The 53,801-nt window shown below is 32.7% G+C and overlaps 9 protein-coding genes, 1 non-coding gene and 1 pseudogene across 15 annotated transcripts; 6 read left to right on the top strand and 5 right to left on the bottom strand.

The window, feature by feature from the left end:
* Positions 1–2,621: 2,621 nt before the first annotated feature.
* On the top strand, positions 2,622–5,308 carry LOC114193451 (alpha-soluble NSF attachment protein 2-like). Its single transcript, XM_028083259.1, has 9 exons — positions 2,622–2,939; positions 3,037–3,086; positions 3,175–3,247; positions 3,445–3,524; positions 3,647–3,798; positions 4,146–4,305; positions 4,392–4,439; positions 4,546–4,626; positions 5,048–5,308. Exons 1-9 carry the CDS (start codon positions 2,795–2,797, stop codon positions 5,126–5,128), a joined length of 870 nt encoding a protein of 289 aa, XP_027939060.1. The 5' UTR covers positions 2,622–2,794; the 3' UTR covers positions 5,129–5,308.
* Positions 5,309–6,508: 1,200 nt separating this feature from the next.
* On the top strand, positions 6,509–9,504 carry LOC114194419. Its single transcript, XM_028084614.1, has 2 exons — positions 6,509–6,808; positions 7,149–9,504. The coding sequence occupies exon 2, from the start codon at positions 7,199–7,201 to the stop codon at positions 8,879–8,881; it is 1,683 nt and encodes a 560-aa protein (XP_027940415.1). The 5' UTR covers positions 6,509–6,808; positions 7,149–7,198; the 3' UTR covers positions 8,882–9,504.
* An 874-nt stretch (positions 9,505–10,378) lies between these two features.
* Positions 10,379–12,637, bottom strand: LOC114193437 (staphylococcal-like nuclease CAN2). Its single transcript, XM_028083240.1, has 9 exons — positions 12,339–12,637; positions 12,115–12,170; positions 11,871–11,985; positions 11,628–11,738; positions 11,325–11,512; positions 11,179–11,235; positions 10,942–11,101; positions 10,788–10,856; positions 10,379–10,706 (listed from the first exon to the last, which is right to left on the bottom strand). The coding sequence occupies exons 1-9, from the start codon at positions 12,489–12,491 to the stop codon at positions 10,608–10,610; spliced, it is 1,008 nt and encodes a 335-aa protein (XP_027939041.1). The 5' UTR covers positions 12,492–12,637; the 3' UTR covers positions 10,379–10,607.
* A 3,599-nt stretch (positions 12,638–16,236) lies between these two features.
* Positions 16,237–16,982, top strand: LOC114195489 (annotated as a pseudogene).
* Positions 16,983–22,437: 5,455 nt separating this feature from the next.
* Positions 22,438–22,501, bottom strand: LOC114195740. The gene has a single exon (XR_003606573.1). It is a non-coding gene; the product is annotated as a small nucleolar RNA snoR101 (small nucleolar RNA).
* Positions 22,502–22,673: 172 nt separating this feature from the next.
* Positions 22,674–23,436, bottom strand: LOC114193397 (protein EARLY RESPONSIVE TO DEHYDRATION 15-like). 2 transcript variants are annotated; one of them, XM_028083174.1, is made up of 2 exons: positions 23,130–23,424; positions 22,674–23,044 (listed from the first exon to the last, which is right to left on the bottom strand). In XM_028083174.1, the coding sequence occupies exons 1-2, from the start codon at positions 23,344–23,346 to the stop codon at positions 22,878–22,880; spliced, it is 384 nt and encodes a 127-aa protein (XP_027938975.1). In that variant the 5' UTR covers positions 23,347–23,424; the 3' UTR covers positions 22,674–22,877. The 2 variants fall into 2 exon arrangements, with proteins under 2 accessions (XP_027938975.1, XP_027938976.1); XM_028083175.1 differs by having other exon boundaries at positions 22,696–23,041; positions 23,130–23,436.
* Positions 23,437–25,444: 2,008 nt separating this feature from the next.
* LOC114193465 lies at positions 25,445–27,130 on the bottom strand. Its single transcript, XM_028083281.1, has 2 exons — positions 26,219–27,130; positions 25,445–26,137 (listed from the first exon to the last, which is right to left on the bottom strand). The coding sequence occupies exons 1-2, from the start codon at positions 27,082–27,084 to the stop codon at positions 25,501–25,503; spliced, it is 1,503 nt and encodes a 500-aa protein (XP_027939082.1). The 5' UTR covers positions 27,085–27,130; the 3' UTR covers positions 25,445–25,500.
* Positions 27,131–33,563: 6,433 nt separating this feature from the next.
* On the top strand, positions 33,564–39,252 carry LOC114194736 (PRA1 family protein B3-like). 5 transcript variants are annotated; one of them, XM_028085117.1, is made up of 2 exons: positions 33,564–34,397; positions 39,235–39,252. In XM_028085117.1, the coding sequence occupies exon 1, from the start codon at positions 33,705–33,707 to the stop codon at positions 34,350–34,352; it is 648 nt and encodes a 215-aa protein (XP_027940918.1). In that variant the 5' UTR covers positions 33,564–33,704; the 3' UTR covers positions 34,353–34,397; positions 39,235–39,252. The 5 variants fall into 5 exon arrangements, with proteins under 5 accessions (XP_027940918.1, XP_027940916.1, XP_027940919.1 ...); XM_028085115.1 differs by lacking the exon at positions 39,235–39,252 and adding an exon at positions 36,171–36,611; XM_028085118.1 differs by lacking the exon at positions 39,235–39,252 and adding an exon at positions 35,694–36,035.
* Positions 39,253–39,262: 10 nt separating this feature from the next.
* Positions 39,263–40,842, top strand: LOC114195141 (B3 domain-containing protein REM20-like). Its single transcript, XM_028085530.1, has 5 exons — positions 39,263–39,328; positions 39,507–39,876; positions 39,950–40,170; positions 40,278–40,364; positions 40,467–40,842. The coding sequence occupies exons 1-5, from the start codon at positions 39,263–39,265 to the stop codon at positions 40,707–40,709; spliced, it is 987 nt and encodes a 328-aa protein (XP_027941331.1). The 3' UTR covers positions 40,710–40,842.
* Positions 40,843–42,547: 1,705 nt separating this feature from the next.
* LOC114193737 (probably inactive leucine-rich repeat receptor-like protein kinase IMK2) lies at positions 42,548–45,756 on the top strand. Its single transcript, XM_028083651.1, has 2 exons — positions 42,548–44,807; positions 44,911–45,756. The coding sequence occupies exons 1-2, from the start codon at positions 42,911–42,913 to the stop codon at positions 45,519–45,521; spliced, it is 2,508 nt and encodes an 835-aa protein (XP_027939452.1). The 5' UTR covers positions 42,548–42,910; the 3' UTR covers positions 45,522–45,756.
* Positions 45,757–46,041: 285 nt separating this feature from the next.
* On the bottom strand, positions 46,042–51,354 carry LOC114193736 (sorting nexin 2B-like). The gene is made up of 5 exons (XM_028083649.1): positions 50,004–51,354; positions 49,118–49,327; positions 48,696–48,956; positions 46,453–46,539; positions 46,042–46,349 (listed from the first exon to the last, which is right to left on the bottom strand). Exons 1-5 carry the CDS (start codon positions 50,934–50,936, stop codon positions 46,269–46,271), a joined length of 1,572 nt encoding a protein of 523 aa, XP_027939450.1. The 5' UTR covers positions 50,937–51,354; the 3' UTR covers positions 46,042–46,268.
* Between the last annotated feature and the right edge of the window lie 2,447 nt (positions 51,355–53,801).

Raw genomic sequence — 53,801 nt, 5'->3', positions numbered from 1 at the left:
TCTGATCTTCTCGTCTGGAACCTCTATTATGTTTTGTCGTATCGTAGAAATGGGATCGAATTGATGATTCATATCTTATCTTAATCCACTGAATTCATAGGAACTGGATCCAAAAGGCATGTTTCTGTATTTGTCATACTCATAAGGTTAAAGTAGACTTTAAATCCATACCCAGAATCGTTTAAATTATTTTTAATATTTATTTATATGACTTTCCATGTATGTATTTTTTGAATTAAAATTTGTTGAATACTTAGATATATTATTATAAAAATTATAAAATTAAGAATTTTTTAAATTAAATGAAATTAAATATTTTAAGTACTAAATATGTATTAAAAAATCATAAATAATATTTAAATATTATATTTTGTAATACTTGTCACAAATGACTAAATTGACTTAATCTTGGTGGATATAGTTCTTAAACATAGGTATGGTTTATTAATTTTTACTGTGTAATTAGTAATTCATTTTTCTCCAATATAACAATTTCGGTTACACAATTTAGTGATTCGTGAATTTGATTTTAATATGACTTTTAATTAAGAGAATATTCATTAAAGGAAACTTTCATTTCTTTGATGAAATTTGTTAAACAAAGTACATTAAATTCGAAGGCTTAAAAATTATTAGTAATTTTACCTTTATTATTACTAATAGGGTTTTGTTTAAATCATAATTCATAAAAGGGATTTTTAACCGTAATTAAAAATTATAAAATTTTGATTTAGTTAGTTATGTCAAACAAGCATTAAAAACAACGTAGAATGGAGAAGATAAAATATGAATCAAACAATTACATAAACTTCTAATAGGAGTGTTTAGCTATTTATGATTAGCAGTTATATCAACATTATATCAATTTTATAACTTTAAAATATCAGTAGGTGAAATTAAACTCGCAACCTCTCTCGTTCTCTCTTTTAACTTTACAACTAAACTATTTTATAATTCCACTCAAATGTTTACTTGGTTGCTAAATGATAATGTTCGTTACTCAAGTAATAGTTTTTTTTGTTTGATTATGAGACATTTAGGGTTTAGGTTAATTAGTTGTTCCCCCTTAATAAATCTTATTGTTAAAGTTTTGGTGTGACGAGGTTTTACACCGGATTTTGGAGCTTAATGTATTATTATACTAAGTTCTATCACTTAAGTTCTATGTCGACATTGGAATAGTGGGAGTGTCAATGATAGTTATTTCTTCGGTGCAAAATTAGAATTCATCATTTTATTTGTAGTGATTTTGAAATTTTAAATTGTAATCATATATTTTATTATTGATATTATTGTGAATAATTTATAATTGTATAAGTATCAGAGAAAAAATATCACTGTGTAGTTAGTTGATGTTTTATACAAATATTAAGTTGAGATATTGAATAAGATTCCAAATTTTTGACTACATTAAGTCAAACATGAGAATGAATTAAATTTCAAATATTAAGTCAAGAGTTGAGACTCATCATACTCAATAAAGTGTATAAAAAAATAATTCTGGTATAAATTATTGTTAGCTTGGATCTCTATCAAAGGAGATATATTACTAAATAAATTAAATATTATTAGAAGTATATTAACTTTTAAGTCTGATTTTAATTTTAATATTTTCAAAGTAGACAACATTTATATTTTTGTTATTAATAAGATAGATAATTTTTGTTTTATATATTTAATGTATTTTTTTATAAATTAATGATATAATAATAGATTTAATTAAATGATTAATCTATCTTTATTTTTCTTTTATGTTTTATGTTTCATTATAAATTTTATTTTATTATAATTATCTTTTGACAATGCGATAGATAGCTTTTTTAAGAATAAGAGCAAGAAGAGTTACATAAACATTTCATATCATATCACACGTATTATTATTATGATGGTTATATATTTATTTATCTAATAACTAATATAACGTAATGATATGTTACTTTAAGTTTCCTTTTAGTTTAGGTGTTAAATTCAAATATATATATATATATATATATATATATGTATATATATATTTGTAATTTATTTGTTTAAATTGTTAAGAGAGGATGTTTTTGGTTTATAAAATAGTTTAATTTATGAGATTATTAAAATTTAAGAATAAGTGGTTTTGCAAATACTATTAACATTTAATTAACATTCAAATGATTAAAATAGATCAAATAGTTCTAAATAATTTAAATTTTGTGTGAGTTTTTATTTTACAAATTTTAAGACATGTAAAGGGATTCATCCTTTTTTTAATTTAAATGTTTTTTAAAATTAAAATAATTAATTTACTTATTTCTTATTTTTAAGTAATTATTTTTTAAATTTAATTGTTTTTTATCTGACTTTTTTGAAATTTAATTATTTATAATAAAAAAGTTACCTGTAAAATAAATAAAAATGATATTTTATTATAAAATTATTTATATTTTCGTTTATCTTCAAATAAGAACCATTTTTCTAATATAATAATTATTATATGATAGTTTGATATAAAGACTTTTATTATTTATTATTAATCTTGTAACATACGTTAAAATATTTTTGACCAAAATGTATGATAATAATATATTGATGAAAGTGCATTTTTAGTAAATTATTTTGTTTGTAATGGATGAAATGGCGGAACGAGCGGGCCCCAGAGAAAGCATCTTCCCAATGGGAGAAACTAACCATTGTTGTAATTGCGTGTAAAATTTTCATTCGTGTTAGAGTTCAATTCGGTGATAAAGAGTTTCTGTCAAAGAACAATTAACGAAGACTGCATGAAGGAGAAGGAATCGATCGATTGATTCCAACAGTTGAAAACATGGGCGATCATTTGGCTAGGGCCCAGGATTTCGAGAGCAAGGCAGAGAAGAGGCTCAACGGTTGGGGTTTGTTTGGCTCCAAATTCGAGGACGCCGCTGATCTCTTCGACAAATCCGCCAATTCCTACAAGCTCGCCAAATCATGTAACCTTCATTTTCTCCAAATCCTTAGATTAATCATTATTAATGCATGCCGATCATGTCGTGTTGGTTAAGCTTTCGGAATTAATTCATGTTTCAGGGGACAAAGCAGGATCCACGTACATCAAATTGGCGAATTGTCATTTGAAGGTAACTAGTCTATTTCGTTTTTTTTTTTTGGGTGTATATGTTCTGATTTGATTTTCTCTACGTGCTGTGACGAATTGTATTGTTGTAGTTGGAAAGCAAGCATGAAGCTGCCCAAGCTTATGTTGACGCTGCGCATTGCTATAAAAAAACTAATACAAATGGTATTTTTGCGGTTATAATTTACATACATTAGGAATATATTTTTGAGAACAATTGAACATGTTTCTTTTTGATTGTTTGTGTGCGTGTGTTTGGGGTAAAGTTAACGTGTGCTTGCCCGTGATCAAATTGTTTAATGCATGCCAGTGCTTAATGGAATTTTCGATGCTGAGGTTCTTTTTGTTTCTTTTTAATGCAGAGGCTGTATCTTGCTTAGACAACGCTGTAAATATTTTTTGTGAGATTGGAAGACTCTCTATGGCTGCTAGATATTTGAAGGTATCTTACTATTATTTTTATTTGGAGGTATCCTTTTTCCATTTGACAATGCTTTTTGGGGCTTTCTAGCAGGGATTGTCGTGCATGTATCATGATTGGATTGAATTTTTCTGTATGAGCAGGAAATTGCGGAGTTATATGAGGCTGAACAAAATATCGAGCAGGCAGTAATTTACTTTGAAAGAGCGGCTGATTTTTATGAAAATGAAGAAGTGAACACTTCTGCAAACCAGTGCAAGCAAAAAGTTGCTCAATACTCTGCCCAGCTAGAACAGTAAGATTTTTCTTATTTTCTGCTTATTTTGATCTTCTCTTATTGCAATGAACTGTGAGGAGGGCCTTGATAATAATGCTTGAAGATAGTTTTCTTCTATTGTTCTGTGTTTGTTCTTTACTATGTTTTTTGGTTTAGTAAGCTGGCAAATATTGGCCTCTACCGCTGGGTTACGTGGTTTTCACAAATATTAGCCGATTGCTGCATTTAATCTTATTCATATATTTGATGTGTGGGGTGGTTTCTATTTAGAGCAGTAACTCCGAATAATGTCAAGAAACTTTATCATAGCCTTCTCTGTATGTTAAATACAATATGAACTGTTCTATTTTTTTATATATCTCCAGATATCAGAGGTCAGTTGAGATTTATGAAGAGATTGCTCGCCAGTCTCTAAACAATAATTTGCTGAAGTATGGAGTTAAAGGACATCTTCTTAATGCTGGCATTTGCCAACTTTGTAGAGGCGATGTTGTTGCTATTACCAATGCACTGGAGCGATATCAGGTCCGAAATTTTCTACGAATTTACATCTTGAGACTCTGATAACATCACCAGTTACTAAATTCTTTGGAATGTATTTGTTTGTGCAGGATTTAGATCCAACATTTTCAGGAACGCGTGAATATAGATTTCTTGCAGTATGTTGCTAGTTGTGGACATATCAATAACTGCTCCTCTGTTAAAATGCTCTTATTAATGTTTGGTTTTGTTATAATGTACTGACAATTTTAAAAATATGGACAGGATATTGCTGCTGCAATTGATGAAGAAGATGTTGCGAAGTTTACTGAAGTTGTAAAAGAATTTGATAGCATGACCCCTCTGGTAAGCTCCAAATTGTCGTCAAATCAACAAGATTTTTTATTTTTTTCAATGTAATTAAGATCTGTATTCTTTTTGAAGAATGAACATATCAAAATTGAATTAACCCAAATGTCAGCAATCTAGTGATCTTGTGTCTCTAATTTGCATCTGCTTTGAATGTTCCCGTGAAATATTGATTTATTCATTTAAAAACATAGGTTGGAAGATTTTTTTTTTTCTGCACTGGTTATATTGAGAAATTTCAGTCAGACAACATAAAATGGAATAGAATTCTACAATTTTATTTGCGAGATGAACGTTGAGGAAAAATAATTCTCATTATTTTGTGTACTACTATGTTGAACCCAGTTATGAACTGTTGTTATTGTTAACTTAAACTCTCATTTGATCAACATCGAGTGTTTACGTCAATGTTTTGTAGGATTCTTGGAAGACAACACTTCTTTTGAGGGTGAAGGAGAAACTGAAAGCCAAAGAACTTGAGGAGGATGATCTTACTTGAATTGGATAATAGTCTCCTTATGGTTGGATATCTTGTTTGATATTTTTTTCATCTTGTATTATGCTTCTTTGTCTAGTTGTTCATCTCACTACTAATATAAATTGTACTTTGCTTTGAGTTTCAATTGAAGTGGTCTTCATGAATTCTTGAAATGAATATGTTGAGGTAGCTAGAGTCTCATTTGTTGATCCACTTTTATTGGATTTGCATACATATCCTGGGCAGTTTTGATCATAAAGAGACTTTAAAATAGCAATTTATTTGGAAGAATGAAAAAGGTCTAAAATTCTTACCTGTTAATTTTTCAACTCATTCAAAAAGAAACACCTTGATTGTCATCTTTGTTAGTAGTTGCATTCCAACCTAAAGCCTTATAGGTGGAAGACAGTTAACTAATAATGTTTTAGTTGTTATTGTCAATTAGTTGTATTTTAACTCTATGTGTTCATCTCTTCTTCATAAATATAATCGTACATACATCATCATATACACAAAAACTATAGGTAGATATATGATAATAGTAAATTATTATTATTATTTAATATTATTTGATGTTGTGAAACAGGTAGTAACCAGATATAAACACTGAAATAAACAACATCGCATAGTTGTTCAAAGTGATATCATCTTCACTAATATCTATTTAATTTTAAATAGCTTACTACATAGAACCGTTGAATAGTTGCATAATCTACTGTGCACAGCTCAGCTCAGCCGACATAAAAGAAGATATTGACCTTCTAAACAAAACAAGAAAATTTCTATTTTAAACATCTGCCGAAACAATTATTACGCGTGTTTACACTACTTAATTATACGTTAAAAAATACAATATTATTTTTTCGCAGAATAATAAATCATACACGTAAGGAAAAAAAGTGGCAGGAATAAAGCAACCATCATGTTATTATAAGTTTACGATAAATAAAGATTGAATAAATTGAGTGACACGAAAAAGAAAGAAAGATGATATTAATTAGTGTATTTGTCATGGTAGCAGTGGCTGATTGGACCTGTCTTTCCCTTCCACAATGATAAGCTTCTAGATAAATTATAACCCGACAGTTTGAATTTTTAAAAGTGGAGTAAATTAAGAAAGAAAAAAATGGAACATAAAGAAAAAAAAAATAAAGCAAACCTGTGTTGTTTAAATAAACATTATTAAAAAGAAAAAAAAAATAACTTATTTAAATAAATAATATAAATACAAAAAGGGGCCCCACCTCCAAATTTTCCTTGTTTTTTTAAAGAAACTTCGAAATTTTCTTTTTTCTTGATTGTTTCCACTAATGTAATAATTGTCTGAATAATACAAAAAAAACACATGATATATCGTTTTTTATTATCCTCTTTTTGACTCAACCACACAGTGCGACTGTCGTCATGGTTGTTTGAAGAAAAAATAAATTTAATTTTCAATTTTGACCCATCAAATAAATTTTCAATATTTTCAATGTGTACTTCCTTTTAGTTTTCGGGGAATTGGCATTCTGCAATCCCTTTGACCAGATGCAGAGAAACAAACAACTCTTCCGTTCGTTTCATATGCGATTTCTTTGTTTTACGTCTTACAGTTTGCACTTTCCAGAGTTTAGATTCGTTATTTGCTTGTGAGTTTTTACAGAGAATATAACTCTTCCTTGGATTCAAACTCGTTCTTCCTTTTTTGTCACCTTACAGGTACGTTTACTTGCTTGCTCTTAACGCCTCGTACCTTCAACCTTTGATATTGTTGTTCTTTTTTTTTCTTTTCTTTTTCTTTGCTCTTTTTCTTGAGACGAATCTATTGGTGTTATTTACATTAGTTTTTGTGTAATTGTCAGTTGATATTTTTGTTGTAGGTTGTGAATTATAATTAACTAAAGTGAATGATGATCTGTTTACTAGGTTATCGTCGCATATATTAAAAAAAAGTCTGAATTTTTGTCTTTGTGCGAATGAATACCCATGAAATTTGATATGGGTTTGAAATTTATCACAAATGTTCTGTTCTTATCCTCGCTAATTTTGTTCCTAACAGTCATTATAGGGTTCTGATTTTGATTGAGAAGGTTCAGGCTTCATATCAGAATGGTTACGGTTGATAATGGTAAAGATGAAATTGAGGAATCTAATGGAAATAAAGTAAATGACGTTGCTTCCATAGATATTTCAACATCTGGAAGAACGCTGGTGGGAGATGAAAACTCTCAGAGGAAGTTCCAGAGCACCTTGAGTTTTCTTCCCAATAGGATCAACTTGTTGAAATTTGGGTCTGCATCTGCAAAATTCAAGCGGCTTGCAACAGAAAAGGACCAGATTTCACAGGGTGTGCCTTCACCGAGTTCTCTTCGCTTGAGGGAGCGCTTCAGTGGCATGTTTGCTAAGAAGCTTGACTGGGGTTCACTCAAGAAGATGTCTGTTGAATGGATTAGGGACCCGATGAACATGGCCCTTTTTGTGTGGATCTTGTGTGTTGCTGTTTCTGGTGCAATTCTGTTCCTTGTCATGACTGGCATGTTGAATAGTGCGCTGCCAAGTAAGTCTCAGAGAAATACATGGTTTGAAGTGAACAATCAAATACTCAATGCACTGTTTACACTGTTGTGTTTGTACCAGCATCCAAAGAGGTGCTACCACCTTGTGCTTCTGTGCAGGTGGAATCCACAAGATATCCCAAAACTTCGAAAGGTGTATTGCAAGAATGGGACTTATAAGCCCCATGAGTGGGCACACATGATGGTAGTGATCATTCTCCTTAATCTGAACTGTTTTGCTCAATATGCACTTTGTGGTCTAAACTGGGGGTATAATAGATCTGACCGCCCCGCCATAGGAGTTGGAATATGCATATCTTTTGCTATTGGTGCACCTGCAGTGGCTGGTCTGTATTCCATTCTTAGCCCTCTGGGTAAAGATTATAATTCTGAGATGGATGAAGAAGCACAGGTTGAAGATTCTGTTGCTCAGAGGCAAGACCAGCTGAGAGTGAAATCATTTCAGAAGAAATATTCATTTGCATCTAGACAGCAACAGAGGGTTATTGAAAGTAGACCACAGTGGAGTGGAGGAATACTTGACATTTGGGATGACATTTCGCAAGCATATCTATCACTTTTCTGTACATTTTGTGTCTTTGGTTGGAACATGGAGAGGCTTGGCTTTGGAAACATGTACGTTCACATTGCTACTTTTATGCTGTTCTGTATGGCTCCCTTCTGGATTTTTACCTTGGCTGCTGTTAATATTGAGAATGACACTGTTAGACAGGCTCTAGTGGCTACTGGGATCATTCTTTGTTTTTTTGGTGCACTCTATGGTGGCTTTTGGAGGATCCAGATGAGAAAAAGGTTCAATTTGCCTTCTTATAACTTTTGTTTTGGCAAGCCTTCAGCTTCCGATTGCACGCTTTGGTTATGTTGTTGCTGGTGCTCTCTTGCTCAAGAAGTAAGGACGGCAAATAGCTATGACATTGTAGAAGACAAATTATGCAGAAAAGAAGGTTCTTATAGTGACCAACAGCCAATGTCACCTTTGCCTCGTGAAGATGTGGCATCAATCAAATCTGGCACAAGTTCTCCTTTGGGTAACAACTCTTCCCCTTCTATGATCAAGCCATCCAGTCCTCTAAGTTCAAGTAGTTTCTTGAAGGAATATCGTAGTCCAGAGAGACCACTATCTACTGTAAAAGAAGAGCTTTCTGAAAGAGGAAAAGATGATACAATGAACCCACCTATTCCACCATTAATGCAAAGGGAATCTCTTACTCCTTGAAGGTGAAAAGCGGTGATGCTTTCTGCTTCCTACTAAACATGGCATTATAGGGGATGGTCCATTGAATTTTGTGCTTAGTATATCCTAGTTCATGGTTTTATCCTCTCAGTTCTCACACTGTATATCAGCCTTGAATTTTTAGGAAGTACATTCTTGATGTTGAACATCAGTCACATTGTGTAATTAATTGATTAGATGTCTGCTTGAAACCAAGGTCCTTTTGCTTCTTTTTTGAGGTTTTCCTTACAATTTTCCCCGAAGATGAGATGATTTCGACGACAGAGGAAAAGGTTGTAGAGAACATTGTACATTCTTAAATCTTACCGTGTTCCTTCTTGTGAGAGTTAAAATAAATGATTATGTATACACAACCAGGTCTGGTTCTCCAAATAACTTGTTCACTGCTGTTGAGTTTCCCTGTTCATTTCAAGGCATTGGATACAGCTTGTTCAATCCAAGATATATCCATGAATGCATTACTGTGATCTTTCTGTGATGTTATTAATCACAACAAGGAGCATCTTTTTGTTAAAGGTGTGATATTGTATTGGAGGGGGCGCGTGTAGGAGACAGAACAATCTGATTTAATTTTATTATTTTAATTATACCATCAATTTATTTTAGTATTAAAGTTGGATATGCTCTCATTTAATTAAAGGGTCTTCAATAGATTGATTTTTGGCTTCTGTTTAATTAGCGTTGTAACTATATTGATTATAATCGGTTTGATTTAAAAGTATGATGTTAATATTACTAAATTTATATGTATGAATATAAGTATATTCTAAATTGAATCGAATGATTTTCTTAATTTTTTTACCAAATTCAATAGAATCTATTCAAGAAATTCATTTTTCATTTTACATTTCATAATTTATATTACATTGAATTTTTTTTAACAAACACGATTAATAAATCTTGGTTTATTTATTACTAATAATGATATCATGTATTATCTAACATCTATATGTTTTGTTAAGCAAATCTAATTCAGTTGGCCGAGTGATCGTAAATTTCTTATCTTTATTTAATTTCTATTTATAATATTTTTTACATATTTTAATGAAATAATTGGTATGGAAAATAATTTGTGCTCATAGAACATGACAAATTATTTAGCTTTTGAAATTCAACATTTTAGGACTTTGATTTATGATTAAACATCATTATGGCTATGAAAAATCTTCTACCTCCCCAAGACAATTCTTTTGCAACTGATTAAGTTGAAACATTTATACCCCAAATGCAAACGTGTTAGTTATATGGCAGACTTTGGTGCCACCAGAAGAGTATAGGCATGACTATATTTCATTTGAATTAGAAGATTTTCCAATTGATGTCTCTGTGATGTAAGTGTTTATATTTTGACAAAATCTTATATTAACCTTTTTAAAGAAGTAATATTCTAACCTCACGTTAATTTCAAACTCTACATTATCTACAAATGAAAAAGATATGCAAATGTAAATCACTTTATCAACACTATAATAATTTGTCTGTCCAAAAAAAGAAATTGTTTGAGATGTCTGAAATCAGATTTGTCAATGATCCAAGCATTCCATAGAAAAGCATACCTAGTTTGTTCACAGTTGTTTTGTATATACACACAGTTTGTCAAACAAATGATACATTAACATTGAATGAAGGACCTTTGGTTTGAGTTTTTTCACAAAAAATTGCTGACAAAGGCACCCTGGTAATTCTTCTGGTGTGAATTTATGTGTTGTCATGCACCTTCTCTTCTTTCTCTTCTCCAATCCCATGGCTTTTCAGGATTTTTTGAAGCCCATAACCCAACACGCTTTGCTCTGGCTTGTTTCTCCCACTAACATAACAACTCAAGAAAGTTAGGATATTTATAACTTTGAAAAACAATGAAAGAACCATAACATTGGTCAGTAATTACTGTTTCTAGTTCCTGCCGTTTGTCATAGGCTGTGTAGTGCCATGCTAAACCCTTCTTTAACATTATTTCCTAGTCATAAATGAAAATCAAAATGAAAAACTCAGAAACTAATAAAAACACGTATAGATTCAGAGTAAAACAATGAAATGATTACCTGTACAAAAATGCCATTACAATAGATATCACCTACACAACGACCATAGCGATCATCTCCATAAACAAGGACCCTCAAAGGCTTTCCTTGAACAAGCTTGACCAGTTCAGCTTTAGCTTCCTTTCCATAAGGCATTGCACTTTCTGGTGCATCAATTCCCCTGTTTTGTTTCTAGAGTTCATTACCGGCTTCCAAAACAACTCAACATTCTATCACTAGTGTTTGTTCAGTCATTACCTTAATCGAATCCTATATTTCTTAGCTAGGATTTCCTCGTTTTCACCAGGAATCACCCTAAATAGCCAAACAATTAGAAGAAAAATAGCATGTGTTGGAAGCATAGACATATGAAGCTATAAGAAGCTGGGAAACTACAAACCAACCGATATCCTGCATCAATTATCTGTTTGTGAAATGCATCAGCGTCTTGAAAGTTCCTCCGGGCACGTGCTTCTGATCTTTTCACTGCTGCTGCATGAACGTTGCCAGGGACAAATGCTGATTCTCTGGGGTCTGTTGTGCTGACATACACTGTTACGGTATCCCCATCTGCTACTGCTCTTGCATCAACCTGGTCCCATTGAAAACAATGATGAACAATGTCATTTTGTCAGAAACCACATTTTCAGCACAAGTACACATGATTTTATTATTTTATAGATTGCATGAAAATGTTATATTCTTACAGGCAAGGTGTGCATTTCAAATTGAACTCCATCAGGCAAGGATGAAGGGGCTTGAGCAGTTCCTTGAACGAGGGTGTGTGGCGGAGGAAGACCATAGAAAGCCAACAATCCCTGTAAATGAAGCAACATAAATTTCATCCACAATGAATTTTTTCTTTTGCAGGTAGCTTGGCCTCTTTGGTAAGGTAACATAACATTAGAGTGCACTCATACTTAATTCAAGGTTAGGAAGTTCATGCAAACCTCAACATCTGCTTTTTGGTGCCTTTTCAATGTCTGAATGACAAGTGTAGCTGCTTCTTCAGGTGTCTTAGGAGGGGGTTTTGCCTCTTTCCAAGCATCTACTAACTTTCTATACCTTCAAAAAAATTGTAAGGAACAGAAAGGGCACGCACACATAGTTCAAAGGCAAAATATTTTTCTCAACAATCACATGCAAGAAAATAGAACAAACTAAAGTTTCTCACATAAGTTAATCAGAACATACCAATTAGCCTGAGCCTTCTTAGAAGACACAACATGCTTGCTGAGTCCTTCCGGGACCTAAAAGATTTGAAAAGGGAAAACACAGAGACCTCACAAAATCAGTGTACTAAAATAGCTGAAAAGCATAAAAACCTCACGAACTGAACATGCCAAATTAGCTGAAAAACAGAATCAGACAAAGAGTGAGTTCCTGATCAAAGGATGAAGGGAGCAAAATGCATGCACCTGCGAGGTGATGTCAAAGTGAAAGAGATCATGGGCAAGTGCTGATACACCAACGGTGGCAGAGGACACGCCGTGAGGCCCAAGTGAATCAGAATCACCAGCTGCAGTGGGCTTGCAGCAATGCCCGTAGAGAAACCTCAGGGCGTTCCCCATGATTCAGTTTGATCAAAGCTTGAAACTTTTTGGGAAAATGAAGGAGAAGAAAGGGGAAAAAATCTAGGGGCAAGAGCAAATCAGGAATTGGGATTTGGTACAGAGAAAGTGAACAGAAAAACAGGTGGCGTGCTATGATTGGCAATTGCCTTGAATTCTTAGTTTCTTCTAATTGTATAATGTTGTTGGGAAGGAACTGTAAAAGGACCTCGTCAACGGTCTAACGTAAAACATGGGTAACGCTTTTTTGATGATAATGGCATGGTTAAAACTAATGTAATGCTATATCACTTTAAAACTAATTTAAGATTTTCATTTACATGTTACTTTTGAGAATCAGAATTTATTGTTCCCACTACTTCAAAGATGATTATATACATTTATTTATTTATTTATTTATTATCATATGTTATCTTATTATTGTGTGTATTATTTATTCAAATTTAAGTACAGATACCATGTGCAGGTGGAATAGATCTCAATTAACGTTAATAGATGTTAAGTATTTGTATTTATTTTTTCAAACGTGTAAACTATTAGTATGTTGACTTTCAATTTTATGTATGTATTTTTCATTAATTATTAATTTGAGACACACACAGAGAAAAACGTAAGAAATAAGAAAAAAAATAAGAGTTTAATTTGAAAAAAGAACATGAGTAAGGAGAAAGATTATTTTGTTTATTATAATGATTTTATTTATTATTATCATAAAAAATATATTTATATATAGTTAGCTATAAATGATACATGCATAATTAATTATAACATTACTTATAATCAATTATAAATATGTCTGTGAAAAATACATATTAAAACTGAGATTGTATACCATGTAACTGGTTATAAAAAAAAAAATATTTTGACATCATGTAAAATAAAATATATTTATTTTACATCTATTTTCGTAATGTAATAATTTACATTAAAATATAAAAGAGATATAACTAAAATATTGATGTATTAAATTATCATGTGGATGTAATTTTTAATTGTAGAGTGTCAACGAATCATCTCCCTTGATATATTTTAAAATACTCATCAAACTAATTATTACTTTGGATTCATTGGCTACACAAAGGAGAAGGTTGATATTTTAAAGTGATCTAAATGCGTACTATTATTTAGAATGTTTTGTAATAATTATTTATCTAAGGAAAAGTGGAGATAGTTGGTAAGAAAAGGTTTTAAAAGAGTGTTTCCTTCAATCAAAATAATAATTTATCGTACTTTACTACAATCCACTGTGTAATACCAGCTTGGCCATGCTTCAGCAAAAGAGAGATAGGAAGGACAAAGGACAGAGCAAAGTCATTTAAATTTATCTAAAACATTAACTTCCCAAGTTAAAACTTTATTACCGTGTAAAATGCTATTTGTCGGATTTAAACATCTTACAAGAAAATTTTATCGGTTAAAATACTTTTTTATCAAGTTTTATCAAATAAATTCTAATTTTGGTTTTATATTTAAATAGATTTCAATTTTCGTCAATTTTGTTCAATTTGATCTTTTTTGCTAGTACCGTTTAAATCATTAACGATCATGAACAGTGGCTGTCACGTGTCACTTCGTGATTTTTTTATTTTTATTTTATTTTTAATTTTTTTTAAATGTTCGCGTGTCAACCCAACCGTGTGTCAGGTGTCAAAGTCAATGTTCTATATTTAATTTGGTCCTTATATTTATTACTTTTAGTCTCAATTTTTGTTAACATGAACCGATTTGGTTTCTCTCCAAATTGAAATCAAATTTAATTTTTATATTAAAATTCACATTTTTTTATTAAATATTTTTATATAATATATTAAAATTCACATCATTATAACTTTGACATAAAAATTAAATTTGGTCACATCTTCGATAGGGATAAAATTGGTCAATTTTAAACAAAATTGGGACTAAATTGAACAAAAATAACAAATATAGGGACCAAATTAAATATAGAACATTGATTTTGACAGATGACACGCTACTGGGTTGACACGTGGACATTCAAAAAAAATTTAAAATTTAAAAAAAATAAAAAAACTAAAAAAAATTTAAAAAAACCACGAAGTGACACACATACTACTCGTGGTCGTTAATGATTTAAATGATGTTAGCAAAAAAGGATTCAATTGAATAAAATTGACGAAAATTGAGACTTATTTGAACACAAAACCAAAATTAGAACTTATTTAACAAAATTTGACGAAAATTGGAACTAAAAAGATATTTTAATCAATTTTTTTCTACACAGAAGTCGAGATAGGATTGCTCATACAAATTAGAGATGATACTTAGACCATATCATACCATTACTGTTTATAAATAGAATCATCATGTTAAATTAAGGTGAGTTGTTAATTAAAATATTAGGATATCTTAAACCTGCTCAACTTAGGTATTATTATCTAGTTTAGACCTATTTTGACAAGAGCTTATCAAAAGTACTATGAAGCACTATTTATTATGCATACACTATATGCTATTTGTATAACATTTATTATGTTTAGCATACAATGTTTACTCTATCGATAACAATGACACTGTTTTCAGCAAAATCCTCAAGCAAAGAAATATTTTTGCCAAAAGATCAAATCATTGATGAAGAAGTATTTAGAAAAATATTCCTTAATATGAGGTGAACCTAGTCATCTTTTTTCACCCATCTCTTCTTAATAGAAATTTCATCAATAATTGTTATTATAAGTTACTGAGGATAATTATATTTGTCAACGGATTTATCGTTAGATAATTGTAATTATAAGTTATTATAAAAAATATCCTATAATGATAAAATTGTAATTTATTAACAGATATTGTCAAAACGAAAATATTTGTTAATAAATTAAATTGTAAAATTTATCAGAAAAATCTACTAATAAAGTTAAATTTACTGAAAAAATTATTTTCAAAATTTATTATCGTCAATAATAATACGTTGGTAATTATAAAAATTTTAAGAGCATGAAGGACTACTTCACCTATCCATGATTACAAATAAAATGAACTCTGATGAAAACAAAAGTGGCGGAAAATATTTTGTTTCCCATAGCTCACAAATTCAACTATGTGGTTTGTTTAATTAGAAAGACAAGACTCTAGCAACATGTGCCACAAATCCATTGTTAGGTGTTTCAGTTGTCACAAATTAAGGCCCTCCCAATAGGAATGTCAAAACAAATAAAACAACTATATTAAGATTTCTTAAAAAATGTTACTCGTGTCTTGGTAAAATAAACGATTTCATGTAATAATGGTTTTTAGACCTTGTTGTAGCAATCACATTTATAATACATAAAAGAATATTTTACGTACTTGAATGAGCAATTAGCAAATAATTTGAGACTATATATGGAATAGGACAGTCTTTGTGGAGAAAGGAAAAAGGAGTTTTCAATTACATGTCAACAATAATCAAATATAAGGGACTAATAAATAATGAAAATAAAAATATTTTAACAATAAAGAAAATAAAATTAATTAGCATTTTGCAGTCTCCTTCATCCAAATAATTCAGCATTATCCCAGTTTGAGAAATGAAAGCTTCAGAAATAATTTGTTGGCTGATGCATTCCTCTTCCTTATTGGGAGATTGTGCTAGTGGAAGCCAGTAATTCCCAGATCAACAATTTGGAATAAAGTTTTATGCACCTTTCCTTCACACAAAGTGAAAGATTCCATCTTTCATATGCAGAACCAGATTCTTCACTGCATGCTTTTTCATATAAAAATGGAAGCATCTCATAACACTCTTTTCCTTGTTCTTTCTTCTGCCTTCTCTTCGCTTCTAACATCAGAGACTCGAATTTTTTGCCAATTTTTCTCTCACAGATAAATTACAATGGCAAATGTAAGAAACTTTCCTACTTGGCTCATTCATCCTTTTGTTTTCAGCTATATATATGAGACAGAAATAAAAGTCGTTAAAGTTTCTTGTTTTTGTATCTCAGGTGGTGGAAGTGAAGGTTGGTTTACACTGTGACGAGTGTATCAAGAAAATTCTTAAGGCCATCAAGAAGATCGAAGGTATATGCAACTAATTTCCAAAATGTAATTAGGTTTAGGTTTTGGTACATAAAATTAATTTACTATGTTGTGAACTTGATCTCTTGTTTACTGTGAATAATTTTTTTGCAGATATTGAGACGTATAACGCAGACAAACAGTTGAACAAGGTGATGGTAACAGGAGATGTTACAACGGAAGAAGTTATTAGGGTTCTTCACAAGATTGGGAAGAATGCAACCCCATGGGAAGATGCTCAACCCTAACCCAATTGCTGAATTCAACTTTTCTTTTCCGAAACAAACAATATATAAATTATAGTGTACACTCATGAACTTATATTCTATCATATATGTGAGGTTTGAAGAGGTATAACAATGTCCCATTTCAATTTTGTAATTCTTGACCTTTATCTCAAAACAAAAGCACATGATAGAGAGACATCAAATGAAATAATGGATCTATAAAAGTATAATTATTCTATTTATTTGTATACAATCTTATTGTTTAATTAACATTATAAATTGTTTTAGCAATAATAAGAGTACATGTGATTGTTTTTGTTGTAGTTGTCTCATATAATTAGGAATAGGGATGTCAACGGGGCGGGGTACAGGTAGTAGCTCTTCCGTACCCTACTCGCTGGATAAATATTTGTCCCGTATCCGTATCCATATCCGTCGGATATCCGTTATGCGAGTACCCGTCTATTTTTTTCATATCCGCGAGTATCCACGGGTATCCGCGGGTATTTACAAAAATATTTAAAAAAATAAATATTTAACCATAATTAGTGTTTAGATCAACAAGTCCCCTTTCTCCGATTGATTCTTGAAAAACAAACAAATAAAAAATCACTGCCAATTTATATTGTAGTTTATTTTTAAATAAAATATTAAAGAAATTACTAACTTCATCAATGTCCACCTCTTGCAACATTGTATAAAGTTTCATGTTGTCCAATTTTAATCTAGAAGAGCCTTAAAACATAAAAAGTTCAGTAAAAATTTCTAACAATCACTTAATTAAAATATCTAAGTAAAAGTGTTAATTTCATTACCTTTCATGTTGGTCCATAACCGGTCTTAGAGACACATCAATACCTCCACAGTATATGGAAGTAATTTACTCATTTGTGGGGTAAGAATCTGACCACCATTATTGGATGAAGACTCATAATGTTGTTTACTAATATATATATATATATATATATATATATATATATATATATACATATATATATATATATAAGGTAAAGTTTAGCGGGTACGGGTATCCATGGGTATGGATACTATGATACCCGTACCCGCCCCGTTAACATGCGGGTATCAAAAATACCCATACCCGCGGGTAGCGGGTATCCATTTTTAATATCCATTTCTTACCCGTTGCGGGTTTTATTCGCGGATATCCGTGGGTACGGATTTTTTTGACATCCCTAATTAGGAATGATAATGGATCGACTCGAACACCGATAATGTCTATTCTCAATAAATTGTTTATTTATTTGTTGATTACTCACTTAAAACATATTTATGATTTTTTTTAAAACTCACAGATATTTTTGGTTATCTGCATACCCACAAATATTTTAAAAACTTATACCTGCATACCCACTTATGAATATATATATATATATATGATATATATAATATAATTTTAATTTTAATTAAATTTAACATAATAAAATATAATTTTAATCAAATTTAACTTAACAGAATATAAATTAAATTTTAATTTTAATTTTTTATAGATAATAGATATCTACGAATATGACACTGATAATATGATATTGTAACGTCCTATTTAATTGAAAAGCGTAATTAAAAGAAACGCTACACAAGAATAGTACAACAGCGCAGTCCCGGGGTTCTTAACATCACCCCTACAAAACTAGGCACACCACGATACCAACAGAAAACAGGATAACAAGTTTACAAAAAGTATATAAATCCAAGGACAACAAGTACATGGGTCATAGCCCTAAAGAAAGGCCCACAAAGAAACTAAAGTCCAGTCCACGCGGATTATGCGACGGAACCATCACCTCCCTGTTGTCCACGGGTGTTCCTCGCATCTGCTCACACCAACAAGTTGGTGATCATCGCAAAAGAGAGTACCCCACAACAATAAAAGTAGGGTAAGCTAGAGCATAAAAGTTTTCATCCATACGATCAAAATATATATTCACCATACCATATACACATACCAACCAAGCATGTTAGACAATACACTAAGACACGACTCGGCTCATCCAGATACATATAACCTGGTCGGATTCACCGGATTTTCGCACTTGTGGTGGATGCGTCTGCTCACCCCCGAGCTGCTCACCCCTGAGCTATGTGTTACAAGTGTTACAATCAATCAATTTCCTTCACCACAAGGTTAGCCCTTAATGAATTTTAGGCCTCCTACTACTCTCACCACAGGAGTCAGTCCGCTCTAGGTGAGACTAACCGACTCCTTAGAGTGTCAGGATGCAACCTTACCTTGAATCTTTACCTAGTTATACAGATAGGGCACCACCATAGACATCCACTAACAGGGGCCATGAAATTACGTCCCGACCACTGAAACGCGACCTTGAAAGTCTCACCTAGAGACTCCAAGGATTTACGCACTGACACGGACTAAACATGCTCAACCAATCAAGAAAGATTGATTATACAAATTTATACATACACATCGCATACTAGTTCTTCATAATCCATCTCTTTCATTTTCCAGTGAATCCATACCAGTTCATCATTCTCAACCAACATACTGGAATTTCATCTCATGCCAATGCCATGTCATTTTAATACCAACCACCTCATTCCTTTCACATGCGAAGGTTCACGCCCAAAACCCTCATTTATAATTCATGAATCACATCACTCATGCATATTGATTTGTCTCATGCATTTAACACAATAATCAACACCCAAACAAGCATAAACCATTTCAGAATTTCAGAAATAACCACACAAACACATTGTCTCGCCCAGCTCCTCGCTCAGGCCGAAGGGTCTCGCTCAGGCGAGCCCCCTTCGCCTAGGCAAGAGCTCGAAAAAGGAAGCAGGAGCTCAAGCGGGATCTCGCTTAGGCGAGACCCCTCTCGCCTTGGCGAGATGCTCGCTCGCCCAAAAAGTTGAGCTGGTCGCCTGAGCGACCTTTCGCGTAAAAAGGTTCTGGGCGAGTTCCCGTCCATCTAGCATAGGCAAGACTGGCTTGTTTGGGCGAGATTATCAGGTCTCGCCACTATTTTCCTACAACAGCCACACACACCAGTCCAAACAACAGATTCATGGGTTCACAACTAACATAACATCACACCAACCACATAATCTCGAAATAACAGCCAAACAACATGGAAAAACGGGATATATGAGTAAGCCTTAGCTTCCCTACCTGGAAAAGGGCCAACAGCTAGGTTCCTGGTGCGAACAGATAAACACAGCAGCTCCTAAGACGACTTAGTGAACTGGAAACATAAGGACGGAGTGGCACGAAATCACTTAGTACAACTCTAGTCAGGACTCGAAGCAACTGAACTAAACAAAAAGGTGTGGGATGGAATGCAACTTACATGGAACAAAACTGGCTCGAACAAGAGTGACAGAGCTTCAAGACTGAATCCTAGCGGAGTGACGGTTGCGACTCTAAACACCAAGGGAGTAGGTTCTTAAAGTGCACAATAAAACAATTAGAGCAGACTTAAGGTGGCTTTATCTTTTGGGCCAGCCCCCCTTGACCCAACAACTTAAAAGCAGCCCTTAAAATTTTAGGACAGAAATTTGGACTTTACAGATACATATCTGATCTATTTATATTTAAATATTAAAATATTTATTTCTTGTTATCTACTAATAATAAATATTTATATATATTAATTACTTATTCTAAATTTTATTCAAAAATATTCACAAATATAAATATTTTTACCTTCCATGCCCATTATGTACCACACAAGTCTATCTGTTCTTAGAAGACTACCGACTCAAAGATCTTATGTATATAAACGGACATAAACACCATGAATATAAAAGCAATTTATGGGGGGAAACCAAAACTCATCACATACATAAACGATGGATCAAAGAAGACAGATATGGTGCTTTTATATAATACAGGGGTAAGGAAGATGCAGGGTTTCTTTTAGAGGGAATAATGGATGTTGGCTAGAAATGAGTAGTTATATTTGTTTATGTTATACATTATACCAACGTTTGGTTAAAAATTTGCTCCAAAAAACTTAATAATCAGTATCTATACAATTATTATTATGAAAATAGATATGAAAAGGAAATGATGTTCATACATCCAAACATGTTTTGGAGCTGGTGGATTTAACTATCTCATCACGTCTTCGAAATAAAAACTTTTTATATTTCCATTCTCATATTCAATAAATATAAAATTTTTGTCTACACAATTATGCTAGAGTGTATCCTCATCTTTTTTAAAAAATAATTAAATATTTTTTAATAAAAAATAAAAATAATTATAAAAAATATGATATTATTAAATATTCAATATAAAAAATATATTGTTTTAATATTAAATATAAAAAATTATAACTATAGAAATTTCAAACAAAATATTAAATAATAATTAAACTAAAATTATATAATTATAATAAAAGTAAGAAAAATTAAATGTGTGTTTTACAAATAAATTAAGATTAAGATGATAAGAAGATTGAGACAGGTATGGAGTATGAATATACTCATCTATTTATCTTTGTATCTAATTTTTTTTTTAATAAAAATTGTCCTTAGTTAAAATGAAAATTTCCATCAACATCAAGATGAATTCGTACCATACCCAGGACTACGAATTCATTTATCATATCCTATGCAGAGATTCCAAAAGTTCATTAAAATCCAAAAACACGTTGAGAGTTCCCAAATAAAATTATTACGTCAATTTAATTCATAAAATCATTAATACCAATTAACTTTAACCAAAATATTATCAAGTTGCAGCGAGAAAACAAAAATAACGTATATTTAACAATTTTTAACCTGAGTTGCTTTGTTTTTTCTAATTCCAAAGATTAATGTAATTATTACTCGTCATTTTAAGAATTATTTTGGTGCATTGCTTTTTATAATTTCCACATAAACTCAAGTACCATTTGAGCAATTCCTTCTAATTGTTAAAAATTATTTTATAGTTTAAATATACTATATTCCCACCTTTATTTCAAATAATAAATGATTAGATACTAAATGATAAAAGGAATAAAACTAGTTTTCACCAAACACAGAACAATTTAAATGTGTAAAAAGTAACAAACATAAACTAATAACAAAAAATATAAATAAGAGCAAGAGGTGCTTTGACACAGTGAGCTTAAGATTCTTATAAGATTATTATTCTAGTTTTTTCTAAAGAAGAAAAAGATTGTTGCGGAAAATTTTGTACTCTAGAAATTTGCTTTCGTTAATGCGTCATTCATATTTGTATTACAATTTTGGACTTATAATTTTGTGTTCTGGCCTAACATGAATAAAAGTTCAGAAAGTCTTTGTCCTTTATAATAATTCACATAAAGAATAAATTTAATAATAATGAGGTTGAAAAATATCTTCTAACATTTCATGAAACTGTATGAAAACATGAAATATATTTTTCCTAAAATAAATATATAATATATTTCTATGTCTTTATTACAAAGTTCAAATTTTAAGCCATACACATCGGTATGTTTGTCTTTTTATACTGCAAATGAGCACTCTTTTCAAATAAAGGAATTAAAGTGTGGAAAAATCATCTTATTCATTGTAATGGAAAAATTAGCCGAGACTTATCTATGACAAAATTTATAATAAAAGCACATCATTGAAATAAGTTCTTGGAAAATGAATCGAATAAAAAACATATCACTTTTTTTTTCTACAAAATATATTGAAAGGAAAGAAATTTAACTAAAATAATTAAATTTCCATAAATATTAAAATGATAATGTATCAGCCAATGAACTTGTCAACACTTGAACTTATCTGAAGTTCTAAGATTAAGTGTAAAACCATCATATGCATTAACTTTACACTTGTATTTCAGTTAATGAGATAGACATAATTTTCGTTTGAAATAAAATTAAAATAAATTTTTCACTGATAAATCATATTTGTCCGTATCAATATTATTTATATCAAACTAAAATGTTAAAGGGTAAATCAAGTTATGAAGATTAAGATATCTCTATAAGTTAATTAGATTATAAAGAGTAAAATATCTTAGTTGATACAAGTTCATAATTGTCAAGAAAACCAAATTCATCTCATGAAAACATTACAAACAACCTGTGCAGAAAGTAAAGAAATCCTAAAACTGCAATAAAGACAGAAATTTTTATGTATGTACATAAGCCTAGTGCTGGAGCTGGTACTGGACCGGGCTGATCTACCTGGGCTGGTGAATAGCCCGTGGACTCACTCTGGGCTTAATAAACTTGGGAGCCTTTTCAGCATATCTAGGTACTTCGGCCCAACCTCCTCCACAGCTTCGCCATTTCAGCACCTCCAAAGACACCACCTCTTTTCCCTCTTTCCCTTCATTCTCATATTCTTCTACATTCATTCAACAAATTCAATCAATTAATCAAAAACATAAATAAATAGAAAATAATATAAAAATAAAAAGTAGATGAGATACCCAGATCTAGGTCGAACTCGAAGTCAAAAACTTCGTTTTGGAATTGGGGATCTTGGTAGCACTCGCGGAGCCAGTAGTCACGGAACCACGAAGAGGAATGAACCAGATCCCACCATTCATCGGAGAAATCTTCCACCGTCCGATAGGCAAGCGGCACGAACATTGGAGCGTTGGGATTCAACCTGGAGGAGGTTGAGGACTGGAAAATCACTTCCATTGCAAACAGGATAAGGATCAAAGTGACCACCGAAGAAGAATAGTTGTCAAATGTTTGTGCTTATCCACTTTGAGGTGGGTGGGTATTTATAGCGAAAATGGAACCAAAAGGACATGGTCTTGGGCGTTGGGAGCATTACCCACACACGTGACATGCGTGAGCTTGGGACACGGTTTTTGGATCAGCCTGTTTTTGAGATATTTTTATTACCATCACATGTATGGTTCATTTCATGGGTCATGATATCCACGTTACATATATACATACACATACACAGATACATTGCAGACAAGGTTACACACTTACACGTCATTTTTTGGTCCGTCCTCATCTTCTTGGGTTGCTAATTATACATAGCCTTGGATCTACTTTATTTACTTTTGCACTTTAATTGATTATATAGTCATTATAACCTTAAATTTTAGTAATTATTAAGTTACAACTATAAGTATAATTTTATATTATATTTTTAAATTTTTAGTAATTATTAAGTTACAACTATAAGTATAATTTTATACTATATTTTCAAATCCTGGATTATTTAAGTACGTTATTTGGTTATTTGTGAAAATAATTAACGTTTATACGTTCCCTAAAAATTGTACAAGAAATCTGTATGAGAGAAAAGGTTTTACGAGATATTTTAGAGCATAAACCTCTGCAATATTGCAAGGATTGAAAAATTATAAGTAAATTTTAAAGGTTAATTAAAAAACGAATAAACTATGGATATTAAATTTCTAAGTCTCTTGCATAAAAGGTTTTTTTTTTTTTAAATCATGTCCAAACAAGTTCTCTTGCGGTTTACGGTTGAGTAAATAAAGATGGTTATTATAATATACTCAGTTAAGAAAATATTCGTGTTTAAGGGAAAATGCTTCGATGTGTATAAAAAATTACACTTAAAAGGTACATTATATGTGTTCAAGAATAAATTGTAGTCTCATATTAAGTAAAAATTAAGAAGTTGAAGAATATATAAATAACAAAATTTATTATTTCTTAAGGATCTTGTTTAAGTGACATCATATTCCCTTATATATGGTTCACTTATTACTCATTATTATCTTCAAGTTTAGAGTGGTTTGCGAGTATTCTTATACTACTTTTGTAACAATTAGGTGCCAATATAAAGTAAAAATTTAAGTTTTCTTCAATAACTAAATAATTAAATTTGTGTCTTAGAAATAAATTATAAAATTAAAAATAAAGGAAAAGTTAATATAATGTTTTTATATTACCTAATCAATTATATGTTTTTTAATGAGAACGAATAATGGGATGAAGATAAATCAGATATATACATATTATTGTTCTTTTACCTATTTTATTTTTTAAAAATAGATATTATCAGTATAGAAACTTTACCCATTCAATACAAGAATTATATATCAAAATTAGAGCAGATTCAAACAATACCATAAAAACAAAATCATTTATAATTCCACCATTCCCCATTATTCTAGTTACAATTTCCTTTGAATTAATAATTTATTTATTGGCCTTTTAATTAATAAGTTATGTTCCTTTCATATAACATTTTTCATAACATTCAGAATCATGATCAACTTTGTTGATGTGATATAAAAGAGAAGTATGAAAGAAAAGTAAGATCTAATTGAATTTTTCAGATGTTTTCATTTCTATATTTCTAATAAAGCATAATTATAAAGTGGCTCGTGTATAAAAAAAAAATTAATCAACGAGTTTAACTCTAATTGTGCTATAATACCTATGAATAATGGTGATAGTCACTAATAGAAATGACAATTACAATAAAATCTTAGTGATTAATGGTAATAATGAAGCCATAGTAATAACAAAAATAATATAAATAGTTAAAGGTACGATGGTAACTATAAAATTGCTAAGTAGTATAATGATAATAACCATGAAAGTAGAAAAAAAAAAAGCAAATTGGAAATGCTTAATTAGTCCAAATTCTCTGATAGTTTATTGTGTACTATGATCTGCCGAATAATAAAAGTATAGTGTGTTAATATTTTAAATATATTTTTAATATATTTTAAAACGTTAAATTTAGTAGTAATCTGTGTATATGAAAAGTAAAAAAAAAAAAGTAATGAACCTAAATTCATGCTTAATTCTATTTGTATCATATTTTATCAAATTAAGTACTGAAAATATTACAATTCAAATATTGAGGTACAGTGTTTCTCGAAACTCGAATCTTTTGGTTTCATGGTAGAATGTCTTGTGCTTGTTAGGCCAATACGTCAACCATATCCAACCCCTAACCTCCCACTCCATCGTCTTCCCCACAACACCTTTATCCACTTTCCAACACACACTTTCTCCATACTCATCACGCGCGAAAATAACTCCTCCTTGCCTCGTGAAAGGGCGATAAGCACTCGAGTACCTGTCTCTGAACCATGCCTTTGGGTTAAACATCGCAACCTTCGAAGGTTTTGACGAGAACACTTCTTTCCCATCAGTGCTATCATGAAGAAACCAGTTCAAATTTGCACTGTACCCATAAACAGATTCTTCGAATTTCCATGGCTTTAAGCTCACAGTTGTCGATTCTCCCGCTGATACGCTGAGTCCCATGTAAGGGTTCGGTGGATCGAACGATGCTTCTATTCCTTTCTCCACTCCAAACTCTATCACCGGATTCTCCGAGGATTTCCCAACTGATACGCTCAACACTTGGTGTTGAAGTGTCGGAGTAAGTTGCAACGAGATTCTTGAAGGAAAATGTTTTTCAGCTGCACCTGCTCCTCGTTCTCTCATCAGACTGTCATCTACCAGTTTCAAAACATCGCATCTTTCCACAGAAAAACGTAAATATTTCAGTGATTATTCAACTTGATAAACAGGTGGATTAGGGTTAGTTTTAATTAATTACCTTATGTTGTCGATGTTCACCATGATTTCGACCCATTTGTCTTTGATTATGACTTTGTAATTGAACTGGAAAACACCTTCAAGTTGTTGATATTTGAGAGAGAATTGAAGCCTCTCATCAGGTGGATGGTTGTTTGCATTCACAACATCCATGTTTATGACGGGGCAGTATAATTGAACTTTCCATAACCCAGCTGTTGAGAACGCGTAAGAAAATAGAGGTGATGGAGTTCTGAGGGTGATGTGGCCATTGTGATGTGCTTCTTGGAGCTCCACAATCCAATTTGTGATGGCAAGGTTCACGGAACGCATCCATTGTTCTTCCAAGTTGGACCCCAGGAGTTTCATCAGTAACTTCGATGCTTGCCTTGACCGACACCCCGCAAGTTGTTCTTTCAAGCTGCTGAGACAACTAGAACGAAGATCAGAAGGAGCTTCGTATATGCAAACTAGGAACAAGAGGGTGAGGAAAGCAAGGTTGAAAATGTCTTGGATGTTAGAAATATAATCAAGTTTGGGAAACTTGATGTAGGAAACATTCTTCTTGTTGGAGCCATAGTTAAGGACATCTTGTATGAAATTAACAAGGAGATTTGAAATGGTTTCACCATCTGTTAACCTCATGGTTTTGGTGTTAGGTTTGAATGGTTTAGAGGTCCAAAGAGATATAGGGATGCTGAAATCTGCTACAATGGCTAAAGAGAGACTTGAGGATTGGTGGTGGTGTTTTGCTATGACAAGATTAAGTGATGGTTGAGATGAGTTTGTGGAACATATGCTCATAGACATGGAACCTGTTTTCCATTCTGTGATTGGTGGAGTGTTTTGAATCCATGAAAACACATCAAGAAATCTGGAGTAAGCCATGGCAGAAACCTAGCTAGGTGTTGGTTTGTGGGGCTTCATGTGTTCGTCAAGTTCTGTATTTAACAGACGAAAAGTAAATCAGCAAAGAATCTTGTTGGGCAAGAAAAGTCAAAAGTAGTAGTGCATGTGATTTTTATGATGATATAGAATTTGGGGAAAAGCAAAGAAGAATATTTGTACGTAGAAGATAAAGACTTTTTCTTGTGTTCCACAATTTCCCTCATATTCTAAATTTGCATGCATGATTGTAGCTTAACTACAAGACGCAATTTTAAAACCAGAAGAGTGGAATCATTGCTAACTTTTCTACAGGTTATTATATTCTTAGGTGGCTTCACAAGGTGTAGCCTTTGAATCTGGTTGGCAGATAAAACTCGAAGTTAACTATGTCTCTGTAATGGAAATATTCGTTCTTAACTCGATAGGTGATGAAATTTCTCTTTCAGCAAACTAAGACAGAAAAATAACATAAGATAACAGAAGGAAGAGCAATCATAGATTTACAATTATTACTTGACGTGTGGCACTTGAAGGGAAAGGGCATCTTTTGTTGTAAAATGGGCATTGGATTCTGATTCTCCACCCACATGCGTGAAAATCTTAGCTTGATTATAGTGCTTATTTAACCCATATACATAGTATTTTAGCTGGGAAATTTTTTTAGTTGGAACTCGAATTCGTGTCTAAGGAATGTTTGTCAATAATAGTTCATATATAATAGCAAGTTGCTCACTTTCTTTTCCATTTGTGCATGTTTAACTGTTAATAATGTTCATGTAATGAGATTGATAAGGAGAATGATGGTTAATATTGTTAATAATATATATAAATCAAATTATGAATATAAGAAAGTTAAATTAAAAACATAAACAAGTGTCTACAATCGAAAAAACAAAAAAGAAGAAGCTAAATTTAGTGTAAAACATAAATGCAAATTTGATATATCTAATAACAAATATACGAACCGAATTGTCAAAATGAATAACTATATACCACAAATTTGCTCTCGAAATTTGAAATTTATCCAATGATAAATGAAGTGAGAAACGTAATTTTATTTTGGTAAATTTGTCAACGATTTTTTTCTCTTCTTTTCACCTAAATACTACAAAAAAAATTAACACTCTCCAAAGAGAAATATAACTAAGAAATAATGTATAATATTAATTATTTGCACTTTTACTTTTTACAGTTTTTAACTTCTAAACAGCGATGAATAGATTAAACTTTCAAGTTTTGGTAGACTATTGTTTAAAGAAATTTAAAATATATTATTTTTTATTCTCTTCACCCTCACCGCAAGAATGTTAGCAAATGATGTCAGCCAAAATGGGACGCCACAAAGCCAAAGCCCACACCAATAGGTAGGTGGTGTCGATCTCATGACGGTGAGGTGAATGACGCCAATACCACACCAATGTAAAGCCTCTTTGTGTCGGCCAAACGACAACTAAGAGCAGCTACCTGGTTATCGTCGACTAGACATACGTAAAAAAAATATAATAGTCAGTTTAAGGTATATGAGTCAAACCCACACATGAAAGCGTCGATTTTGCGTTGGCTCAACCCACGCAAATGCCTTTTGAATTTGCAAGTTCTATTTCGAGACACATCTCAAATCTTGCTTCATCCCATTCATTAACATTTCAAATAGACCAAAATATCAATTAATTCATTTAGAATTGAAATTACAAACCTGAAATTATGAGATGTCTAAGATAAATCTTAGCTAATTAAACATAATACAAGTCCAAGATGTCTAAGATAAATATCCAAGCCATACATAATACATCAAAGTCAAAGAAAAACCAAGATTAATTAATTAAGACTCAAAATTAACTAACCAAGATTCATAACAAAGTGGTAAGTAAATTAAAACAATCAAATCAAGCTTGTTTAAGTGAATACTCGGGAAATAATATTACTAAACTAGTTGGAACTTCCCTATCAACAATCATAAATATTACTCAGGAAATAACTTTTGTGTCTTAATGGCAGGTGTGGCCCAATAAGGGATGAAGCATGAGTAGAAGACCATAAAAAGACTCTTTGTCTCTTGTTTGAAAGACATTAAGGGCATGGTGACGAATTTAGATTCGTTTGTCACCTCTGCATTTTGAGCATCAATAAGCTACATTTTGAGGTGTATATTATTTTGTTTTGTTTTTGTATATAGGGTAGGAAATGAACTATGAGGTGATGTATATGTATTGCTCACGCTCTTGAAGATTTTTGTTATGTTTCATGTTTTAGATGTTCTACATCTCTTATGTAAAAGAGTATCATGTACTTTTTTTGTAAAAGGGTTAGAGCACTCTCATAAGTGTTCTACTATAACTATTCATTAATTCCTTGTTGGTAAAGAAAAACAAGGTTTAAATATATTCTTGGTCCACTAACTTTCAGTGAAAATTGTAATTAGTTTTTCTTCAAAACTTTGGATCAATTTAGTCCATCGTCTTTAGAAATAAATTTAGTCTTTTTAACCAAATTTTGTTAAATTTATTTAACGTTTCAAACGTGTTTCTCAGCTTACATTGAAGCGAAAATGTATCAAACAGTGTAAATAACTCAAATGTTATAATGAAACGCGTTTAAAACGTCAAATAAATTTAACAAAATTTGGTTAAAATAATTAAATCCACACATTTAAAGTTAGACAACAAAATTGGATCAAAATTTTGAAAAGGAACTATTCTAATTTTAACTAAAAGTTAAAGGCTAAAAAACATATTTAACCTAAAAAAACCAACTAAGAGCTTTAATAAATCCAAGGTAAAATATTTTGAAAATAAATATTTTTTAATAGAAGAGTCAAAGATTCTCCAACTATTTTTAATCCACTACAGAAAGAAATACACGTAAAAAGTCTAATTCGTAGCTGAGAAAAGAGTTATTCAGTTCAAAGAAAAAAAATTGTAAGTAAAGAACGATTTTTCAATCGTTGAAAGCTGAAAGTTGCACTCTTCTGTTTGATAATGGAATATATGAATCATAAGTTTGACACAATTTGGAATATTTAACTTCAAATGTCACTACTCTCATACACGCAATTTAGTTAAAAGAGAAAAAATGTAGATAAAGTTGAACCTTGGTCAATTATCAATTTATCATGATCACGAAGGGTATTATACCTTTACGTTAACTCTTTTTTTAACCTACTTTATTTTTATATATTTTCAATATTTTAACATTAATTAGTTATGTAAAATGGTAATGCACAAAATAAAATGACATTAATGTTAAACTCTTGATTCTTCTAGACATGCACTCTGAGGATTGAAGAAAAGATGGGGCAAGCTAGGTTGGTTAGAAAGTTGAGATGCTAAGCATATATATTGTTGACTTGTGTTTCTCTTGAAAGAAAAAGGGAAATATATATAGTAAAAGCTTCGAATACTGCTTTTTGGCTGATTAATCCACTCATCAAGTTATAATATATAGTTGTGAACCTAACATATGAATATATTCCTACTTATGATTACAAATATTCAAAAACTTTTGATAGGAAAGGAAAGTGTAATTGTTGTATACACAAAGAACTACTCTTGTTACGTTACTGGCTACATCTATAGTTGTTCACACGCTGGCTTTAACCAATGTTATAACATTAAAATTCATCAATCTTTTCTATGATTAGTTTCTTTGTCTCGTCAACTTGACATTCAAGAATTGTATATTCTCCAATAAAGTTACACCTATTTAATTAGAACATAACACCTAAGTCAAACTAGCTTAATGAGTGTGTGTTTTGTTTTGTTTTTCTCTAAATAAAGAGAACAATAAATAATAAATGATACTGACCATGGTATCATAATAAATAAGAAAAAATCATCACAGGAGGTTTTTCAATAAATGTTCACTTTAACATTCCCTCAATAATTTAATGAGAACAGAACCTAATTAGTCATAGTTTGGGTTTACCTAACTTTTTCATGTGAAACTTTTGCAAAACACCTTTCTTAAATAGAAACCTATACAAGACATAAGATATTGAAAACCTATATATTAATAAATTAGGTATTGATAAATCGTTTCTTAAAATTAGTTCATATTATCAATATCTTATAAAGAAAACATATTTATATTATTCATGAAAAAGAAAAATTTATACAAAATTAATTTTTACTCTAAATTTTGTTGTTTTGACATTAAGTTTATCTCGTATACGCATCAAATTTTAATGTTGGTATATATAAGTTAGATTAAATATTTGTAAATTAGTATAATAATATGAATGATATGATAGTTTCATCCAATAATAATTTATTAAAAACAAATTTTAAATAACTTTAATATGATTATAATAAACAATAAACCTAACACAATTCTGAAAGAAGGATTTATAAAATAAAATTTATATTTACTTAAATATTAGTAAATTGATTTTATCAAAATGTATCTTTTTATTTATCTATCAATCTTGTGGACTAAGTTTGTGTCTTACTCCAATAACATATTATTTTTTAAAAATAAATGTAAGTATTGTTTTATAAAAGTATAAAAAAAGTAAGTATTATTTAATATGAATTTAAACAATATAAAATATATGTTTATTAATTTATGAAAAATGAAAAACATTGGTGACAAATGTTTATTTTAAAATTAAAATTAGAAGTGGTCATGGATTAAATTTTTAATGATCCAATCCACATTCAGTTTAGATCCAAATAATTGGATTAGATTTTCAATACAAATCTATCTTTTCAGTGAAACAAGTTTGAATTTTTTTAAAATCTAAATCCAAATATTTGGATCAAGATTTAAATTCAGTCCAAATATTTGGATCAAGTTCAAAATCTATAATCCATTTTTTTATAAAAGAAATTTAAATTGAATTTTTTGAAACCTGTGTCCTTAAGGCCGACAAGATACTATTTGGCTAGAGCTGTCAATTTGGTCCAACCCACTAGACTAGGGCCAAAAAAGTCTCCCATTAAAGAAGTCCACATGGCAAAAAACCACACAAAACTGTGGGTCAAGGTCCGTTCAGGTCGTCAGAGGGCTAAGCGGATCCGTCTAGGTTGTCAGGCTAGCCCGGTCTGTCTGACTCGTTGTGCTGGTCCAACACATTCAAGTTGGCGTGTCGGCTCGACCTCATACTGTTGGGTTGTTGAGCCCGCTTAGCCTGTCAGGAGGGCTGCTTAGTCCGTATAGGTCGTCTTGCTCGACCCATCCAAGTCATTGGGCCGACTCAACCTGTCTGGGTTGTCGAGCCCGCCCGACTCATTAAGGTCGTCGGGTCCTACCGTAAGGTTGTCGGGCACGACCCATCCGAGTCGTCAGGTCGGTCCAGTCCATCTAGGTCTTCGGGCTTGCCTGACCTGTTTAGGCCATCAGGTCTACCCAATTTTTTCGGGTTATCGAGCCCTACCAACTCGTTTGGGTCATCGGGTCCGCCCAGCACATTCGTGTCTTTGGGCCCATATGACCTATTCAGGTTGTCAGGCCCAACGACTCATCCAAGTCATCAGGCTCGCCCGACCCTTTAGGTCGTCGGGCCTGCCTGGTCCATATAGGTCATCAAGCACGACCCGTCCAAGTCTGGATTTAGTCTAGTCCATCTCAACCTTTAGCCTAGCCCAAGTAAAAATTTAAATTGAAAATTTGGATTCGATTTTTTGGATTATCCATTTTTGAAAATCTTGATTTAGAGAATGAATATCCAATGCATAAAATATATAAAATGTGGATTAGATTGAAATCCAAATTTATTAAAATGGATTTTAAATAGATTGGATTTTTAATAAAATGGATTGGATTGAAGCAAAAGTGGATCGGATTAAGAAAATTAGATTTTTTGTCTAGCCTAATTAAAATCACAAAAATCAGAATGAATTTATTCAAGAAAATAAACACTTCCACTATAAGTGTCCTATTAGAAAAATTAATAAAATGATCTTATCGTTGAACAAAATTATATTACTATTAATTAAAGGGGTTAAATATGTTTTTAGTTCTTCAACTTTTAATGAAAATTGAAATTAGTCCCTCTTAAAAATCTTTGAACCAATTTAGTAGTTTATCTTTAGATATTTAGATATTTAGATATACATGTGTTTAGTCTTTTCAACAAAATTTTTTAGAATTCATTTTACGTTTTGAATGTGTTTCTCAGCTTATATTGAAGCAAATATGTATGAAATGGTATAAACAAACTAAAATACTATAATTAAATGTGTTTAAAACGTCAAATAAATTTAAGAAAATTTGGTTAAAATGACTAAATTCACGCATTTACAAAGTTGAGATATTAGATTGGTTCAAAATTTTCAAGAAAGACTAATTTCAATTTTCACTTCAACAAAAACATATTTAATCTTTAATTAAATAAATACATATTTTTGTTTCTTTGTAAATTAAAAATACCCGACATTATTTATTTATTTATTGTTATTATTCCTATTTTCAAATATTTTGGCGTATTTATTTGGCAACTTTTTCTGCAAATAGATTGGGCCCATGCCATCCCACATACAAACTAAATTACATAGAAATAGAAACAGATCTTTGGTGCCACTATTTGTTCCCAAACCCAGAGCCTTAACCAACCAGAGTCTCCATTGCTCCTCGCTGTTCTTCCATAGTCACGCGCGGCAATTGGAGATTCACGCGTCACCATGGCCACTCCACCGACACTTCCAATTTCTTCCCAATCCAACGCCTCCGTCGGCGCCGCATCGCAGTCTCAGCCTCCGATAGCCACACCGGCGTTCCGCGCCTTCATCTCGCGAATGTCCTCTTCTCTCCGCCAGGCCTTCTCGCAGCGCCGGCCGTGGTCGGAAATGGTCGACCGTAGCGCCATGTCCCGACCTGACACCCTCGCCGAAGCCTACTCTCGGATCCGCAAAAACTTCTCCTACTTCCGCGTCAATTACGTAACCCTAATCGCGTTCGCGCTAGCCGTGTCGCTCATCACGCATCCGTTCTCGCTCCTCGTCCTCTTTGGCCTACTTGCATCATGGTCATTCCTCTACCTCTTCCGCCCCTCCGATCAGCCTCTCGTTCTGTTCGGACGCACCTTTGCCGATCGGGAAACCCTAGGGATGTTGGTGGTGCTCACCGTGTTCGTAATTTTCCTCACTAGCGTTGGATCCTTGTTGATCTCCGCTCTGATGGTTGGATTGGGATTAGTGTGCGCGCACGGCGCGTTTCGCGTTCCCGAGGATCTGTTTCTCGACGATCAGGAGTCTAACAGTACGGGATTCCTCTCCTTCCTCGGGGGTGCCGCCGCTTCTGCTGCCGCTCCGGCGGTCGCGCGCGTGTAAACGGCGGGATCTGGAAGGCCGGTGTGTCCGGTGGATTCTTGTCAGGTTGGTTCGGCCCTTTTTGTTGTATTATGTTGAATTGAAATTGTTACGAGATATTCTTTGGCTTTTAAGATCCAAAGCGAATTGCTTAGGGGTTTAGTTCTTCTGTCTTTTTTTTTTCGCCGAGAGATTGTTGAGCTATCAAATCTCAACTAATGCAGCTTAGTTACATATTTTTCTTCTGAAACTGTTTGTCATATATAATAGATTTGTATTTCACTTATTCTTCTGTTGTCGAAATGATACGTTTCAAATGTGGGAATTGGACTAGAGATTTAGAGAATGAGATTACTGTGAAATGTGCTTTTGTTCTGTTGTGAACTGTAGTGATATATGAAGTTCTTGTACTTACTGAAAAAATTCATGATACTCACAAGTTTCTGGAAAACTTGTATGATGCTTAGTTTAATAGTTTGTTGAATTGTGGTCAGAAAGGTGAGGTTGTCAGTTGTAGGAAGAAATTCTGATATTTTTGTTGGATTGTAGGAAGAATTTTGTTGTTTTTTTAGATGGTTACGTTGCCTATTATCAATTTAAAAACAATTATTTTCATTCATGTGTTATCTTAAAATTTGAAGACTTCTAAATTATATTCTTATAAAAACAGCAACATTTGCAATACTCAAATTGTAAATGAGAGAAATGATACATCAGAAGTTTCTTGTTTTTTTAATCTGAATGTGACAACTTTAAATAGCATGAAACGAAAGAAGCTTCTTTTATGTTGACTAATTCAGTGTATTTTGTGTTTGGTCAGGGTTAATTTTCTTTAGATGTTCAACGGGACAAATTTAACAGTTTTTAGTGTTATTTTTAAGTTGAAATCAGTGTAGGGACCCAAGTCTTCGGAATATATAATTTTTTCATTAAATTTTGGGACACGCTATAAGAAATATAAGTTGACTGGGTCACTGGTGAAGATCTGCAGATGTATTGGTAGTTTAGAGCACCTTCAGTGTAACAGATGTCTTAGATTAGATCTCATTATGTCACGTCACTTTTATACCATTCTTTATATTTCTATGACTTTTCTTTCAATGATAAGGATTGTAAAAGCTCATAATTTTATCATTTTTTAGTTGCACTGAAAAATTAATTTAATTGTGTTTCTGAATATAGTTTTGATATTGAAATATTGCGTTTTATTTTTTTTTATTGGTAATACGCAATTTTTACTTTCAGAACATTTTTATGTTATAACAGCTTGCTCCAATAGAAGTTATTTTTATAAGACCTTAGTTCTAAATTTAGCATCCTTTCATGTGCATTGGGGATGCCTTTGTGGTCACATAAGATAAGACAAGATGGTTCAAACATATGATGCAGAAGATAAGATGGATAAAAATACGATGTAGATGATAGCATGGTTAACAAGCGTGGAGGTTTTTCAAGATGCAGGTGTACTCTCATAGGATCACGAGAATGTTTTCTAGTCTTCGTAAACTCCCTTCTTTATTTTCGGATTCCCTCCAGTGTATAAAGAAGATTAATGTGAAAGAAGTAAGTAGAATAAATGAGAAACGATAGAGAGTGAATAAATGATTATGATTTGTTTTCATTTTTTCAGTTTTAGTATATTGACCCATCTATAAGAATTTTTTTGGATAGTGTATGGTAACAAAAGTTTATTTTGTCAATTTTATTTTTATAATCTGTGAGAAGAGTACCAACGAACTCTATCCACGTCTTTTTGCAACGATGCCACAAAATTGTAATGGTTCTGTGTTGTATACCCGTGTCCAATAGTATAATTAAAACATGTTTTCATTGTTTTAGGGGATTGTGATTTTGTTGAGTGCGATGGTACCCTGTTGCTTCCAAGTTCTCACCCACTTCATGTTATGGTAGAATGGGAGACCAGGTCGCGGACCATTTTGAGATTCTATAATCTTAGATTACTAAGTAAGAGTGTTTGCTTGTTATTGGAAGTTAGAGTATTTTCAGATTATATTTTTGTTCCTAATTTATATTTCTTCATTGCGTAGTATTAATGAGCCCCCTAATTATTATGAAGCCTTTCTAGATATAAGAACAAGAATACTTGTGTAGCAGTTTTTACTAGTCTTTCGTTTAATATGGTGTTGCGGGGCCATACCCTTACTGATAAGACACTGTAGGTCCATTGCAGTGACCTAGGGTGTGTTAATCTCTGATTTATAAATAGATTAAGCTTACCATATACTACAATTCAAATAAAGAATTTATATATTCTTAATATCTTTGTTTATACATACCATTTTAAAACATTGATAAATTCTCTGGTGTTTTGTTTCCGGAAACAATAGATTCAGTTTTATTACTTGCAAGTGAATTTTAACCCAGATAGTAGTTCGAGTTAAAAAAAAAGTGTCACTTACGGCAAATTTGCAAGTTGTGGCTAATGGTTATAACAAGAAACTATGCAAATTTTCTGTTTTAAAAAACAATATTTTTTTTACTTTTATTACGGTAGTAGTAAGAATTAATCATAATATTAGGGAGTATAGAATGCAGGCTTGTAGCACGGGTGTGTGGGAGGAATTAAATGTAAGAACAGTTTACGATGGGGCTTCTCATACAATTCATTTCAAAATGAATGCTGAGTAGTGAAACGTTGAGAGTACTATATATATATATATATATATATATATATATATATATATATATATATATATATATATATATATATATATATATATATATATATAAATCATATTACAATATAAAAAAATGATATGTTAATTATGTTTATTTTACTTTTAACTTAAAATTTTTATATATGTTATTGTATTATTAGAAGAAAAATAATATTTTGATTGTGTTCTAAAGAAAAGATGCATCCAATTGATATTCTTTAAATAATATAATAATTCCTATTAAAATTTTAAGTTAGAAAACAAAAATAAATATAATTAAAATATTATTAATTTATATTTTAATATGGGTATTTTTTTTAATCTTTTGTAGTGTCAACATATCACACTACTGCTCTCAGAGGATAAAAGAATGTTTCTTTACAGGGTCGTAATTTACTCCTCCAATTTATTTTATTTATCGTTTTAAATAATAATTAAATCTGTATTCCATAAATGTATTGACGAAAAGGTGAATAATCCGTGTACAATTTACGTTAACAATAACATAAAGCAGAGTTATTCGAAAATTGACACAAAATGAGAGTAAAAGAATATTTGTTAATTCTCATCCGTAAGTATAGTCTTAACTCTATTTTTGAGGTTGAAATTTCTTCAAAAAACTTTAGTCAAAACATAACAAAATAAAGTTGTTCTAGTCAAATAACTAGTAGCTCGGTCACCAAACTTTGGGCTATGGAGAATGGGTTGCAAAACACGAAATTCAGCATTAAAATATCAGCTATTTCATTCAACATTAAAAAAAGAGCATGTTTATAATAAAATTCATAAAGAATGAAATTTAATTAACACGTTTGGTGATCTTTCTCAGCCTATCAATCCTCCTATTTGTAATGAACTATTCTGCTTGAAAATTGAAGTGTCCAAACATGGCAACACCTGCAAAAAGACAGTGAAATCCGTTAAAAAACACAGAGATATCCCAAACAAACAAAACACCATAATAATAGTGAAGTATAGTGTGTACAAAGTACTTAAAGTCTTAAACAGTTTTTGCTCTATCTCTTCAATACAAAAGAGGAAAGGAGAATATGGCAGGATAATACCGTTAAGTGGCAGAAAACTTTTTATTTCATTGATGGATTTGGAAGCTGTATGAATCGGTTCTGCAAAGTGACATATATAGGTCATTCCTATACAACTATGGATTTTCAAATTTCAACATACAAGAGTGACTAAATGATATGGCTTTGGCAAATGCAATATTTTGCTTAGAAGTTGCTCCATATAGAATTATAAATTTTGTTGAGTCTACACAATATTTATTCAGAGTGTTCTAAATCTTCGTCTTTATAGAATAGTATTTTGGCTTGCTGAGGTGAGAAGACTGTTTTGCAAATTCATAAACATTTTATCTGATAAAAATAAAAAAACAAGTTTTACCCCATAATAAGTATAGTAAAAGATGTGTTATAAAGCAAACATGAACAAATAAATAATGGAATATTTAACTCTGTCCCTCACATCCCTCTGAAGTTTTAACACTAAAAATTATCAAGGTATAATTTTGCAACTGACAGTGGCCACTCAATTAAAAATATCTGATCTTATTATTCAATATAAAAAATCATAAACCACAAAAACTACAACAAGTTTATGTTTACAAGAAAATCTGTGTAAGGTTAATGTTTCCATACATGTATTTCCACCTTCGTGTCAGAACTCTCAAAATAAAAATGAAAAGAAAAACCTATTTATTCATCTGAGTAGGTTTATATAAAATGACTTTCAGAGAATAACAAATGCAATAATCCTTTAGAAAACATGCAAGGGGTGAGGGGAAAATGGTTATTCTTGAAGTTGACACGTGGCATGGGACTTCCATAATGCTTGATACGGATATAGAATCAAATCGTATAATTTAAAGCCTGCAAGCTATAATTTTCATGTGTGTTATCACGAAATTGCAATTTTTTGTTATCAGAGACCAATTTACTATATTAAGCAACCCATATCTGATACTTCTCTCTTCAGAATTAGCATTTGGTAACAACATCATTGGTGAGGCACACCACCACTATTTTCTGCCCACACTACTCAACACTTTAATTTTCTCATTTTTGGTTAATATTCTTTTACATGTATAAATTAAAAGGAAAAACAGTATAAATAAAATAAGTAGACAGAATGCACTCATGCAGTTACTGGTTTATTAAATGTTTTCTTGTCAAAATTATTTGGTTTGAATATTGGTGTCAAATTTGCAGGAGTAGCAATAGTTTTGGAGAACTCAAAATGACTTCTGCAGCCAAGGAGTACTTCTTCAAAATCTTCTCCCCAGAGAAACACTCTGAAACAATGGTATATTTTCTTAGTTATACTTTCTGCAACCTACACTAGTTACATTAAGATATAACATTGATGTTCTTATATACATTTACTATGCAGTAGTTGATTTCAAAACATTATGCAGTTACCAAAGTATTATTATATCTTAAGTAACTTTGATCATCTTATTGTGTTTTTCCTGAAATTTCAGGTTATTCCAAGTTGTTTTGTGAAGTCTGTACGTTTAGGAAGAAGGAGAATCCCTAAAGATATCATCCTCAGAAATGTTAGTGGTAGGGTTTGGTGTGTGAAAACTCGTCTCGTTGGACACAAAATCTACTTTCAAGAGGGTTGGAAGGTTTTTCAAGAAGAGAACTGTATAAGAAAAGCAGATTTTCTACTTTTCAAGTATGATGGGACCAATGTATTCAAGGTGGTAATTCTTGAGCAATCGTCACGCTGTGAAAGGAGAGAAGTTGAAGAAGATGAGGTGATAGACATTACTGAAGAGGAAGAGAATGAAAACTCTGAAGACTCTATGATGGAGGAGGAGGAAGATAGTGATGATGAGGATGAGTACTGTGACGATGACAATTATACAGAAATAGAAGAAGAGAGTGAAGAAGAACAAATGAGGAGTAAAAATCATCATAGTAGAGCCAGCAATAGTAAGTTTTTTCTGCATTTCTTATGAGTGCATGAATCAGTTTTTATTGATGATTCATTTATCTGGTTCAGGGGATAGTGCAACGAGTTCCATTCCCAAGACTGAAGATCCTCATCTTGAAGACTATGAATTTGATCCACGAAAGTATATTCAGCATGAAAATCCATACTTTGAAGCAAAACTGTACAAAAATAGACCCAACGAATTGGTTAGAATTCTTAGATCTCTAAGTAGATGTTGAAATAAAAATGTTAATTCAATGATGTTTTTTTTCTCACTCTTTAACTGTTGTTGTTGTTGTGTTCTTGCTTGCAGCATGTTCCAGCAAATGTCCTCAGAGACTCGTCCCTTACTTTTCCAGAAGAGATCACCCTTTCACGTTGCAGATGCTTCCAAAGTGAGGTATACTTTTAGTAGTAACTTACCATCTTGACAATTATGTATGTGTTAGTTATTTGTGTTGAGAATCTGAATTTATAGTTGTGTACTTTTTTGCTGGTGCAGGACACTAAGAGAAATGAATTACGAAACAATCATTGTGGCTTTTCACGACAGACACAGATGTATTCGAAAGTAACAAAAGTGTCCGAGTGGCAAGATGGTCGAGTATGTATTAAAGGGTGGACAAGCTTTTGTACAAAGAACAAGATCAAAGAAAATGATGTGTGTATCTGTGAAATTGTATCAGGGAAAGACCAAATAGTAAGAACACTTCAGGTGCACGTGCTTGGTGCTAGGAACGGATGAACAAATCTACCACTGAATTGGACTTTGGACTTGATTATTTTAAATACTTCTATTGACTAATGTTTATAATTTTCTCATATGGAATCTATTTTCTCATGATAACAATATTTATCTCTATTCCACTGCACATTCATTTAGCATACTCTATTTTACTTCTCAATCATTTCTTTCTCTTATTCTAATTGGGACAATTTCTGTTGAAATTAATTTGGAATTCTGCTTGTAGCTTAATTTCCTTTTGTTTTCTTGGCTATGTTAGGATATTTTTATGGCAAGATATATACTAGTATTTTCTTAAAACAAAATCTAAACTAAGATTTAAAACATCTAATACAATCTCATACACGATTTTATAACTTACATATATCAAGAAGACATATTTGATCATGATTTAAACATTGGAAACATCTAATATAATCTCATATTTAATTTTTTAAATCAACTCCCTCTTATAAACATCTTTAATAAAGAGGCAAACCATCATCCAACTATAATGAATAATAACCTTATACATAAACTTAGTACACTTGACTATTATGCCTGATCCTATAAATAAATAAATGAAAGGTAAAAGTTCAATTTCAATCACTTATTGAACTCAAATAAATACATCAAACTCTACCTTCAACTCATTTAAAAAAAAAATGCATCAAAGAAGAACAAAAAAAAAAAATTAACAATTGGCCTAAACTAACATCACCATAAAGTTTGGGTAGTAGAAGGAACAGTTTCTATATTTACCTATCACATGGTGTTGCAATGTCATTGTTTATTTGTTGACAAAGACACTATTGGTACATTGCAAAGATCTAAAGGATATATTTGACCATGATTTGAAGTGGATTTATATGTTTTTCTGCTAATCATTAAGATGAACCACTGATTCTAATATTATTGATGGATTTTTTGTAGAGAGAAATTTATTGAAGAGATATATAAATAAAACCTGAGTTAAACCTACTTAAGAGACTTGGTACTCTTGGGTTGACACAAACATCTAAAAATATAATAAATATTTTTCTTTTAAAAAGGTTTTTTTTAATTAAAAAAAAAACTTAAACAAAGTATCCGTACATTTCTTTTTATGCAACTCTCACACTAATCTTTGGAATTCTTAAAAAGGTTTAAACATTTTGTCGTATTTAAAAACTCCCTCCCCCGAGTACCAAGTAAAGAGATCCACGCTCATGTGTATTCCTTGTTAACTCTCATTTATACCCTTCATTCATTATAAGTCTATGGATGAGATGAATCAATGTATTTATGATCTCCTAATAACATAAGTCACTCATAAATAGAAGAAAAAAAAAATCCTTTACATTATATATAATGCCATTAAGTTTAAATACTATCACCAGTATATACTTTTAAATTAAACTGAATCTTTAGCATTATTAATAAAAATGAACCAGCTTATATTGCTATGAATCAGTGTTAACTTATTCTTATTTTATATAGACATGATTGGGCTTCTAAGAAGTTTCTTTAGTTTTATTTTGTTTTATTTTTTTCTGTTGCAGTCTGTGTTATATAGTTATTTTAAAACTACTTTTGTTTCGTCCTAAAATAATAATTAGGGCAGTGTAAAAAAGTATATTTAATTTTGATAGGAGGAGGGGTAAGTTGGTGATTTTGCATGAATTTGTAATTTAGCGGTGAGGAAGTGAATAATGGAGGAATGGGATGGGCCTACAGTATAAGTGGAGAAGAAGAAATAGCCGTTGGGACTTAGGGGTGCGGACAGAGAAGAAATAAAGAATGGAGAAAAGAACAAATAAATGTGCAAAGTTGTAAGGAAAAAACTAGCCGTTTGTCTTTGCAAGAAAACTACTAAGAAGGAAGAAAAGGGTACACCACACTACTGTGCCCACCACACCCACCTGACAATTGTCTTCGGTTTTTCCTCTCTCTTCCCAACACAAGATTCCTCACCCCGCGCGCCCCACTCACGTGCCCCTCTTTCTTCCCATTCCTACAAAATCCTCAACCAACTCTTCTTCCTCTTCCTGTTTTAGTTTTTTCCATCACTCTCTTCTCTCACACACACACACAGTTTCAGTTTCAGTCTCATGGACACTGCTACTGATTCTCACACTCTGTCTCACCAAAGAACCAATCCAAGTCTCACACTTTTTCTTCTTTAGTTCCCTTCTTTCTTGCTTCATTCCTTGTACTGTCCTACTGTTTTTCGTCTTGTTGTAATGGGGAGCAAGAACCTCTCCTCAAAATGTTTTTTTTACCATAAGCATTTTCAAAATGGGGTGAGGAATCATTTTTTGCGGTTGTTTCTCCTTTCGTGGTTTATTGTGGTGGCAGTGTTTGGTGAAGAGCGTTGGGATGGGGTTGTTGTGACACAGTCAAACTTCCTAGCACTTCAGGCATTCAAGCAGGAGTTGGTTGATCCCGAAGGCTTCCTGAGAAGCTGGAACGACAGTGGCTATGGAGCTTGTTCCGGAGGTTGGGTTGGTATCAAGTGTGCCCAGGGACAGGTTATTGTGATCCAGCTTCCATGGAAGGGGTTGAAGGGGCGTATCACTGATAAAATTGGCCAACTTCAGGGGCTGAGAAAGCTCAGTCTCCACGATAACCTAATTGGTGGTTCCATCCCTTCATCGCTCGGGGTTCTTCTCAATCTGAGAGGGGTTCAACTCTTCAACAATAGGTTCACAGGGTCCCTCCCTCCTTCATTAGGTTCCTGTCCCTTGCTTCAGTCTTTAGACCTCAGTAACAATCTGCTCAGCGGGACAATCCCGCTGAGCCTTGGGAATGCCACTAAGCTTTATTGGCTTAACTTGAGCTTTAATTCCTTCTCTGGTCCAATACCAACTAGCTTAACTCGCTTAACTTCTCTAACTTACATATCTCTTCAACACAACAATCTCTCTGGGTCTATTCCTAACTCATGGGGTGGTAGCTTGAGGAGCCACGTCTTTCGGCTCCAAAATCTGATCCTAGATTATAACTTCTTGAGTGGCACCATTCCTGCTTCTTTGGGCAACTTGAGTGAACTCACAGAGATTTCTCTCAGCCATAACCAGCTTATAGGACCTATTCCAAATGAAATAGGAAGCCTTTCTAGACTTAAGACAGTAGATTTTTCTAGTAATGCATTGAATGGAAGCTTGCCAACCACTCTCTCTAATGTGTCCTCTCTCACTCTGTTGAATGTAGAGAACAACCACCTAGGCAATGAAATCCCAGAAGCCTTAGGCAGGTTGCAGAATCTATCTGTTCTAGTTCTGAGCAGAAACCAATTCAGTGGCCACATTCCTCAGAGTATTGGAAACATGTCAAAGCTTACACAGCTTGATTTGTCAATGAATAATCTCAGTGGAGAAATTCCAGCATCCTTTGAAGATCTGGGTGGTCTTAATTTCTTCAACGTTTCTCATAACAACCTCTCTGGTCCAGTTCCAGCCCTGCTTGGGCATAAATTTAATTCGAGCTCATTTGCGGGAAATATTCAACTATGTGGATATAGCCCTTCTACCTTATGTCCCTCGCCAGCTCCTTTTGGTTCACCTAAAGAAATATCAGAGAACCATGGACGCAAGAAACTAGGCACCAAAGACATAATTCTCATAGTAGCAGGAGTGCTCCTTGTTGTCCTGGTAACACTTTGCTGCATTCTGATATTCTGCCTGATCAGAAAAAGAACAGCATCAAATGCAGAGGGTGGTGGCCAGGCCACAGGGAGAGCATCTGCATCTGCTGCCACGATAGAAAAAGGAGTCCCTCCTGTCGCAGGTGAAGCTGAAGCGGGTGGTGGTGAGGCCGGAGGCAAACTGGTCCACTTTGATGGACCATTGGCTTTTACAGCAGATGATCTCTTGTGTGCAACAGCAGAGATAATGGGAAAGAGTACGTATGGAACTGTGTACAAGGCTACATTAGAGGATGGAAGTCAAGCTGCAGTTAAACGATTGAGGGAAAAGATCACGAAAGGTCAGAGAGAATTCGAATCTGAAGTTAGTATCATAGGAAGAATTCGACACCCAAATCTTCTGGCATTGAGAGCCTACTACTTGGGACCCAAAGGAGAAAAGCTTCTAGTATTTGATTACATGCCTAAGGGAAGTCTTGCTTCTTTCCTACATGGTAAGATTGCAGTGATAATTTTTTCTTGTCATGGTACAGTTAAAAGTTGGTTTAATTTCTTGTCAACACACTATTGAATTGACAGTTTTCCATTTTTATGCAGCTCGTGGGCCCGAAACAGCCATTGATTGGCCAACAAGGATGAAAATAGCACAAGGAATGGTTCGTGGGTTGTTATACCTTCATTCCAATGAGAACATTATACACGGAAACCTTACGTCCAGCAATGTGGTGCTGGATGAGAATACGAATGCTAAAATAGGTGACTTTGGGCTTTCAAGGTTGATGACAACTGCTGCTAATTCTAACGTGATTGCCACTGCTGGGGCATTGGGATACCGAGCACCTGAGCTATCGAAGCTTAAGAAAGCCAACACAAAAACTGATGTATACAGTCTTGGTGTCGTCTTGTTAGAACTCCTAACGGGGAAGCCACCTGGTGAGGCTTTGAATGGCGTGGATTTACCCCAGTGGGTTGCCTCCATTGTCAAAGAGGAGTGGACAAATGAAGTTTTCGATGTAGAGTTGATGAGAGATGCTTCAACATATGGCGACGAAATGCTCAACACGTTGAAGCTTGCTTTGCACTGTGTTGATCCTTCTCCGTCAGCACGACCAGAAGTTCAGCAAGTCCTTCAGCAGCTTGAAGAGATTAGACCAGAGATATCAGCCAGTTCGGGTGACGATGGAGCCATCCCTTCCACCAGTGAATGAGTATTTAGGACTAACGTAGTAGAGTAGCTAGTCTATATTATTCTTTCATTCTTACATTAATTTCTTTTTTGCCTGTTTGGAGTGCTAGTGTCTGTACATATAGTAGTGTGCTTAAATCAGGAAGTGTTCTCTTTAACACTTCATTGCTTCATTTTTAATATCCTGTGAAAAATTGAGTTTTAATTTAACAGTTAATAAACCACCAGTCCTAAGTGGATTGTAACAACCCAACGCATTTAAGGTCAGATGATAGGAAAACTAATGCCCAGTGGATGAGAAAATAAAGTAAAATTAAAATAGAAGGAAAAGCATATTTTGAGGAAGTCAACTTTTCTTCCGGTCCCTCTCCAATCAAATACAAAAAACAATCTGTCATTCCCTTCTCCAGTATACCAAGTTCGTAAAGTGAAACCACAAACGAATAGTGTTCAAACTAATGAAACCAAAATATATAAGTACCACATAAAAAAGGAAACCATTAGGGGTTAGACACTCAACTGTTCACAAAAAAAATTAAAAATTAATAACAAGAAATGTACAGCTCTGAGTAGTTGAAAACATTGATATCTTGAATGTCGTCGGTAAAAAAAAAAGGTGGGGGATATATGCATATACAACAACTCTCTAAGGTTAAAACTAAAAGTTCGTCTGAAGTAATGTAACTACATAAGATTAAATTAATGAAACAAAAATCTATAGTTACTGCATAAAAAAAAGGTGAAAACAGAATTTACAGCCAAGCGCATTTTAGCTGCTGTCTCTTGAGTAAGCAGCTGTTTCTTCCGCAAGCTTCTCCCACACAGCTGCCATCTTCTCCGCATAGCCTGCCTGTAAAATGGATGAAGGGCATTAGCAAATTTTCTGAACCACAAAAGATAAACGTCGTCTAAACGTAACAGCTAACAGAACTCAGAACATAAATGAACTTTACTTGATTGACAACAAACCCTCGCAGCATGCTTTGAAAGTCGCTATTTCTCTCTTGGTCAATTCTTTCAAGTTCGCTCCTATTGTTCTCCTGCAAACATTCCACACTCATAAGTGATAACTAGCCAATATTCCATGATAGAGACATACCAGCGATATTTCATAAATATTTTATTTGATGTTTTGTTTTTCTTAATAGAAATACAATTTCGAACTAAATATGAAGAACACGTAAGGAAATCACATCTTAATCTGGAGACTAAACGAAACTCGGAAATAATGGAACAAATTGCTAAGAGCTGAAAAACTAGAACCTATTTTTACAAAAGATGAGAAGACCAACCCAGATATATGGAACTCAACAAAAACGAAAATTGGAAGGTGAAATTTTCTTCCCCCTGGATTCTATAGTCCTCTCTCATTTGATGTAACTCAAATTTTCCCTTTGTTCCATTGAAGCAACCCAAATCTTTTTGGTGATCGCAGAAAACAAAGAAGCAGATTACAAATAGTACCATAAGAGAGAATAACAGACGAACTATAGTATTTTGGGTCAGGTGAACACGCTATTTGGAATCTACCGTTCTATAGAGACAAAATTAATCAGCTGAATCTTCATTTTTCATGGGATGCTTCTGCTAATAGTTTCTCCAAAACAAAATATCAGATGATGCTAACATTATAACAAATTATACTATTAAAGCACATTTTCATATATACAAACTTTACTCTTAAATCAATATAATTTTACTCCCAATGAAACCAAATTTATAGATTTACTTTTGATTAACTAACTGGGCCGGTTCAATTTGAAAACCCAGTGAAATGTTTATCTAGTTTTCAGTTTGTCTAACCAATAAAGCAGAAGCAAGACGAAGAGGAACAACGAACTAGAGGGAAAAACAGATGAGCAGGTCAAACCTGCAAATCATGGTATTAGTTTGAACTGGCTTTCATTTTTAGATGTTGAGTTCTTATGAGGGGAAACGTCAAGGAGTCAATACCAATAAGTTGTGAGCATTACATATAAGTAAGACCAAGAAACCACCTACAACTCAACCTTAATACAATGAGATTGAGTCTTTTTTCTTGTCTACTACTTATATTGTTCATTGCTAATCAGTGGTGACTCGCTTGTAGTGGTGTTTACTAGAACGGGACATGTTTTTCTAAATCCCTTATAAGGAAGACTTCCAATACAAGGAAATCTTCAAATACATGACTCTTCAACCACTCACGTGTTCGTTCCAGTTCATTGCAACACTTGTTGGGTTCTTGCGAAGGGAACCACCGGAGAGATTTGACACTAATGTGTCAGCATTAATAAGAGACCAAGACATCACCTTCAATCCAAAACTTTAGAGCAATGAATTTGTGGATCTTCTTTCTTATATGTAGTTCATCTTCGGTCTATTTCTAATTGAGGCTTTGAAGAGTGTATGACTGAACTTTTTAGTCTCTTTCAATTGAGGCTTTGAAGCGTTGGGCAACATATTGATTAACTTTGAAGCACTAGGCAACATATTGATAACTTTGAAGCCATAGTATAGAATATAAGTTCGAATAGTCTACTTCCAATATCAGATCTCGATGCACTAAACAACATAACAATGGTTATCCTTTCTTTGATTCACTACTTCAATGATAAAAGTAAGATCTAATCTAAAAATAAACCATTAGATTTCCATACAAAAATGACAACAGATCTAGAAATCAAATTTGAATTCGTTACCAAATTTGCTATTGATTGAAATTTTTAACTGAGGCAGCCCTCAATGAAACAATTTATTGGTGCATCAAAATATGGTTAGTGTGTGTCACTAGTATAGTCTATTTATTTCATTCTGACACTTGGCAACAAATTCACTTGCATTTGAAGTATTGAGAAAATCAAGTGAAAATCTATTTATAGCAGGTCAAATTTATCATCAAAAAGTGATTGATTTCAATAAGATCATTTATGATAATTTAAATGTATCCCATCAATTTTCCCACAATGTATTACCGTTTAATATAACTGCGCACATGAGATGAAAGCAAAAAAGACAATATTCTTCGATACATGACAAATATGGAGGGGGCATGCAATGTATGCCAAAGAAAATATGAGAAAAGTCAGTTCAGAGAGTGAAAATGAGTTAACATGCAGAGAGATAATAGCTCATAGTTTCAAGAGTACAGCTAAGTCAGAGTTACACATGCCAAAGAAGGGAGAGGACAACCCAGCAAAAGGTTGTAAAATGTTACCTTGATTCGTTCATACTCTCTATCTGCACAAATTTTAGCATTCTCAGTAACTCTGATGGCTTCTTTTAACTCTTCAATTTTCCGCAACCTAGACTTGTCTCCACCAAATATTTTGGATGAAGCAACCTCAAGCTTTTCCACCCGCGAATGTAAAGAAGCTAATTCTGATGAGAGTGTTTGAACAGTCAACAACGCACTTGATCTGTCAGAAAATGCATTGTTGACAGCTAGCATTGTCCCAAGGTACTCATGTAGTTTATCCTGCAACATACATAAGATATTACTCACAACAATAGAATGAGTTAGGGATTGTTATATCAGGAGGTTAAAGCATCTATCATCAAAATAGTTTCCAGTTTTCCACCATAGATTTTTAAAAGCTAAGAGCTTCAATAATGAGTCACAAGAATACTTGTACTTGCCAAATGTTTGATTGTCTGTGTATTCAGCTCTCTATATAACCTGCTTGCTTTAACCGTTGCAGTTGCCACATTTTTCATGTCAGCAGCTCGTACCCTCTGAGACTCAAATATGGCTTCTTCTGTCTCAAATTTAGTTAGCTTTACAAAAGCCAGTCCTAGTTCACCCACTGTTTCACCCATGTCTTGCTGAAACTTGACTAGGGATTCAGCCTGTAGGTGTCAATGCAGATAAACAAAATTCAGCTCAGAGATCAACAAAAGAAAAAACAACACTTTTTATTCAGTTCCACAAAACAAAAATGTACATGGTAATTCAATTCAATTTGATAAAGGAGCATATGTTAAACAAAATCTAAATCCAATAATAACAGAGACACATTAGAGGAATGTTTTCAATTCGACCAACTGATAATAAATATTTTAAAATGTTTTAAACATATCCTAAATTAGCTGCTTAAGAAGATATTTGCCTATATGATCATGCTCATAACCTTAAATTCATACTCATTGATTATCAATGTAAACTTATCGAATGAACTTATTGAACAACCACGGAGTCAAGCTCAATGCCCAGATACAACATAGAAAACTAACTAACAAAAACTTATAAAAAAATTAAGAAGTACTTAGTTATGCTGACTACCAAATGCAGTTGGCTAATGAACTTATTGAAGAAGCTGATTACCTAAATGCAGGTAGTTAATCCTATGTATAATAAACTTATGTACTTAGTTATGCTGATTGCCGAAATACTCAATACCAACAACCAAGGAAGCTCATAATGAACCAATATCTACTAATTAAGCACAGTTAAGCTCATTATCCAAATGCACCACACAATGTGAACTAACAACCATTAAAACCAAAAACCAGAGAAACACAAAACCTGCTGAGAGACATTGCTAAGATGGTTCTCAAAGTCCACCAACTTATCCTTCCTCTCCATAAACTCCTTATCCTCCTCCACAACCAAGGGCTTGCTCCCAACCCAATCATTGGTAACAGACTGCTTCAACTCCTTGAAAATCCTGAGCAAGTCCCTCCCGCCCTTGGCCGGTTGAGCCACCTCAGCCACCTCCGCCTCACCCCCAAACAGCTGCCTCGGTAGCCTCACGGCGCCGTCGAGCATCCGCGATGCGACATCGGTGGTCCTCGCCAGCGGAAGCCGCCCCTTTGCCTCGAGAAACACCCTCAGCTCCTCGCTTCGCCCGATCACCGGGTGCGTCGCTAGCTTCCTGAGGTACTTCTCCAGCGCCACGCGCCGCTGCTCCACGAACTCCTGCTTCTGCATCACCTGGCTCTCCACAGTGCTCTTGTCCGGCCTCACCGGGATGAAGAACCCGCGGTAGGTCTCCGACAGCCGGTCCGCGAGCGTCACGACGTCGCGGAACCTCCTCCGGACGGCGAATTCGGTGCCTTCGCCGCCGAATTCGGGGAAGTTGGTGCGTGTGGTGATGAGGTAGGTGTAGAAGGTGGCAGAGCCGGGGACAAGGGAGGTCGCAAGGTCCTGCTCCTTCTGAGGATCCGTGACGACGATGTGGAGGTAGTCTTCGCAACCGGATCGGGCGGGGGTTTTGTCAATGGCTTGGTCGTGGCCGTTGGAATCGAAGGAGGTGAAGATCGCATCGGCGTAGGAGGGAGGGTCGAGGAACGAGTTGAAAGGGGAATTAGGGCTATGCGGAGGCGTAGAGCGGTGGCTCTGGCGGTGGACGTAGTCGTCGCCGCCGTCCTCGTCGAGGATCAGCGACTCCATTACTTCGTCGTCTTGCGAGGCGTGCATAATCTGATTGTGTTCGTCGTTGAAATCGTGACTCATCATTTTGGAGGATCCGTTTATGAGGTTTGGTAGCGATTCGAAATCATAGTGTGGGAAGGGTGAAGAAGGAGGAGAGTGAGAGTGTGAGGAAGGAGTGAACGAGTTATGACTCGGCGTTGTAGGTGAGTCAACTCGCTTAAGAAAAAATAGGATAGGGATGATGGGGCCAGGAATGGGTTCCAGTGCCACCAAAACTAAGAAGCATGCGAAACGCGTTTATCTTGTTTGTGACGCATCTTTTGGTTTGTTGCAGAAGAAACCAAACCAAGCCCTTAGAAATGTGTGCTTTCTTCAAAGCCCAAAATTGAGAGCAGAATGTTATTCATGTAAATGACGAGTGTTCCTTGTTCTTCTTTTTCTGAAGAATTTTGGTCCGAAATTTATTTTTGCAAGGATCATTTTCTGTTATCTCTTCTTCTTCTTCAAAACATCGTAAAGTTCTCTGCACGTTCAGTTTTTTCGATTAACCAAACTTTTATGTAATGTAAATAAAGTTAAATAAGGAAATATCTCCAAACTCATAAAAAAAGTTATATTTATCTATTTAAACATTACATTGGAGTTCTTCTCTCCGATGTCAAATTTTAATTTACCAGTTACTTGTTTCACGGCTTTAATTTAAACTTAAATAACTGATTTGAGAGTGACGTACCGGACATTAATGAAAGAAATAGACAAATAAAAATATAGTATTAATTTTAATAAAATTTAAATCATGTATCATAAATAACACTTCAAGTTGTATTAACATTCATGTAAGATTACTTCAAAGATATTATTTATATTATTTTTTTTGTTTTTTAAAATATATTTTGTGAATAAAATTATGATGGAACAAATAAGTTTGAAAACTTATTTTTTAACGATGGTATTTTAATATATTTTAAGTCGGAACAGTTTAATTTTAAGTTTAATTTTATGATTATTTATTCAACAAATTTATCATGACGTATAAAAATGAAGTCCTTACTTATAAAAAAAATTATGTGTTATAACATATTTAAGAGTTAAATATGTTTTTGATATCTTGACTTTTAGTAAAAATTGGAATTAGTTTATTTTTAAATTTTGACCTAATTTAGTCTCTTGATTTTGAAAATGTGTGGATCTAATTTGTTTAACCACATGTTATTAAGTCTATTTGAAACGTCAAATAAATTTAACAAAATTTTATTTAAAAGATTAAATTTATGCACACATTTTTATATTTGAGTGACTAAATTAGGTTAAAGTTTTGAGGATAAAATAATTATAATTTTCACTTAGGATGTGTTCTTATGTGAGTGATGATTTGAGGGAGAGAGGTGATTGATTTGGGTTGATTAGAAGGTGATGTGTATGTTGTTCTTTTTTATAAATTTGGGAGTGATAGTGGAGTGAATTTGAGAGTAATTTGTGTGAAAGTATGTGAATGATTTGATTGATGTAACTAAAAAAATTAAATTTAATACATAAAAATGTAAGATTACCTAATTGTCTTTGGTGTTAAAAAAGTAATATAGAATGATATTTAGATAATTTGTATTTAATTTTTGATATTTTTCTATCATAAATAAAATTGTTAATAATATTTATTAATTAAAAAATTAATATTATAATACTTTTTTATTGGAAAATTTTAATATTTGGAACAAGTTCCATAAAAAGGTAACAAGTTACAAAGATGCATGAAAATGGAATAGGATACAAGTCAAATAGAACAGGTTCATGAGTGTTGCACCAAAATAGAATAGGTTCCAATTAAAATGAATTTGGTTCCATTCACTCACATATATGGTTCCAAAACAGATCCACTTCCAAGTTGTGTTGTCTCAAGCCATGCATGGCCTCCACCAACAACAATGGTGGAAAGGAGGGCAGACCTAAAGCAATGAGAGAGTGCATATTCTTCCATTCTTTTATTCTAATAAAATAACGAGGATATTTTAGTAAAATGAGCACCATCACTCTCAAATCTCATCTACAAAGCGGGATGTTATTACAAGATCAATCTCGCAAATTAACGCCTTCCACCGCTCTTCATTCAATAAAAAAGAACATAATAAATCTCTTGAATCACTGCTCGCAATTACCTTTGAACAATAAATTCATTTCAAAATAACACGATCTTAAAGTTAATAGACTAAAAGCATATTCAACTTTAAGTAATTCAAAAAAGTATTTATTTATAGTTGTTATCGGTACATTCCATGAAGATTTATTTTTTTTATTCATATTTTATTTTTTATTTTATCTTTTATATAATAAATTTTTTAAGTTAAATTAATTATTTTACTACTTTAAGGACATTTTTTTAGATTTTTTTATTTGACCACTTTTCTAATTTTAACATTTTTATTAAATTAAAATAATTATCTATAATAAAAAATTACAAAATAAATAAAACCCACTTGCAATAAATATATAAATTTTTATTTTATTTTTTTTATAATTATAATAATAATAATTTTATTACTTTTTTTACCATAAAAAAGTTAACACATGTTTTCACTAATAATATATAACTTAGAGTTACTTTCTTAAATCTCTAAAACTTTAAAATAAATTAAATAGAAATTCTTATATTGATTTAATATATTTCAAATGATAATTCATTGCTGCATGTTTATATACCGATTATAATTTTGTTGTTAGTTTAGTTTTCTCTTTATGTAACTTTCTACTCTGAATGTGCATAACATTGTAGGTTTGATTTTTGAATAAATTCAAATAATCTTTTGTTATATATATATTTATATGTATTTACTTTTGAAAATATTTTAAGTGTGTAAATTATTTTATTGACTAGTATACTTATAAATTGAAAAAAGGATAATAATATGCTTATCTTTTTAACCAAATTGTGACTTATTTTTCTAGGCAATGAGG

This window comes from Vigna unguiculata, chromosome 8 (genome assembly GCF_004118075.2).
Source record: "Vigna unguiculata cultivar IT97K-499-35 chromosome 8, ASM411807v1, whole genome shotgun sequence".
Taxonomy (NCBI): domain Eukaryota; kingdom Viridiplantae; phylum Streptophyta; class Magnoliopsida; order Fabales; family Fabaceae; genus Vigna; species Vigna unguiculata.
The sequence above is the reverse complement of the archived record's forward strand: the minus strand, read 5'-3'. Positions and strand labels throughout refer to the sequence as shown.

Bases quoted from the DNA above. Each gene is read 5' to 3' on its own strand.
- LOC114193451 (XM_028083259.1), top strand. From the start codon at position 2,795: ATGGGCGATCATTTGGCTAGGGCCCAGGATTTCGAGAGCAAGGCAGAG. The intron at 4,306-4,391 runs GTCCGAAATTTT...TTGTTTGTGCAG, and splicing joins ATGCACTGGAGCGATATCAG to GATTTAGATCCAACATTTTC. The intron at 4,440-4,545 runs GTATGTTGCTAG...AAATATGGACAG, and splicing joins GTGAATATAGATTTCTTGCA to GATATTGCTGCTGCAATTGA.
- LOC114194419 (XM_028084614.1), top strand. From the start codon at position 7,199: ATGGTTACGGTTGATAATGGTAAAGATGAAATTGAGGAATCTAATGGA.
- LOC114193437 (XM_028083240.1), bottom strand. From the start codon at position 12,491: ATGGGGAACGCCCTGAGGTTTCTCTACGGGCATTGCTGCAAGCCCACT. The intron at 11,986-12,114 runs GTATGTTCTGAT...ATTTTTTTGAAG, and splicing joins AAGAAGGCTCAGGCTAATTG to GTATAGAAAGTTAGTAGATG. The intron at 10,707-10,787 runs GTAATTACTGAC...TTGTTATGTTAG, and splicing joins AACGGCAGGAACTAGAAACA to TGGGAGAAACAAGCCAGAGC.
- LOC114193397 (XM_028083174.1), bottom strand. From the start codon at position 23,346: ATGGAAGTGATTTTCCAGTCCTCAACCTCCTCCAGGTTGAATCCCAAC. The intron at 23,045-23,129 runs GTATCTCATCTA...GAATGAATGTAG, and splicing joins CGAGTTCGACCTAGATCTGG to AAGAATATGAGAATGAAGGG.
- LOC114193465 (XM_028083281.1), bottom strand. From the start codon at position 27,084: ATGGCTTACTCCAGATTTCTTGATGTGTTTTCATGGATTCAAAACACT. The intron at 26,138-26,218 runs GTAATTAATTAA...TTCTGTGGAAAG, and splicing joins GTGAACATCGACAACATAAG to ATGCGATGTTTTGAAACTGG.
- LOC114194736 (XM_028085117.1), top strand. From the start codon at position 33,705: ATGGCCACTCCACCGACACTTCCAATTTCTTCCCAATCCAACGCCTCC.
- LOC114195141 (XM_028085530.1), top strand. From the start codon at position 39,263: ATGACTTCTGCAGCCAAGGAGTACTTCTTCAAAATCTTCTCCCCAGAG. The intron at 40,171-40,277 runs GTTAGAATTCTT...TCTTGCTTGCAG, and splicing joins AAAATAGACCCAACGAATTG to CATGTTCCAGCAAATGTCCT. The intron at 40,365-40,466 runs GTATACTTTTAG...TTGCTGGTGCAG, and splicing joins GCAGATGCTTCCAAAGTGAG to GACACTAAGAGAAATGAATT.
- LOC114193737 (XM_028083651.1), top strand. From the start codon at position 42,911: ATGGGGAGCAAGAACCTCTCCTCAAAATGTTTTTTTTACCATAAGCAT. The intron at 44,808-44,910 runs GTAAGATTGCAG...ATTTTTATGCAG, and splicing joins TCTTGCTTCTTTCCTACATG to CTCGTGGGCCCGAAACAGCC.
- LOC114193736 (XM_028083649.1), bottom strand. From the start codon at position 50,936: ATGATGAGTCACGATTTCAACGACGAACACAATCAGATTATGCACGCC. The intron at 49,328-50,003 runs GTTTTGTGTTTC...TGACACCTACAG, and splicing joins TTAGCAATGTCTCTCAGCAG to GCTGAATCCCTAGTCAAGTT. The intron at 46,350-46,452 runs GTAAAGTTCATT...TCCATTTTACAG, and splicing joins GAGGGTTTGTTGTCAATCAA to GCAGGCTATGCGGAGAAGAT.